The sequence below is a fragment of the Lactuca sativa genome, chromosome 6 (assembly GCF_002870075.4).
Source record: "Lactuca sativa cultivar Salinas chromosome 6, Lsat_Salinas_v11, whole genome shotgun sequence".
In the NCBI taxonomy this organism is placed as follows: domain Eukaryota; kingdom Viridiplantae; phylum Streptophyta; class Magnoliopsida; order Asterales; family Asteraceae; genus Lactuca; species Lactuca sativa.
The window spans coordinates 148782830-148854918 of record NC_056628.2 but is presented as its reverse complement, the minus strand read 5'-3'; the positions used below and the strand labels follow the sequence as shown (position 1 = coordinate 148854918).

At 36.0% G+C, this 72089-nt stretch overlaps 6 protein-coding genes across 11 annotated transcripts; 3 read left to right on the top strand and 3 right to left on the bottom strand.

The window, feature by feature from the left end:
* The first annotated feature begins 2887 nt into the window (after positions 1-2887).
* On the top strand, positions 2888-7130 carry LOC111898758 (cellulose synthase-like protein G2). The gene is made up of 6 exons (XM_023894633.2): positions 2888-3660; positions 4841-4990; positions 5068-5193; positions 5505-5948; positions 6032-6379; positions 6462-7130. The coding sequence occupies exons 1-6, from the start codon at positions 3058-3060 to the stop codon at positions 7008-7010; spliced, it is 2220 nt and encodes a 739-aa protein (XP_023750401.1). The 5' UTR covers positions 2888-3057; the 3' UTR covers positions 7011-7130.
* A 16970-nt stretch (positions 7131-24100) lies between these two features.
* Positions 24101-31666, top strand: LOC111898756 (cellulose synthase-like protein G3). The gene is made up of 6 exons (XM_023894632.3): positions 24101-24738; positions 25248-25400; positions 25621-25746; positions 29996-30439; positions 30521-30868; positions 30951-31666. The coding sequence occupies exons 1-6, from the start codon at positions 24157-24159 to the stop codon at positions 31491-31493; spliced, it is 2196 nt and encodes a 731-aa protein (XP_023750400.1). The 5' UTR covers positions 24101-24156; the 3' UTR covers positions 31494-31666.
* A 4921-nt stretch (positions 31667-36587) lies between these two features.
* LOC111898755 (protein ABIL2) lies at positions 36588-38240 on the top strand. Of its 4 annotated transcripts, none has more exons than XM_023894631.2 (7): positions 36589-36745; positions 36847-36929; positions 37009-37159; positions 37243-37342; positions 37409-37451; positions 37530-37606; positions 37703-38240. In XM_023894631.2, exons 1-7 carry the CDS (start codon positions 36671-36673, stop codon positions 37918-37920), a joined length of 747 nt encoding a protein of 248 aa, XP_023750399.1. In that variant the 5' UTR covers positions 36589-36670; the 3' UTR covers positions 37921-38240. The 4 variants fall into 4 exon arrangements, with proteins under 4 accessions (XP_023750397.1, XP_023750396.1, XP_023750399.1 ...); XM_023894630.2 differs by having other exon boundaries at positions 37527-37606; XM_023894629.2 differs by having other exon boundaries at positions 36588-36745; positions 37243-37451.
* LOC111898795 (uncharacterized) lies at positions 38042-42068 on the bottom strand. Its single transcript, XM_042895907.2, has 12 exons — positions 41832-42068; positions 40908-41109; positions 40740-40814; positions 40585-40659; positions 40299-40396; positions 40011-40227; positions 39884-39934; positions 39668-39765; positions 39447-39585; positions 39257-39352; positions 38373-38486; positions 38042-38289 (listed from the first exon to the last, which is right to left on the bottom strand). The coding sequence occupies exons 1-12, from the start codon at positions 41937-41939 to the stop codon at positions 38042-38044; spliced, it is 1521 nt and encodes a 506-aa protein (XP_042751841.1). The 5' UTR covers positions 41940-42068.
* A 3517-nt stretch (positions 42069-45585) lies between these two features.
* On the bottom strand, positions 45586-48944 carry LOC111898753 (signal recognition particle 19 kDa protein). 2 transcript variants are annotated; one of them, XM_042895906.2, is made up of 5 exons: positions 48788-48944; positions 48491-48673; positions 48003-48102; positions 46586-47547; positions 45586-45980 (listed from the first exon to the last, which is right to left on the bottom strand). In XM_042895906.2, the coding sequence occupies exons 2-4, from the start codon at positions 48665-48667 to the stop codon at positions 47417-47419; spliced, it is 408 nt and encodes a 135-aa protein (XP_042751840.1). In that variant the 5' UTR covers positions 48668-48673; positions 48788-48944; the 3' UTR covers positions 45586-45980; positions 46586-47416. The 2 variants fall into 2 exon arrangements, with proteins under 2 accessions (XP_042751840.1, XP_052620712.1); XM_052764752.1 differs by having other exon boundaries at positions 48491-48684; positions 48788-48942.
* Positions 48945-51488: 2544 nt separating this feature from the next.
* Positions 51489-54274, bottom strand: LOC111898752 (bidirectional sugar transporter SWEET4). Of its 2 annotated transcripts, none has more exons than XM_023894621.3 (5): positions 54047-54274; positions 53698-53734; positions 52274-52700; positions 52085-52204; positions 51489-51905 (listed from the first exon to the last, which is right to left on the bottom strand). In XM_023894621.3, exons 1-5 carry the CDS (start codon positions 54258-54260, stop codon positions 51771-51773), a joined length of 933 nt encoding a protein of 310 aa, XP_023750389.2. In that variant the 5' UTR covers positions 54261-54274; the 3' UTR covers positions 51489-51770. The 2 variants fall into 2 exon arrangements, with proteins under 2 accessions (XP_023750389.2, XP_023750390.2); XM_023894622.3 differs by having other exon boundaries at positions 52274-52652.
* Positions 54275-72089: the final 17815 nt, after the last annotated feature.

Here is a 72089-nt window from a genome sequence, read left to right as displayed (position 1 = left end):
CTCTAGTCCTTCTTGGGAGTTAGTAGCGAGCCCCGAAGTACCAGAAGGCTCCGAGAAGAAGAGCTTTCGACTCAGAAGTTTTGCCCGCGCAGAGCCCAATTCCTCGTTAAATCCCCTTGTAAGTGAGTTATGCTTACCATACTTTAAGTATAACTTATATTTAAGTTCATTATTGCTATTATGAACCTATAAACAAGATTTATTAGTGATTCTAAGTTGTTATATTGATTGATCTACTTACGGGAATGATGTCTAGGCTGTGATTTAGTGAGGTGTTTAAAGTGGGATTTCCAAACAGTATACTTCGTATACCAAACGGACCCTACCTCCAATATGATCCTACCTGGTTGTTCCTTACTTGATAGATCATGAAAGTAGACTTTGAGTTAATGATAAATCTAGATTAATAATTAGTCTCAATAAATATTAAACTAAAATCTAGTGATAATAATACTAGGTTTCGTCAAAGGAAAAGACGATTGTTAGAAGCGAACCGCTGCCTGAATTTCGAGTCATCACTTTAACAAGTGAGTGCATAATTATTTTCATCTTACACATAGATATGAAGTATCTATATAATTATATGATTATGTGCTTATTATCTATGCCATGAGTATTATGTGTTAGATAAAATATTATGTGATGATGTTTAACTAATTTAATCATACAAGTATTATATGCTTACAAATATGTATTGGGTAGCGATGGGCAATGAAAGATAGGTGATGATAGAAAGGTGATGATAAATATACAATGATGAGTAGGTGATGCGAGATAAGAGATGATTAGGAGATGCCATAACCTTGACCTACGATGTTATGATGTAGTCATCTACCAGAGTATAGATGATGGCCACTAACTAATCTAAACAAGTCGTGTGGAAACACCGGCAGGCTCATAACCTGTATGTGATGAATTACGAGTTCAGACGATGTAGTAGCTACATATTCATGCGATGATACTCTAACCCTTACTAGACACGTATTGGGGGAGTAATTCCCGAAACTGTACTGCCTATGCGATGTAGGCGATGATCCTTAGGAAAAGTCCTTAGGAACAAACATATAAGGAAATGCGATGTAAGGGCGATGAGAGGTAAATACGATGTAGGAGATGAACCTTAGGGTAAATATTTTGGGAATAATAAATAAAGATAATAAGGATGGGTAATCAGGTTAACTGTTTGACATGAAATATGTGAAGAAACAAATTAACTATATTATTGTGGGTTGAAAACCGTATGTATTCACCAGGTTTCCCAACCTGACCCATTCAGTTTATTGTATTATAGGTAGCAATATTAAAGATACATTCTGCTGAGGGATTCAAGGAGATGTAGATCATTACTGTAAATAAATATAAGGTCTGTATTGATGATGACATCCCAATGTTTTAATATAAATATTATACATTTATTCGGAAATGCTTTGATAATATCATTGTCATGTTTTCTGGGAACAAATTCCGCAATATTATTCTTCAAAAAAAGGATACTCTAATTTTTAAATAAGCGTAAACAAAATTTTTAAAATGACCGTGAATTTGGGGATGTCACAATTTATGACGAATCTGAGTTTTGAATTGAGTTATATTGAATACTCACATGTTCAAACTGTTGAATCTGATTTCTGATATCACATTGGTTGTTATTTTTCAAGGGATATGAATTCAAACAGTTAAAATCATGCTCCAACTACAAGTAGTCAAGAATATTACATTTTTATAGTTCGGAACTTCGGATGATTTGGTTTGATTTCGAGTTTGTTTAACATTTTGTAGGAAAGCACTAAAGAAAAGAAAGCACAGGACAACAAGTTTGGACGATGTTGCTTGATTTTGAGTTTATTTTAATGTTTAAAGGTAATGTACTATTGTGATGTTACAATATTAGACTGTGGTAGTTTCTATTTGGTTCAATTAGTTTGTTTAGAACTTATTTGGTATTTTAAGTCTTTGTAAGGTTTTAATTACTTATTATTCAATTGTAGTTTTTTCTTCATTTTCAGAATTCGGGTTCGGAAAAATTTTCTGCCCCAAGGGGGCGTCCCGATAAGAAACCCGTCAGGTTTCGAGTCGGGGTCCCGCCCCGAACCCGCCCCGTTGCCATTCCTATTAATCTCCACCATTCACCACCAATTTCATCAATAAACTAATCTAAAATCAGTTTCGTCTTGTAACAAAGTTAATTCAAACCTAAAAATCAATTAAAACCTCAATCAATCAAAATTCAGAACGCCATAAAAAGTTGCATCTTTGAATGAAGATGGTTACCAATGATACACGGTGATACACACATTTCAAAAAGAAAAGGACGACAATAGGATATGGGGGTAGGGTGGTTTTTGCAAAGTAAAGGAGGGGTGTGGATGCGTTTTCACCGAAGAGGAAAAGAAGAGTGCACACTGTACACTTACAATGTTTTGGAATTCTTGACCGGAGAAGATCATTGAAAATTTGATGAGGATTGGACATGATGAAAATAACTAAATATATACAAAAGTCAGTTTAGTTAATGGTAAACTTGAATAAAAATATATGTTTAGTTGTACAAATATGAATTTAATGATGTTTTATTAAACATATAAATCCATACATCTCAATAACCTGTCAAAATTGTGTTTTCTAAACAATAAATATAAATATAAATATAAATTGTATAAAATATATATAAAAAATTCATACTTTACTAATTTAAAAAGTTATTTTCCCTATTAAATAGTAAAGTTGCATTGAAGTTGTACACATTTTCTTAACCATCGATATACCCTGCTATTTCTCACGTAGTTATCTTGGGAGTTGGATTCGATTGAAGTCACGGAGATCGTTATCCTTTTCATATTTTAAAACTTTTTTTTGTTAGATTAATATAAATATAAAATTATAACTAGAAATATCAAAATGTAATAAACAAAACAACAAATTTTAACAAATAAACTTTCTTAACGTTTTCCAACCTTCTAGGCTATTTAAACTCCTAAAGATCGTAAAAAGCTTGTAAAATTATGTAACGATATTCTAGTGTATCCTTATTGGTCAGATCATTTCAGTGCATTTATAATGTCCCTCCTCACTCCTCACCCGGCCACCGCCGCCACTCCACCGCTTCACACCTCCCACCTCCTCCGCCGCACCACCATTAACCGCGCATTCGCCATAATCTACGCTTCCGCCATCTTGGCTTTGCTCTACTACCACCTCCTCACCCTCCGTCATTCCACCACATTCATCTCCTCCGCCACCACCGTCATTCTCTTGGTCGCCGACATCGTCCTTGCCTTCATGTGGACAACCACCACCTCCTTCAGACTCTTCCCCACCGACCGGAAAGTTTTTCCCGAGAATCTTGGGAAGGTTATTGAGAAAAAAGATTTTCCGGCGTTAGACATATTCATCTGCACGGCAGATCCCTACAAGGAGCCGCCAATGAATGTGGTGAACACGGCGTTGTCTTTGATGGCTTATGATTATCCGCCGGAGAAGATCTCCGTGTATGTTTCCGATGACGGTGGCTCGGAGCTTACACTTTTTGCTTTCTTTGAGGCTGCAAAGTTTGCAAAGATTTGGTTGCCGTTTTGTAGGGATAATAACATCACCGACAGATGCCCGGAGGCTTTTTTCCGATCAAATGGCATTACATTTTCCGACGGCGCCAAGATCAAGGTATATGACAATAATTCTACATTACACATTTAAAGTTGTACTATAGTTATTGAATTATTCATTAGGAGAAATTGGAAAGGTATTGAATTTCTTTTTAAACAGAATATAATATTTGGCCTTAAAATTTATGACTATCACAAATAATATCTCAAAGTCGTTAAATTTAATGTCCTACTTAAGGTAGGTGTTGTTTGATAGTTGACGAATAAAATACAGATTTTTTAATAGACATATACATATCAAAACGTGTAGTTACGAATTTATGAAATTGAAAGTAACAGACGAGTATATATGAGTATGACTAGACGCAGACAGCCTTATCCTGTCATCATGTGTCATTTGCTGAGTTTTTTATTTTAAAATTTGTCCTCCAAACAATTCGATTTGGGGTCTATATAAAATATATTTTATTCTATTTTGAATAAGTATTTATTACGTTAATAAATGATCATTAGTTTACGTGTATATATATATTCATTTGCTTGTTTTGTCGATAATTTTGCCTTTTCAATATCAAGTAGGTATATAAAGCCAAAAAACCAGCGAATCTAGTCATGATTTGTAAAGAAAATTGCGGAATAGTCCCTAAGACTATGATTTTATTGCGGAAGTATCCTTGTACTCTGGAAATTAGCATTTACGCCTCAAAATTTGAAATAAGTTTATACACCACTTTTCAAAGAGTACAACACTGTATCATGAATGTAAAACAATCATGAGGTGTGTTGAATTTGATTAAACTTTTTTCTTTATATTTTGTTCTACAATAACAAAATGGACACATCAAATAAGTGGAATATACAGTCAAAATGTGGTTGGGTAAAGGACAATATGATTACAATAATATGGCTTAAATATAGTTACAAAAATAATAATATGATATGATTACAAGATTTGTATCATCAAAACCATTACATAATCACTTTGAATAAAACCAATTAGCATATTGTAAGAATTTGTGTGCACTATATATGACATTCAACCGTTTTTTATGTTATTTAATTTGTTTATTTTACTCATTTTCACTCGTTAAAGACAAATATAACCAAATTGACTTATCTAGTGCACATTGCTTTCATAATTGACTCGAATTCTTATGTGTTTTGTGGGTTAAATCTCGATCCCATTTGCCTTATATAATTTTGTCTCATTTTTTTTCAAAATTCTTATTATAAATCAGTCAATGTATGAGAAAATGAGAATAAAAGTCGAAAGCGTAGTCGAAAGAGGAAACATAAATCCTGAGTATATCACAAATGAAGAGGAACAAATAGCTTTCAACAAATGGAGCAAAGGGTTCAGTCGTCATGAACATCCAGCAGTTATTCAGGTTGGTTTTATAAAATCTATACAGCTTATGCTACACTTTATAAAACTTACTAAATTTTATAAAGATAACTGAAACAGGTTTTGTTAGAAAGTAGACAAGATAGAGACATTGAAGAGCATCCAATGCCAAATCTTATATATGTTTCAAGGGAAAAAAATAAGGCCTCACCACACAACTTTAAGGCTGGTGCCCTTAATACATTGGTAAATATTTATCGTGTACATGAATTTTTTTTTAGGATTTTTTTCAAGGTTAATAACATATATGGGTAGCAAACTATTTGTTTTTTTTAAACATTATTGTTTTACAAAAGTATTATCACAAGGTCAAAGATTAGAACGCTCTATTCACAAAATACAATTAAAATAAGGACACTTTTGTTAAAAGAACGGTGTTTTTGAACATCTCAAATAGGCTTATACCCGTTTATGAAATTAACAACTTGTTAATTGTTTTGGAGTAACCAGATTCTAAATAGTAGAGTACTTTCATTTTCTGATTTGTGGTTTTGTAGCTTCGTGTATCGGCTATAATGACAAATGCACCTATAGTCCTAACTCAAGATTGTGACATGTACTCAAATGATCCAAAAACGCCTCAACAAATGCTATGTTTTTATTTGGATGAATCAATCCGATACAATTTAGGGTATATTCAGTTCCCACAACGGTTTCATGGTATAAATAAAGCGGACATTTATAGTAGCGAATATAAACGTCTTTATGTGATAAATCCTGGAGGTATGGATGGTCTTAAAGGCCCGTGTTATGTTGGGAGTGGTTGCTTTTTTGTTCGCCGTGTGTTTTTCGGCGGGCCATCGTCACCCGAATTACCCGAAGTATGTGAACTTTGGCCCGATCATGTCGTCAAAAAGCCCATTAAAAGCCAAGAAATTGTTGATTTGGCCCATGGAGTTGCATGCTCAAATTACGAAAATAATTCCTCTTGGGGTTCGAAGGTTAGCCAACTCGGGTCCATTATTTTTCTTGCTTGTGTTATTAACCTGTTAAATAATACTGATTGTTTTGTTGTTTTTTATAGATGGGTTTCAGATATGGGTCATTATCTGAAGATTTTTTTACAGGCCTTCATCAGCATTGCAGGGGATGGAAGTCATTATTTTTCCATCCCAGAAGGCCCGCCTTTTTAGGTGATCTACCAATCACACTATTCGATGCACTAACTCAAAACAGAAGGTGGTGCATCGGTCTGCTAGAGGTTGTATTTTCAAAATACAACCCGTTAACGTTCGGTAGTCGCTTCATGGGCCCTTTAATGGGCCTTGCTTATGCACACAATGCGTTTTGGCCTATTTGGTCAATCCCAATCTATATATACTCTTTCATCCCTCAACTAGCACTCCTCAATCGTATATCTGTCTTCCCGAAGGTATGCATATACCTAAATTTACTACACTCCTTGCAATACTAATCCATATCCTAATTAAACGTTTGCAATGATTGAAATACAGGTCACAGATTACTGGTTTCTTTTGTATGTTTTTTTGTTTCTTGGGGCCAACATTCAAGACTGTCTTGATTTTATGTTGGCCCAGGGTTCATTCCAACAATGGTGGAATGACCAACGAATGTGGTTCATACGAGGTCTCTCATCGTATATATTTGGGTTCATTGAATTCTCCATTAAACGTTTGGGTATTGCTTCAAAAGGGTTTCATGTGACAAACAAAGTGGTTGACAATGAACAAAGCAAGAGATACGACAATGGGGTTTTTGAATTTAGTGTCCCCTCACCAATGTTTGTGCCTTTAGCAACGGTTGCAATCGTCAATTTGGTTGCATTTGTGTTTGGCATTTTGCAAATTTTAAAAGGAGGAAACGTTAATGGACTTTTTGGGCAAATGTTTCTAGCTTGTTTTGGGCTTGTGAATTCTTGGCCCATTTATAAAGCTATGGTATGGAGGACTGATAATGGGAGAATGCATAGAAGTATAAACGTAACTTCTACATTGTTTGGACTCACATTGTGTATGCTAGTTAGGCTTGTACCAAATGCGTAACACGCATTAGTCACTTGTACTTTTAATGTTCTTGTGCAATTCAGATGTATACTTCATGTATTAGGACAACAGGACTTATTACATGTGATGAGTATTTTATAGTATATGAATTGTTGTGTACGTATGATTTTTTATTGGTTATAATTGAAACGCGAAAACGATATATCCTACTTCATTGGAAAAGGACATGTGAAAATGATGATTTCCACACTAGTATGAGATTCCTTGGACATAATATTAAGACAGAAAAAGTTGGTGCAACCATAAAAGTTGCTTTGAATTTACAGAATAGAAAGTCAATTATAAGACTAGAGGAAGTGGGCGCACTTTCAACCGTGGTTCTGCCACATCATCACCCAAAACACCATCCCATCACTGCGTTTTCTACCGCACATTCTCTCTCTTCACCCAAATACTACCGCACTCACATTTTCTCTCTTATCCTTTATTTGCTTTCTCTCTTCTCTCTCAACCAATCATTTTCTTTGTTTTCTTCTTTCTTTTCTCTCTCCTATTGATGAAATAAGAAAAAATATGAGTTGACATCTATTTGACATAAGAGGGAATGTGATTTCAATGACACCACTCCATTTAGCCTAAAGAATTAGGTTATAGCTCGTGGTAACTACGGTTACAAAAATAATTAAAATTTAATAGTAAAACTTATAATTATTATTTAATTATTTTCAATAAATTATTAATTAAACATGATTTTATAGGATTTTCAATATAGAAGTACAATTAATTATCGGCAAATATAACAATGCAAATTTAAAATTCTCCTAAATATCAGAAATCAAATAAATAATTGCATAATTTATTATCAACATCAATACTTTTTAAAAATTACAAATTGATTAGAAAATGTCAAATGTCATTTTTATAGAACATTTGAAAAGAAAATGTAAAGTATAAGAAACTGACAAGTAACATTAGTAATTATTTTTTTATTAGTATAGGAAGATATTGTTGCGAAGTTTGAATTATCTTTCATCTTTATATGAAAACATAATAATGTGCGTATCAAAGAAATGCAAGTTACTCACCTTGATGACTTTGTATCTAATGGTGTTTCACTTCTTTGAGATTTCTTGCCTCCAAGAGCATCCAAACTCGTGTAGTACAAGCTTAAGGTATGAATGATCAATATTAAGCTTTAGATAGCACGTAACAAAGTGACCATTAACCAACTACCTAACTTTTATACTTATCTTGTGTGCTAATATGATATGATCATAGCATCAATAGCTCTAATTAACAACTTTGATGATAAAAAATTCATTCCACAAGATCCAACCATTATTTATTAAACCTAGGGTCTTAAGTCCCATATGTGTTACCAAAAATTTGGTACATTCATGGAGTTCAAAAGCTTAGTTATACTTTAACACATCATAAAACACTTATTAGGCCCATTTATAAACAAATATTGATCATTATTTTCATCCTCTTCATCCAAGTCCAGACCCTAGTTTCCAATTCTCACCATCATTTATATATTTATTTTAAATGTTCATAAACAAATAGTAGCAACAAAACATGGAAAGAATGGTACATAAGGTTATAACTAAGTTTCCTACATGAGTCTAATTGGAAATCCAACCATAGGAACTAGCAACAACCAAGTCATATATAGATGACCTCTTTCTTGGGTTTGTCATAGGTTAAAATGATCATGTTTAAAAGTGTATGTCTATGATATCTCGCCACCTGTCGCTAATTATCATATAAATCGCACCACATGTTGTCGGTCGCTAATATATCTTATATGTTTGTTAACACAATTTTTTTAAGTAATTTGTATTTGACAATTTTTACTTTTAATACTTATATTAGTTTGATTACATGTATATTATAAACAAATAAGGATTACATTTTCACAACTAGAATTTTGTTCTAATTTAGATGTTGAGTTAAATATATACTTTAACTAATTTTCCATTGAAAACTCCAACTTTAAGGTCACCATTCATGCGTTTACTAGGCTTTTTTTATCGGATAAAGAGACATTTCATTTGACTATTTATACCAAAATTCTAATTTGACATTGTGTTTTTTTCCTCAAGTTTGACACTATATTTTCCAATTTTTTACGATTCTTACCACTTGACCGGTCAACCTAGTTACATGCTAACGTGACATGATGGTGTGTCAGTTTTGATGACGTAGCATTCTGATGTGTCAAAATTGATTTTTTTTAACACAAAAGACACAAAGTTTTTATTTTTTCGATTTTGACACTAAGTTTAATTTTTTCTTTTAATTTTGACACTCTGTTTTTTTGTTCCTAAACACTATTTTTTCCAATTTTGTTCAATGTTAACTATTTTCAATTTGAAACCATATAAATATTTTATGAATACATTTTAAATCGTATAAGTATATTTTTTCATTTAAAAGCCATATTTTTGTATAAATACAACGTTTTTTTTTTACATTCAAACCATAATTTTATGTATAAATATGTATTAGTTATATAAAAATCATATTTTATATTAAATACGCAACTTTAAATTGAGTTTGGAAGTTTTGAGACGTGTAGTCAATTAAGGCCCAGAGATCAAGTTTGCAACCCGTAAAATTTTACATCTTATTCACAGCTTATTGTTAAGTTGATTCTCTTGATTATAACAAATGCATATTTATGCATAACCTTATGCTTTAAATGTAAAAAGAAAAGAAAAAAACTTGTATTTATATAAAAATATGGTTTTTAAACGAAAAAATATATATTTATACGGTTTAAAATGTAATAAAAAAATATATTTATACAGTTTCAAATGGAAAATTAACAACATTAAACAAAATTGGAAAAAATGATGTTCGATTCTGAACAAAAAAATAGTGTCAAAATTGAAAGAAAAAAAAAATTAAACTTAGTGTCAAAATCGAAAAAATTAAAAACTTAATGTCTTTTGTGGGAAAGTTAGATATAAAAATAAATACTTATAAAATGAAAATGCAAATCTAAATTATTATTACGAGACTATTCAATTTTGTCACGTCAGCATGTCATGTCAGCATGCATATCATGTCACGTTAGCAGGTAACCTGATTGTCCGGTCAAGTGGTTAGAATTGTAAAAAATTGAAAAACACAATGTTAAATTTTTAAAATAAAAAAAAAACATAGTGTCAAATTAAAATGGTATAAATATAGTGTTTTGTACTATTTACCTCAAAATAATGTCTAATAACTTTTATGATGATTATCTACTTTTGACTTTTTTTTTTTTAATTTATAATCTAATTATTATATAACTATATAATTATTATTTATTATTTCTAACTAATTATATTTATTTTAAATGATATTTTATAATAAAAATTAACAAACATATTTTTTATCTTATCTACGTCATCTTTTTTCTTTTTACAGTAATATTTTTTTTTTGTTTTCTAATTTATGTGTCTCACATACATTAATTCAAAAAAAAATTATTTATAACAACGACAATCCCAAGAAGTTTAACTTTCTAAAAATAAATTGTCAATTTTGTAATAAGTTATAAGGGAAAAGTGAATATACCCTTAAGGGTATATAAGCTTAGGTACCCATAGTCATTATACTACGTCGTTTTGTATCATATAATACATTCTAATTGTCCAATGTTCTTATAATTTAACTTCTAACTTGATTTACTTTCATGATTTTTATAAATTACACATTTATCTTTGTCTTACATAATTTTCATTTTCAAGTACAATATGTATAGCCTAGTAGATGTTCGGAAAATAGAGGTAATATAAGAGAAAGATAATAGTGAAATTTGAAAAATTTTGAAAGTAAATCAAGTTAAGGGTTGAAGTTTAAGAACATTATAATGAATATATCAAACAAAACGATGTATTATGATGTGTTTGGATACCTAAACTTATATACCCTTAATGATATATTCACTTTTCCCAAGTTATAATTAACAACCAATATATAAGCGTATTTAAATTGTCTAAGATTTACAAAATTCTCTTATTTCTAGTCATTTATTAAAATATTAGATATTAGAAATATTATTACAAAAAATTTACATGAACTTTATTTATTGATAAGATACACATAATAAAATATTATAGTTTAGAAAAATTAGAAAAACAAAAATTATAGTTTATTTTATTTATTTCTTTTTATAGTTTAGTTTAGAATTTTTTAGATGTTTTTATTATTAATGCATTGTATATTCTTTATTTTCTTTATTATGGATCGTACCGGGTGCTTTTTATTTTGCATAAGGTATTTTGCAGGTTTTCGGTGTTCGTTGCAGTTGCAGGTTGATTGGAGACGGACTTAGTGGGCTCTCGAGGCATTGTTGGGCTTGGCGGATCCATAAAAGGAGATTTGGGCCTTAAGAGTTACAGACTTGAATATTTTGGGCTTGTGAAGATGGGTCATAAACTTTTATTTTGGGTTTGGAGTATCCATTTTTGTAGTTAAATGATGATTGGTTGGTTTAAATCGCATGGGTATGGAGGGGACCAAAGGAATCTTTAGTAGTGGAAGAGTGGAGTGGAAGAATGATGAGCCAATATCATTACAGCAACACTTGTGCGGGTGGAATTTTCGTCGCGCGGGTACCCGCGCAACTGCCCAGTTTGGATATTTTGGTCATATGGCACACCATAACCTTGAGGGATCAGATCTAGCAGCGATCACTTCGATTTTACACCATTGGAGACTAAGAGTAGGCGATTTTGAAGCTCAAGACTCATTTCTTTTCATCTTTCCAAGTCATTGGTAGTTTCTTTATGTAATTAGACTTTTATGATTGTTATTCTTTTGCTATGAGTGGCTAAACTCTCTATTTTGGTAGACCTTGGCTAAAACATTTGAATGTTTGTGGGTTTTTGAAGGATTTATGTTTATTTATCATTTATCTTATGTCTATGATTCTAGTTCATATTTTCTATGCTTGTTTAATTCTTTGATCATGAGCTTGGTACTTTAATAAGAAATTGTTGGTTTATTTCATTGGTTTGGCATTGAATCATTGAATTTTACTTAGAACAAGGGCTTTATGATGATAAAAATCATCTCTAGCTTATGAATCATAACTCCTTTATGGATGTGTAAGCATTGACATCCTCTAGAAATTTGGGATTTCTTCATTCTTAACTCTAATCAACTTCTTGGGTTCAATTGCTTTAATTGGATCTTTGAATTTGATTAAGAAGGTGTGTTGTGGGCTTCCCCAACCTCCATACTACCTATGAGAAATCTTGGCATATCATGCTTCATGATTGTTATAACCAATTTGGGATGAATGATAAGCTTTATATTAAATCCTAATGATAAACACACAAATGTTCATTATGTTGATTTGCCTTGGTTTACCAATTCTCTCCAATATTTGATCATCTTATCATCTTGCTTAATTGCAAGTTTTCTAGTTATTCAAGTCTTTTAGTTTTCAAGTAATCATAACACCCCCTCTTTTAGTTTAATTGTAGTTAGTTAGTTTATTTACAATAGTTCTTTTAGATTGCATTGGTGATTGAATACAACCATTTCCCCGAGAATCGATACTCCTTTTTACCATTATATTACGTTTTATTTGCAAACAAATGATGTAATTTGCTTGGTGGACTTGACATCCCACCAACAAAAAGGATCATCAACGTCTTTTTTTTCAAGAGAGAATGCAATTCCTTTTTTTAAAGAGAGGTTAAAATATTATAGTATAGAAAAATTACAAATTGCATCGGAATAAAACTCGAGGAGCGTACGATCATGTTTTTGCCTTGCCACGGTCTCCTGAAGTACCTGAAACATTTAAACCACAACTGTAAGCCCGAAAGCTTAGTGAGATACCCCCAAAATACCAACGCCATACAATCATAACCATATCATATAACCGATACAGAACAACCATGCACTTCGGGCCTACTGTGTGACTGGTCCGCCGCACCGGCCTACAATCCACCTGGTCCATCCTCCGAGTCTAGCCATATACATCGAGTCTACAGTGTGATTGGTCCGCCCGCACCGGGCCTTCAATCCACATGGTCCACTCTCCGAGTCTACAGTATGACTGGTCCGCCCGCACCAGGCCTTCAGTCGGCCTGGTCCACTCTCCGAGCCTTGGCACGTCTGGTCCGCCCTCGTGGGGCCTACAACCTATCTGGACCACTCGTTGGGCCTGCGGGATAACCGGTCCGCCCTGGGTATGTTGGCCTACAGCACAAAGCAGGACCTGCCTCAACCAAACTCCAGTCCAACAACCATTTGCACATAAATATACAATCATATAACAATACGCATCCAATCAAACCGATCTAGCAGATCACATAACATAACATCATCCTAACCAGGATACCGACCTAACCGGTCACTAGCATAGCATCATCCTATATACCAGGATACTGACCTTAACCAGATCTCTAACATATACCATCTTAACTACCAGGATGCAACATAGCAAAGCAATAACATAACAATAATACCCGGATTACAATCCGATCAAGGGCCGGCCTTGGTGCCTTAGACCCTGTTGATATAGTGAGGATAACTCACCTCGCAACTGCTGACTAAAAAGATAAGATCACGCTGCTCCAACTTCCGACACGAACTCCACCACTGATCAATACCAAAAGACTAAACTCAATAAATACCAATAATTACCAAAATACCCCTGGAAGCCAACTGGTCAACTCTTGGTCAAAGTCAAAGTCCTCAGTCAAAATCAACCTTCTTGACTAACTCTACTCGCCGAGTCTCCCCAAGACTCCCCGAGTCCAACAAACTCTGAGTCCTTTCTCGCTCAACTCACCAAGTCGTCCCTCGACTCACCGATTCATAGTTCGACCAAAGAGGTTAGGACTCCACGATCAGACTCGCCGAGTCCAAGAACAGACTCGTCGAGTCCAAGGCAACATTCAACATACTCGCCGAGTTGTTCTTCCAACTCGTCGAGTTCCTGCCTATCTTCATCCAACTCGCCGAGTTCACCCATGGAACTCGTCGAGTCCCTTAAGTTCTCATTCCATCCAGAGGCTTTCCAAGCCATGCAGGGGCTCCAAACCATAGATCCACTCCTCTACAACCCATCCATCACGTAAAGTGGCAAACTTTACATGAGTCCAAAGAGATCTAAGCATAAAACAATCTTGGGCTAAGGTTTGGGACAAATGAACTTCACCAACAACTCTCATACAGGAACTTTATGACATAAAGGCCCATCACAAGCTTAGATCTGAAGTAGCATCCTCATATCCAAGCTTCTATCTCGAATTAGATCTCATATCAATCACCATACATGAATCCATGAAGGAATAGCTTAAGGAAATGGTTCCTTACCCGTGAAATGAGCCCAACTAACTGTAGATTTCTGATCTCCCCAAGCTTCCTGATACAAGCCTCCAACCTTCAAGCTTCAAGCACCAAAGATCCTCCTCCAAGATCTAATTCACTCAACAATGGGGTCTCCTCACGAATTAGGGTTTTCTGGATCTCAATGAGCAGCAAAGAGGTTGAGGGGGAAAACATAAGGTTCCTTATATAGGGTGCAAACCCTGAAAAATAGGGTTTCTCATTCCAGCACCAACTCGCCGAGTCGGTCCCTAAACGCGTGACCAAAATCGCGATTCGACTCGCTGAGTCTATCCTCCTTAATTACACCAAGCACCCTGAACTTGCACTTCTGAACTCAGGGTGTTACAATTCTCCCCCACTTAAATTAGGCTTCGTCCTCGAAGCCTGCTGCAGCTCATAATTCCCGATAATACCCCCACAATGCATCTCCTGGTATCGACCGACCCAGGTTCCTCCGATCGCTGCTGTCAAACCTCTAAAAAGTCCAACCCTTCTCCCCCAGAGTTTCGACAACCGATTCAAGCTGGCCACCGACTTCTTTCTCTGATAACAACCCTAATTAACCAATGATCGCTCGATGGTACTTCCATCGCCTAAACTCATAACACTCACTTGTCCCTTACAAGGCTAGACATCACCCTAGACCACCGGGTCCTGTCCTGGTACCAAGCTTCTATCCCTTTCCTTGACTGGCGTAGCCTTGTCGAATTCATTTATGGGACTCATCCCGCTTTCCCTTCCGAAACCAACTCGTTTCTTTTCGAGCTAACAGGATGGCACATCCTTCAGCTCCTGAGCAACTCCCATGAGCTCTCCCTTGCAGACACATATGCATGCCGAACCTGCTCTAACATCCTCGAGCTGGAAACCCGACATACTGACGATATCTTCACATATCCCCATGAAGAATTACCGCTACATACATATCTTCCTGATCACAACCATACTGGAAAATCCAAGGCTCCATCCTTGCATCCTCTCCGAACTCTTCTGGTTCTACACTACCGGAAATCCTTCCGCAACCTCAACAGACACCTAACCCGGATGTGTTCCCATACCACTAGTACCATCCCAGTACTTACTACCAATAGCTGAAGTACTGCCAATAATCCACTTACTCCACTTCCTCCTCTGTTAGAGTACCCATGCTCCTTCTGGAGCCACATTCCATTCCTTTTTCAGGAAATCCACTCAACAACCCTTACCGCACCTACACGTGTCACTGAGCTCTACTTCACTCTACATTATCCAAGTAGAGCAACTGCTATCCTCGAACTTCCCTAACTCTGAATCTGCTTGCAAGGACTCTCGGGTCCATGCACTGCTTTCACTAACTTGATCAACACTTGGGGCCAGACCATATCAATCATCATTCCCTGGCGACGCATTTCCTCATTCTCCTCATACCGAATCCACTAACACGTACAGAGTCTTCATCATGACTGGACCGCCTTACCAGGCCTTCAGCCTATCTGGACCACTCTCGGAACCTTCAACATGTCTGGACCGCCCTCTTGGGCCTTCAGCCTGTCTGGACCGTTCACAGAACCTTCAACATGTCTGGACCGCCTCTCTAGGCCTTCAGCCTGTCTGGACCGTTCTCCCGAGCCTTTAACCTGACTGGTACGCCTTCCGGCCTTCAGTCTTCCCAGTCTGCTCAACTATCATACATCATTCCAATTATCCTTCCAGGGAATCCTTCCCGTTTATATTGTTCTAGCCCCATTAGCCATTAAGGGTTCCGAACTCTTGTCCCGATCCCGGAATCCTTTCCATGGCCTAAACCCAGGCCTATCATCAAATACTATCTTTCCTAAATCCATGGTCTGCTCTCTGCCCCCACTAGTCTGCCACTTACTCATACCAGCCCACACTTTTGGCTGACTGAAACACTGCTGACCCCCAAACAGCTAATCAACCTCAAATACTTGTCGATCCTCCTGATAATTTTCCAATTCTCCCCCACTTAGAGCACTGACTACCAACCACCGGTGACCCAACCGGCATCGCGCATCTCAAACTCTAAGGGAGTTTGACTCCCTGCTCAACACTTCTCAAAACATAATTGCTATACCCGACAACAAAACCATATAATCAACATCTGACCATCAATTCCTTGGATGCTAACTGATTTCAACCCCTAACTACCGACCCCTCAATAATACCACAAACCCGAAAGATAGAACGAATACAATACCATGAATTATGCGAACAAGACTAGCAGATATAATACTCCATAGCAACCATAAGATAACAAGATATCAAGAAGGAAACATACCCGCAGCTGCATCCGGCTCTACCCTGACCTCCTCTGCTATAAGCTGAAAAGCACGCCCCTAAGCCCTCAGGGGCTCTGCTCCACCCTAACCTCCACTCGTAATCCTCAAAGTGGCCGGTGCTGGAGCCTACACCGGTCCTGCAGCAAGCTGTGGACAGTTGGCCCTCATGTGACCAACCTGATGACACTGATAACAAATCCTCATATCCTGAACTGGGGCTGACTGACGACAATCCCTCGCATAATGCCCCTCTCTCCCGCACTTGTGGCACACACCACCAGACCTACAAACTCCAGTGTGACCCTTCCCGCACTTCCCACAAGTGCGGCTGCTCTGATCTCCCAACCTAGAATCAACGGTCTTGGACCGTTTCGGCGCCGGCTGCAACTGTGTTGGGGCCTGCCTCTGCTCTCTCAACTGTAACTCAATCTCCAACTCACGCCGCCGAGCGGCCTCCTGCAACTCCAGCAAGGTCTCGTACCTCTGCGTAGACACAAACTGCCTGATATCCCTCTTGAGCATACTCAGATATCGGGACATCTAAGCCTACTCCGAAGCAAACTCTGGGCAAAACATCGCCCTCTCAGTGAACATCCTGGTGATCTCCGTCACCGACTCTAAATCCTGCTTTAGCTTCAGGAACTCCTGAGCCAACCTCTCCCTCTCAACCCGTGGAACATAACGGGTACTGAACATCTCCCGGAACTAATCCCATGAAACCGCAACCCTCTACGCATCCGAATATGACCCCGTGGTCAATCTCCACCAATCCTTCGCCCCGAACCTCAACAGGTTCAGAGCACACCTCACTCTCTGATCAGCGGGGCATGAACACGTGAAGAAACACCCCTCCACGTCTGACAACCATCTCATAGCAACAATCGGGTCCTGAACTCCATCGAAGGTAGGGGCTTCGTATTATCGAAGTCCCGATACTGAAAACCTCTACCGGCTCCTCCCCCTGCCGCTGCTATAGCCGCTGTAGCTGCCGTGGCAGCCGTCTCTGTAAGAGCTGCATAGCGCTCATCAAAATACTCAACCATGGTGGTCTTGATCGACCCAAACAGTTCCGACAACTCGGCCCGGAACAACGCAACAACCTCATCATGCAGGATCTCACGAATCCTAGCATCCAACTCGTCTGTGCTCATCTAACCAATAACCTCGGGCGGTACTGACCCACCCTGACCGCCCTCTCCTACTCCCGATCCTGATCCGGATCCGCTCCCAGCATGCCTCGTAACCACTATACTGAAAATACCGCAAAACATCAGACGATCTCCCAGAACCCCGGGAACCAACTCCCAACCCAACCCTAGAGGTTGTGGCTTCCTTGATACGCGTATGGGTCCTGTGCTTTCAGTAGTACGCGCCCATACTACCTTCCAAACCTACCCATATTTATATCAGGTATCACCACGACACCCTAGTGATGAACATACATAACAAGCACTCAACCCTCACTCCTAGAGGAACACTGGAAATCTCATACAGAAAGAAACCCTAAGCTAGCAGGCATCATAAATCAGGCAACTCTATCATGAAATTCCTGAAGATCCCTAGCCTAGTACTAGCATGCTGTTCTATCATATCTCATAAACAAATAACTTGTATGGTATCTTGGGGTTACTTACTGGCTTCGGCTGATCGTACCTCCGCGTCCTCCTTTACACATTTTGAAAACCATTTTAAATTTTCTTTTTGAAAACTCTCCTTGATTTGAGACTGGAGTCACACGAATGTTCCTCCAATTCACTCAAACCAAGGCTCTGATACCAACTTGTAACACTCTAAAAATTCCAACCAATTTAAACTTTTCAAAAACAACCCAATTTCATAAAGTTATTACAAAAAGGTTTTCAATACATTTATTATCAGAGTATTTCCCAGAAACCACATCGTAAACACATAAAACTCGAGGAGCGGTACGATCATGTCTTTGCCTTGCCATGGTCTCCTGAAGTACCTGAAACATTTAAACCACAACTGTAAGCCCGAAAGCTTAGTGAGATACCCCCAAAATACCAACGCCATACAATCATAACCATATCATATAACCGATACAGAACAACCATGCACTTCGGGCCTACTGTGTGACTGGTCCGCCGCACCGGCCTACAGTCCACCTGGTCCACCCTCCGAGTCTAGCCATATACATCGAGTCTACAGTGTGATTGGTCCGCCCGCACCGGGCCTTCAATCCACCTGGTCCACTCTCTGAGTCTACAGTATGACTGGTCCGCCCGCACCAGGCCTTCAGTCGGCCTGGTCTACTCTTCGAGCCTCGGCACGTATGGTCCGCCCTCGTGGGGCCTACATCCTATCCAGACCGCTCGTTGGGCCTGCGGGATAACCAGTCCGCCTTGGGTATGTTGGCCTACAGCACAAAGCAGGACCCGCCTCAACCCAACTCCATTCCAACAACCATGTGCACATAAATATACAATCATATAACAATACGCATCCAATCAAACCGATCTAGCAAATCACATAACATAACATCATCCTAACCAGGATACCGACCTAACCGGTCACTAGCATAACATCATCCTATATACCAGGATACCGACCATAACCAGGTCTCTAACATATACCATCCTAACAACCAGGATGCAACATAGCAAAGCAATAACATAAGACAGGATGCAACATAGCAAAGCAATAACCAGGTCTCTAACATATACCATCTTAACTACCAGGATGCAACTGCTGACTAAAAAGATAAGATCACGCTGCTCCAACTTCCGACACGAACTCCACCACTGATCAATACCAAAAGACTGAACTCAATAAATACCAATAATTACCAAAATACCCCTGGAAGCCAACTGGTCAACTCTTGGTCAAAGTCAAATTCCTCAGTCAAAGTCAACCTTCCTGACTGACTCTACTCGCCGAGTCAACCCTCTGACTCGACGAGTCCCTATACTCAGAATTCCCAATCCACGACTCAACTCGCCGAGTCGCCCCAAGACTCGCCGAGTCCAACAAACTCTGAGTCCTTTCTCGCTCAACTCACCAAGTCGTCCCTCGACTCACCGATTCACAGTTCGATCAAAGAGGTTAGGACTCCACGATCAGACTCGCCGAGTCCAAGAACAAACTCGCCGAGTCCAAGGCAACATTCAACATACTCGCCGAGTTGTTCTTCCAACTCGTCGAGTTCCTGCCTATCTTCATCCAACTCGCCGAGTTCACCCATGAAACTCGTCGAGTCCCTTAAGTTCTCATTCCATCCAGAGGCTTTCCAAGCCATGCAGGGGCTCCAAACCATAGATCCACTCCTCTACAACCCATCCATCACGTAAAGTGGCAAACTTTACGTGAATCCAAAGAGATCTAAGCATAAAACACTCTTGGGCTAAGGTTTGGGACAAAGGAACTTTACCAACAACTCTTATACAGGAACTTTATGACATAAAGGACCATCACAAGCTTAGATCTGAAGTAGCATCCTCAGATCCAAGCATCTATCTCGAATTAGATCTCATATGAATCACCATACATGAATCCATGAAGGAATAGCTTAAGGAAATGGTTCCTTACCCCTGAAATGAGCCCAACCAACTATAGATTTCTAATCTCCCCAAGCTTCCTAATACAAGCCTCCAACCTTCAAGCTTCAAGCACCAAAGATCCTCCTCCAAACTCTAAGTCACTCAACAATGGGGTTTCCTCACGAATTAGGGTTTTCTGGATCTCAATGAGCAGCAAAGAGTCTGAGGGGTAAAACATAAGGTTCCTTATATATGGTGCAAACCCTAAAAAATAGGGTTTCTCATTCCAGCACCAACTCGCCGAGTCCAGCCGCCGACTCGCCGAGTCGATCACTAAACGCATGACAAAAATTGCGACTCGACTCGCCGAGTCTATCCTCCTTAATTACACCAAGCACCCTGAACTTGCACTTTTGAACTCGGGGTGTTACACGTACACCATATAAGAAAACTAAAAAATGTTTATTACGTTAAATGATGGTAATATATACTATAGCTTAATTAAGTGATGATACATTCTTTTATTTTTAATATTTATTTGAAAATTAACATGTAGAATAAATATATCTTAATTATTTTATTATTTGTTTATAAAAAATTTAACTTTAAATTGAAAAGTAAATATATTAATCGATTTAGGCGGCAAATTAATCGGACCAAACAACTATAAATAAACCACCCGTTCAAAGAGACAGCTGACCTAATGCATAGTTGGAATTGGTTTTTAATAAAGTCTTCTGTCCTTTTATAGAAATGTTTGCCTTTGATTTTTTTGTCCCACTAGCGATGTGGGATACTCAACATTATAACTTCTCACAAATAGGTAGAGAACCCTCTTAAAATCGATCAACTCCAACAAAACTGCACTCCCTCCTCTTGCAATAGATTGATTTCTATTCTTTCTTCTTTCTTATCGATTGCAGATCCCGTATTCTTCCCCATTTTTTTTGCGTTTGTGATGTGTGAAAGCTGATGGTGGTTGTTGTCTGTTAATATGAGGATGAAGTGGGATGTGTTGCAGCGGTGGTAGATTGAGGGAATGGTAACACATTTAGCACATTGCTACATAGGAATTTTTTAGTTTTTTTGATGTCGCATAAGCTTAACATGTCTAGCAAAAAAATGTAATGTGATAATTTAATAGGTTTAATTTTGGAGAAAAAAAATTAAAATATAAAAAAATACAAATCAATCAAGCACAACACCTTTTTCATACTTTCTCTCTTCTCTCTTCTGCTGGCTACACCCATATCAACTCCTTCTTGTGTCAGTGGTGTAGCATCCTTAGCATTTCGTTTTAACACCTTTCATAATACCTTCAACTCCCTATAATAGGAAATTGACTTTGATTAGATGTCTTTTTAGCATAACCCAAACCCTTTTTTATTAGGTCATCCGTTATACTCACCACTAACCATTATAATGGTGGATGTCGCATCATCATCACTAACTACCACTAAAAGTTTGGGATACTCACCATTATATCTCTTTTATTTTTTGATTATTAAAATAAATTATATATTTTTAATTAATTAAATTGTAGAGAGAGGTGGAGAAAGATAGAGAGAAATAGAGAGGAGCAAATTTATTGGTTGTGGTGTTCTGTTCTTCCCACCACAGATGACAACGAAATAGTTCCACCACTAGCCACCACTAAAACCTTGGGATGGTGTTCACATTCGTGGTTAATGGCCATGTAGACCACAAACCCTCTAGTAATGAGCATACCAGAAACCTTTAAACCATCCGTTATACCCACCACATATCACATATGTGGTGGGTACCACATCAGCACCACATTCTCTACCACTAACTATGAGATATTTACCATTAAACACACCACTCCACCTCATTTTTTTATTTAAATTTAATTCAAAAATACATTAAAACACAATAAAACATATTTTTTTAAATTAGTTTTTTATTCAATAAAACATATTTTTTTATTCAATAAAACATATATTTTTTTTAAATTAGTTTTTTTCTTTAAATTTAATTCACAAACACAATAAAACATATATTTTTTTAAAATTAGTTTTTTTCTTTAAATTTAATTCACAAACACAATAAAACATATATTTTTTTAAAGTTAGTTTTTTATTCAATGAAACAAAGATTACATTAATTTAAAATACACAACATAAAATAATAATAATAATAATAATAATAATAATAATAATAATAATAATAAATAAAAATGCAACCACAAAGAACTTAAACTAGTTTTAAACCGTTATTTTTAATGACTAAATTTTGGGGACTCTCTTAATTTTTGTCAAGCTTTGACGTGTTTAAACGGCGTGTGTTTCGTGTCTTCATATTGGTGCATGGTCACAACAAATGGTTCGGCTTCGTCCATGTTGTTTATAACAAAGTTATAAATCCCATTGACTTCAAGGCATTTTACCCTCATGTCGCGAAACTTGGAACATATTTCATCAAGATTACGACTTTGGCAACCCATATCATGGAAAACGTTTCCAACTTTTACCCAAAAATAAAGGAGGTATTTCTGGGTCTTCTGAAACAGCTACCCATGCTAAGCTAAGTTCTCTTCTTCATTTTCTGACCAATTCATCCTTTTAGGAGTCATTGACTTTGAGAAGAAGAAAAAAGAATTGTGTGAGTAAAATGAATGAATAAGTGTGGTATTTATAGAAGTGGTTTAATGTTGTTTGAATAGTAAAATTTAAAAAAAAAAAAAACAAAAAAAAAATTAACCCTAAATATGACCGTTACTGTGGCACCCAATCACAATTTTTGTTTGCATTCGTTGTCCCGACCACGGCTCCTCACGACCACGAACCACCACTAGCCACCGGGATGGTGTGCACGGTCGTGGTTCGTGGCCAGCTAGACCATGAACCTGTCCGTTGCAACCATACCGGACGGTCTTATGTCATCTGTTATATCCACCACTAACCACTATAGTGGTGGGTGCCACATCAGCACCACATTATTTACTACTAACCAAGGGATACCTACCACTAAACACATCACTCCATATCATTTTTTAAATAAATTTAATTCAAAAATACATAAAAACTCATATACTTTTTTTTAAAAATACTAATTTTCATTAATTTAAAATACTAAATTACATTAATTAAAATGAAAAAATAATGTTAAAAATAAAAATTACATTAGCTAAAATAAAAAACAATAACAATAACATTAAGAATTAAGAATTAAGAAGCTAAAAATACCAAACTGCTCATTTGTGTTTTTTTAAGCAAGGTTATTCCATTTTGGGGAATTTGTCAATTTTTGTCAAGCTTTGACAAGTCTAAAACGTTGATGATTTATGTTTTTATATTGCTCAATGGTCACATTAACCGGATCGATATCGGCTTCGTATACGTTGTTTATAACAAAGTTGTAAATTCTATTGAACTCATAACATTTAGCTCTCATATCGCGCCACTTCAAACATATTTCATCAACATTTCGAATTGCACAACCCATTAAACCATGAAAAACACTTTCAATATTTCTCCAAAAAGAACCAGAAGTTTGACCAACGTCTTCTTCCGAAACTGTCATTTCTCTTCTTCCTCTTCTGACCATCTCTTATTTTTGGAATGCATGTTTTTTAAAGGATCAAATAACAAAAATGTATCTAAAAGGAGAAGAAATGTATGAAAAATAAGAAGATGAGTAGTAGTATTTATAAGTAAATGTTGAAGGAATTGAAAAATAACCGATAGGAAGGAGGAAGAAAAGGTAAACGAGATTTAATGCAAGAAATGAAATTATTGGTCGTTTGAAATCGTTGTCCGGAGTACGGAGGGCCATGACCACGAACCACCGGGGTGGTGTGCACGGTCGTGGTTCGTGGCCACCTAGACCACGACCCACTCCGTGGCCACCATACCGGATGGTCTTATCTCGAATGCATATATCGATAAGGAGACTATCTCCTGAAAATAAACTACTTTAAATTTAAATAAAAGATAAACATATGAATTGATAAGCCTAAATCCGATAAGCCCTGATCTCAATACTTATAAATATTAACGGCCATGAACATCTCCAAACACACTGGAAAACACCGAGAGGGAAAACATGGGATTAGGACCACCTCTTCACACATACAAGCACATGCCATGCACTGTCTTCAACCGTCTATTTGCAATTATTTACATTTGTGCCATCGTCGCCCTTATCTACCACCATTTCCTCACCCTCAGCCACTCCACTACCTTCATCTCCGTCGCCATCACCACCTCCCTCTTGATCTCCGACCTCATCCTCGCCTTCATGTGGGCCACCACCACTTCCTTCCGCCTCCGGCCCATCCTCCGGCAAGTCTTCCCTGAAAACCTAGAGAAAGTCCTCGACAGAAAAGATTTTCCGGCCATGGACATATTCATATGCACGGCGGATCCCTACAAGGAACCACCCATTAACGTAATCAACACTGCGCTGTCTCTTATGGCTTACGACTATCCACCGGAGAAGATTTCTGTGTATGTTTCAGACGATGGTGGGTCGGAGCTTACTCTTTTTGCGTTCATGGAGGCAGTAAATTTTGCTAAGATTTGGCTGCCGTTTTGTCGGGATAATAATATCATGGATAGATGCCCGGAAGCATATTTCAGCTCTGAACGCCATGGAAGGGCTGAGCTAGAGAGTGAGGAGATTAAGGTAATTAGAACTAAGATTTTAAAAACTAGTATTTTGTTATCTATATATGTTCTTCTTGCATTATTTTTTTTATTAGTTACTTCACTCGCACTAACACTCACATACATTCATTAAAATTAATTTGTCCAATCAAACTTACCAACCCAATTAAAATCGATTGATTAGTGTCACGTATCGAATTGTAATTGGATTCGGTTTAAACATTTTCAATATCCAATTTAGAGATTGACATAGTCATGATTTGCTCAAACTAAGATATGATTTTTTATAGCCTTTTTGAGTTTTGTGTTTGTCTTTTTGCTAGATTTTTTTGATGTAAATTATTGCCATTCTAAAAGAATATATTGAACACGTTCCGTGTAGAGAATCATTTTTATTTTTCCTAATGTGTTATTATATCCGTTAATACCACGTAATTCTTTTCTACAACGTGTTTGTTGCGTAAGCTGAGACGTACGAACTCATAGATTTTCCCTCTAAACGATGATGTTCATGAGTTTTTACATTAGGCGATTTATGAGAGCATGAAGATGAAAGTGGAGAATGTGGTTGAAAGAGGTGAAGTATGCCCCGACTACATCATGAACGAACTACAACGTCAAACATTTAACAAATATCGAACCCCAGGGTTTGCTCGTTCACATCACCCTCCTATTATTCAGGTATATTTTTTCTTTAACTTTATATGTATAGCTTAAAATGATATATCGATCAATATAAAACATTATGAACTTGAGCCATTGATTCAAGTAGTCATCCTATATGGTCTTTGATTTTGTTATCCATAGGTCAAATCACCATATTTATGAATGGTCCTATACTTGTTTTCATGTAAAAAGGACATTAAACATTCAATGGTCTTAAACATTTCTTTGTTGATAGGTATTGATAGATGGTGCAAAAGAAAAGGACAAGAAAGGGCACTCCATGCCAAATCTTGTGTATGTATCAAGAGGAAAAAACATCAACGTCCCACACCATTTCAAGGCGGGTGCTCTCAATACATTGGTAAGATTCCAAAACTTGTTTTCATTCTTTTTGGTCCAAAAAGACGTCTTTAGTTTTATTGGACCATATTCTTAATAAATAGATATAAAGCTAGTAGCGTTAAATGTTTGGACAAATGATAAATAATTTGATTAATATCGATAAACATGACATTTTCAATCTAAAATTTGGTAAACCAAAACATCTTAGTGGTAGTCTAGGTAAGCCCAATCAATTAATACTAGCAATATTTTAAAGTAAATTCAGGACATCATGACGAAATTATATTTCTCAACGACTCCTATTAAAGAGTAACAGTTTCAATCTAATTATGATAGATGATATAGGGGTTGTGTGTTATATCTAAAATACAGTAGTGTTTTCCATAAAAATATAGAAAGATTAAGATTGTTTTGACCCGGCCCCGCCCCGCCCATTTCATTTATCTTGTATTCTTGGAGGAAAAAATATTCAACTTATTATTCAACACATCTATTTTGTCACTCTACTTTTGGTAAATTTAAAGTACCACGACCCATTCCATTTATCTTGTAGAAAAGAATATTCGACTTATCATTCAACACATCTATTTCGTCACTCTACCTTTGTTAAATTTAAAGTACCAAATGACAGAAAATAATGTTTAGAAAGTTATATATATATATATATATATATATATATATATATATATATATATATATATATATATATATATATATATATATATATATATATATATATTTGAAACCATGTTAATTTTGTGAAATCATGAGACGTAATTTAAAAATAATACAACTTATATTTTGTAAAATATCACTTTTATCATTTCAAGTTTGAAAATTTTAAAAAGGGTAAATTACATGGAAGGTCCCTGTGGTTTAGGGTAATCTGCGTGTTTGGTCATTAATAATTTTTTTTTTAACTCGGACCGTCCCTATTTTATATTTTTGTTGCACGTTTGGTCCCTATCTGTTCTAAAAAGACTGATTTACCCTTAACTGATTTATTTTATATTTTTTAAGTTATAAAATAATTAAAAACGGTATTAACTAAATGTTAAATTTTGATGGTTCCCACCACCTAATTACTACTCCACCCAACTCACCCTCACCCTCTTCTTCTTCGTAAACAACCCAGAACTTCATCTTCTTCGGTGACCCATAACTCTTCTCCGAAGAATCACCTACAAATACGAAGCTAAAATCATAATAATGTCTTCTCCAACAAACCTCCACCAAACCCAAACACATTCCATGAATTGAAAAGAAAAACAGAAATCGACTAAGAAGAGATTGATGGAGGAAGATCGAAACTTGATGAAATCGATTGATCCCCTAGAAACCTCTGATACTCTCCGGAAACCTTCTACCTACCCATCCCACCCTTTCTTACTCCTATCTACCTTCATCATCGTCCCATTCTGTCCTCGTTCCACCATTTCTTTGATGGAAAATGGATTGCCACCGAAACTAAATTGATTTCTGAAATCCAAAACCAAAGTTATCCTAAATAAAACCTAAAATCCAACTTGAAACCAAAATCAAAGTCATCCATAATGAAATCTAATATCCTTGAAACCAAAACCAAATGAAATGAAATAAAAACCTAAATCCATTACTAAAACAAACCAATGTTGGAGCTATTTATAAAATATGTTTTTAGAAACATCATAAAGATTGATTGCATAAATTTTGATACTTCAAGTCGATGGTTCAGTGGTGACCAGCGAGAGAAAGAAGAAAGAAAGGGAAGAAGGTATTCTGATAGGCATAGCAACCGCTTTCTTATCCACCATCGTCGGCTACCATGACTTCATTTACAGGAGGACAGAGATCTGGAAATAGATTGTAGGTGTGTCTTGAACTCCTACAGGGTGTTTGGCTTAGCTTTTCACAACCAAAAGTCTTTTTTGTAAAAGAAAAAAAACAAAAAGATGTTTGGCAAACTAGGAACTTTTGAAGTTTTAATACAAGAAAAAACATCTTTTTGGAAAAGTCAAGAAATTCTGACTTTTTGTAACTTTTTGGAAAAGATCTTTTAAGCTTTTAAAAGCTAAGCCAAACACCCCCTAATTTCCAACGAAGCACTTCATCTTCTTTAGCAAGGCTGCAAAAGGAGATCTGAAAATTGATTTCTCATCCTCAAATCAATCAGTGGGTGTTGGTCGGTACCGGACATAGGTTGAAGGACGAGAATCGATGGCGATTCCGATCATCTTTTTTTTTCTAATGAGGCATAGATGAAAACACGAGTGGTGCAAATGATGTCTGGTGGTTTTAAATTTTAACTTACCAGAGATGAAGAGAAAGGATAAATGGGAAGAGAAAAAGGTGTGGGTAAAAATGTCAAAATAGTCTTTTAAAAAGTGGTAGGGATCAAATATGCAATAAAAATATAAAATAAGGACAGGTCCAAGTTAAAAAAATTTGTTAGGGACCAAACATACAGATTACCCTAAACTATAGGGACCATCCGTGTAATTCACCCTTTTAAAAAATTACTTTAACCCCCATTATTTCCACCTCTCTCTTTTTTTAAATTTTGCTTTTATCCATCAACTTTGAATCTTTTAAAATTTCACTTTCACTTATTCACGTTCTAAATTTTTGTGTTTACCATTCGTAGTATATATATAGTCTAATTTTTATATGGTTACTGCCCTTCGATTTTGTAAAATGTCGTTGACCTTATCGGCTTTGAACTTTGTAAAATTCGTTAAGTTAAAATAAAAATAAAATTAAAAAAAACTAATTTATTACATGTTTATTTTTATGTATGTATTGATATAAATTCGAGGTGGTCAATGTTTCAACGTAAATTTAAAATATTTGTTCGTTAACTTAAAATAAACAAAAAAAAAACTTATTTGCTTTTTTTTCTTATGTACGTGTGATTTTTATGCTTTAGCAACCTAAGATCCTCCTAAATTTCTATGGATACGTTGGTCCATGACTTTTATTATTTGGACGGAGTTCTACTTAAAAGAAAATACTTTGTAAACAAATATATAAACACACGTTAATACTTTATAAACAATTTATAAGAAGGATAAAAAGTCAGAAATTTCGTATTTTTGTTGGGTATGACAATAAAGTTAAATAAAATATTATTTTACTCATTATCCAATAGCAAATGCCTTTTGATAAATTAAAGAGATAAAGAAAATATTGAAGCATTAATATATGGTATCCACAGATCTTGAATAGTGCATGTTTTAAAATACAGTGCACATGGTATAATTTTTTAAACGTTTATCATTTCATGGTATATCTTTTTAATATATTGTTTATGTTATATTTATCTAATTTAACTAAACTATTTAAAATAAATCATTAATAATCCTATCATACACAGATCTAGCACACACGGTTGTTGAATTGGAACCGATTAGTGGTATTTAGTTGGTTCCTGATTCTATCAATCCATTATTTTCGGTTTTCGTTTATTTCGGTTCCAATACGAACACCTTCTTGGATAACACACTTTTTAATAGACAAAAACAGGAACCGGTTAATGGTGTTCGATCCGATTCTCGATTCAATGTCCACTCTTTAATTAGTCTTCGATTATTCCGGTTTCGGTCTAGTTCCAAAACAGATTACATCCCTGTCAATTTTAATACGTAATACGTGGATTATCAATTAAATTTAATAATATATAAAGTACATTGCTAATCATAATTTAATTACCAACTGTGTTTCAAATACTAAATAAATTAATTAATATTTTAAGGGACATGTATTACCCTTCACAATTATTGATTACAATAAGAATAATCATAATAACTAGAAAGGGTATCGGCACTGCCACTTTTGGACTAGATTGCGAATCCTTCAAAGTATTGTGGCCGACAATGAAATTAAAAAACTTTGGTGGCCAATTTCTTATACCTGAAACTTCACTGTTTATAAGTCCCTTAGGATTTAATTATATATATAATACTTATTATTAGCATTTTTTTAGAATGGATTACGGATTATATATACATAGTGTTTTACTCTTAAATTTACACCATAAAGCTGGTGGACGTGATATCTGATCTTACCACACTTTTGGCATGTTACTTAGCGTACACATCATTTTCCCCTCACCCCACAAAACTGATAGGAAATGGATTTTGATTATATATATAATGTTTTTATCTATTTTTCCATAATCAATACTTAATTGTTGTAAATGGTAATGTAGTAATCTTACTTTAAAACTTGTTTTTACATACTAATTGAGTTTAGTTTTCTAAGCTAATCTAATTATCACTCATTTTTTTAAGCTTCGAGTATCGGCTGTACTGACTAATGCACCTATAGTTCTTACTCAAGATTGTGACATGTACTCTAATGATCCACATACGCCTAAAAGAGCATTGTGTTATATTTCCAATCCATCGGTTCGACCCCAGTTAGGATACATCCAATTTCCTCAACGTTATCATGGGCTCAACAAAGATGACATCTATGGTGGCGAGTTCTTACGCTTATTTGTAGCAAACCCTGTTGGAATGGATGGTTTACAAGGCCCTTCTTATGTCGGAAGTGGTTGTTTTTTCCGTCGTCGAGTTTTCTTTGGTGGCCCCACATCAATGGTGCTACCAGAAATACCAGAACTCCGACCAGACTATGTGGTGGAGAAACCCATTACGTCAGAAGCCATTATTGAATTGGCACACCATTTGGGTGAATGTAACTACGAAAACAACACCAAATGGGGATTCGAAGTAAATCATATAAACTTGAAACTTGTTATTTGTAATAACATAATACAGTATAAAAATATTTGACTTCTTTTTTAAATGTAGTTAGGCTTTCGTTATGGGTCACTCGTGGAGGACTATTTCACAGGATATCGATTGCAATGTGAAGGATGGGAGTCTGTATTTTGCCACCCAAGTAGGCCAGCCTTTTTGGGTGATGTTCCAATCTCACTCATCGATGCAGTTAGTCAAACAAAAAGATGGGCTATTGGACTTCTTGAGGTTGGCTTCTCCAAGTATACACCAATGATTTCCGGGTCACGATACATGGGTCATGTCATGGGTTTATGCTACGCACACTATGCCTTTTGGCCCATTTGGTCAATTCCCATTGTTATATACTCATTTATCCCTCAAATCGCTCTTCTAAATGGATTATATATATTCCCGGAGGTACGTATTTCAATTTTTGGTATTTATAAACATATGTTCGAGTCCATTTAATTACCTTTGAACATGTTCTTTTTAAATGTAGGTGACAAATCCATGGTTCTTGTTGTACGTTTTTGTATTTCTTGGAGCATATGCACAAGATTGTTATGATTTCATCTTATTTGGAAGCACGTTTAAGAGATGGTGGAATGATCAACGTATATGGCTAATTAAGGGATTATCGCCTTACTTGTTTGGACTTGCTGAGTACATTGCTAAACATTTGGGGATAGCTTCACAAGGGTTCAATGTGACAAGCAAAGTGCAAGATGATGAACAAAGCAAGAGATATGATCAGGGTCTAATGGAGTTTGGGGTCCATTCCGTAATGTTTTTACCCCTCGCAACAGCATCAATTGTTAGTTTATTCTCGTTGGTAGTTGGAATAATTCAAATGTTGAGCATTTGGGAAGTGGAGAAATTGTTTGGGCAATTGTTTATAGCTGGTTTTGGGGTATTGAATAGTTGGCCAATATATGAAGCCATGATACTAAGGAGTGATAAAGGAAGGATTCCTATCAAGACTACGATCAGTTCAATATGTTTGGCAATCCTTCTCTGTGGTGGAGCTTTCCTTGTACTATAAATCTTGTGTTAGTAATTAGTTATGATAATAATAAAATATATTTGTAGTAGCTAAAGCTTTAGTAGTAACAATTTGTTTGGTATTTTTGAAGACGGTTTTATTCAAGCATATATAATATCATGTATTAGACTATTCAATACCCCATAACCATTCACTAAGTCTTAATTATCATATATCCTTGTTCATACATTTAGTGTAACAAATATCTTTTTTTTGTTGGCTATGATCTGAGAAGCAAAAGTCCAAAACAGAGATAAACGAAACACAATGAGTATGTATGTGTGGGTGTGTGTGTCTATTGTGCCATCAACAAAAACAGACAACAAGAAAGGGGAGCCACTCAACCTTTTGTTTAGCTAAACTGAACAACACATGAGGTAAAACACAACTAATCTTTATAGATCAATTAGGGTTTATAATGAGGTAAAACACAACTAATCTTTATAGATCAATTAGGGTTTATAGATCTATAATGTTTTAAATTTATGAACGATTCAAATTGTAGGATGATAATCAATCAACCTTGGATTCACAGGTTTGACCTGGTTTACTTTTATATAAAGTCATAAATTGAGAATGGGAATTGGGAATGCCTCTTCAAAATATTTATATTTATAACAATAAACATGTATTATTTAACAAAAATATCATGATATCAAGGATAAAAATACATTGTTATTTGTAATGAAAGTTGCAAGCAATAAAAATCGGAAATAGTGATATTAATTGGTTTGGCGCGTGTTTGGCAAGATTAGTTGGAAGTTAGTAGCTAGAAACTGTAGCTTTTGGCTTTTAATTGTGTAAAGTTAGATATGAGTTTTTTGTTTAATAGAAAAACTAAAAGCTCCTATCGCCAAACATATTTTTTATTTTTCGGGTTTTTTGAATCTTTCAAAATCCCTCAAAACCTAGGTGCCAACTTCGCCGGATATTATTACATCATTAGCTTCATAAAGTGGTTGGCATTAGTTGACAACGACAGGTCAATTAAGTGATAAATGGGAGATAGATGTTAATCTCTTAATGACTTGACCATATAATGGAATTAAGAATTAAAACTTTGATCATAATTAGGTAGTAATGTCATGGGACATGATAGAAATATAACATATGATTTGACATAAACAAAAACATCAACAAAGTAGCTTTAGCATGTGACTAAGGTGGTGTTTGTTTTTTAAAGCGAAAATTCATGAAGTCTGCGGACCACCTCTGCAATCCTCTGTAGCAGAAGAGAGAGGTGGAACAAACGGCTGCAACATATAATAAGAAGTATGTTTGTTTTTTAACATCTGCAGTAAACTGAAATTTAAATAAAATAACTTTATAAACTGAAAATAATTCTCAACACCAAAATTTAATAATTTTAGTCTTAAAACATTGAAAGGATATTAAAAAGAACATGTAAAAAACGAAAATATAAAACTTAAAAAATATAAAAGAAGCTATTAGTTTTATTCTAGAAAGAAAAACTAATTTTAAAAAACATAAAAAAAAGAGAATAATAAAGAAAATTAAGAAAATATTGCAAACGATGTCTACAAAGTTCGTAAAAAATTAATACGTTAACTGAAAATATTATTAATAGAAACTAGGGATGAGCAAAAACCAAACCGAAAACTGAAAAACCAAAAAAAAACCGATATAACCGAAACTGAAAAACCGAAACCAAAGCAATAACCGACGGTTTAGGTTTGAATTTTACAAAAACCGAAAAGTAACGGTTTGGTTCGGTTTTGACGTATAAAACCGTCCAAAAAAACCGAACCGACCCACATATACATATTTATATTATGATTTAAACTTTTAGTTTTAGACTTTAGACTTTATCTCTTTAATATTTTATGTTTATTTTCAACAAACTGTTAATGGTGTTAAACTTTGATTTTTTGAACACTTTTATGTTTTTATAATACTAGAATTCGTACTCTTTATTTTAGTATATTTAAAGTAGATACAATACTATTTATCGCAACATATTTTCACTAGGTTTGAACCCAAAAACTAGAAAAAAAAAAACAGGAGCTCATAAACCCACGGTTTAAAACCGAAAATCCATAAACCCAACCCGGAAAACCGAAAAACCGACCCATGCAAAAACCAAACCTATATGGTTTTAAAAATCAAAAAACCGACTTTCTACGGTTTGGTTTGGTTTTAGCCAAAAACCGACCCATGCTCATCCCTAATAGAAACGGTAAAAAAATTAAAAAAATCAAAGTTTTTTTTTTTAAATAAATCAAGTTAAAAAAATTTGTGGAAACTATCAAAAGAAATTGTATCAAATCCATAAATAAAAATTTTAAAAAATCAAAGTTTACAAAAAAAAAAAAAAAAAAAAAAAAAAAAAAAAAAAAAGAGTTATACCAAAATTCTAAAAACCACTTGGGAAAAATGAAAGCTAAAGAGATTAGAAGAGGCAAGTCAAGTGTTGCGCCACGTAGCACACACGCAGAGATTTTGTAGTCTGAAGTCTTCCAAAAAACAAACTGTTGCGAGAAGAAAAGTGTTGCGTGTGTGCTGCGCCGCGCAGCAGTAAATGGTTTGAAGAGGTTTTTTTAAAAAAACAAACAGCACCTAAATGTTAGAAAATAACATCTACATTATTATACATCACCGCATTTTATTATTATACGCTCATTTTAATTGGAATCCAATGCCAAAAGTAAACATATAATTATGTGATCGCTCATAGGTTAATATAGACAAAACTATGCGATTGGTCATTGGTCTATGTGGTTTGCCAAAACAAACTGATTCAGTATAACTATCGAAAACACTACAACGTTGGGTTTATTGTGTGTGTGTGTTGTAGAAGGGTTTTGATTTTGAAGGGTTTGAAGGAAAAATTGTTTGAAGTTCATCACATATATAGACACAAATTGGAAATCATTTTGAAGGTTTTCCTAGTTTTGGATTTTGAAGTCGTTTTAAAAAATCATTTTTAGTGGGAGCAGATGATGGCGTTGGTGATTGACGGTTCGAATTTTGAATTGTTTCTAAAACTAAAGTTGACTTCCAAGTATGTATGTGTTTGTCGCTTACAAAATCTAGTGGTGGTGGTGGTTTGGTAGTGGAGGCGGCAAATGCCGATGGTGGCGGTCGACAGTGGCGACAAAGGGTGGTCAGTGTTCTTGAGTGTGTGTTTATAAAGATGCTTATGAATATGTGTGCGCACATGAAGATGTTTTTTAGTATGTGTATTCATGAAGGACAAACCCACATGAATATTCATGAAGTGTTTTTTTATTTTTTATTTTTTAATTAAAAAAAACAAATAATGTATAACAAATAAAAAATGATAGTCATTTTATATGCAATAAAAACCAACCACACACTAAATGAAATAACAAGGATCCAACATGTAGAGTCTTCGGTAGTTGTACTGAATCAGTTAGTTTTGGCAATATATATCAAAATAAGTATACACTTCAAGATTTAAAAAAAAAATGCTCTTACTGTAATTCATTCTTATATATGAAATGAGAGCATGAGATTGTGAACCGGAAGTAGATATACTTTGTAATAGATATGCAAAAAGTAGAAACAAGTATACAAGTTTTTTTCAAAAAGACATTTCATTCACATCGCTTTAATTTCAAAAAACCTTTCCTTCATATCATTTTGTCTCGCAATGAAATCCTTCAAATACATATTTTGAAGGAATTTTTGGGAATTCATCAATTACATTGCTTTGACAACCAACCACGCTGTCAGATGGAATTAGGCATTCCAATTCCTTCCGGTTGAAGGGAAACACCACATTCACCACTTTTTTTTCTTTTAATAAATTATCTATATGTTAAATATGATTAAAAAGGAGTTAACTAAATTAGCAATTAAAGTCTTTCAAATAGATAGATTTACTATATGCTACGTGTATGTGTCTACAGACATAATTCGACTCAAAACTACCTATTTACCAAACATGTTTGGTTAATTTTAGTTTATTTGATGTCTCGTACTTCAATTGTCGTTCCAAGGTGTTTCTGACTTTAGCTAATGATCTAAATGTATTTTTTAAACCATTAAATTGTGTTATATATTGATTAGGTCTTACAAAAAGATAAACAAAAAGGAGTGCAACCTGTGGAGATAAAAACTAAAAAGTTAATTGTTCATTATTAGTTATTACTTTTGTTTTTCATTATATGGGTGTGTAATTAAATCTTTACATTAAATAAATAAAGCCAGTAGGATCGATGAGGTGACATAAGGTCCATAGAATTCGATTTTTGTCTCCAATCTTAATGCTTATGATGAAAAAATAAGAATTCATAAAACCAAAAAGGAGTAGTTTTTAACTTATTATGATAAAATTCCACACGGGTCAAAAAGATATAGGTCCACAAAGATTAAACACATCGATAATTCTAACAAATTTGATAGAGAAATCCCAACTAGAATGCAAACAGATTTGGGGTTTGTAATTTTGTATAATTGCTTATTGTGGACCATTTTTCACACTTGGATTCTTTTAAAATGGAAGCAGTTGTGGCAAATTGGTAATTACGCTTTCTTATATTCTAAAAATCTTCCACAACGATTCCCTCTTCTTCACGCACCCAATTATTGTTGACCCTACATGTATTTTCTTGCATTCCCTCAACCTCACAAGTGTAATACTAGGTTTTATAATGTCGACTAAAGAATTAATATTATAAATATGACCATAAAGATTAAATTTCATTTGGGTTAGGTCAAGTAAATGAACTAAAACAAGCATTAAGCCATTGACTTTTATTTCCATAGCGTAAATGACAAACTTGAGAGCAAACTACAACCTTCAATGAATGATGTACACGTTTTACATCATTATTGTCATTTCTTCCTTAAAATGGTTTTACCTTCTTTTAACTCAACATCATTGAAAAACTACCTTCATCAAGACGCAATAATCCAATAAACTCACCACTATGAGACTAATCATGAAACTTGTTTGTGTATGTGTGTGGGCTAAGTATATATATATATATATATATATATATATATATATATATATATATATATATATATATATATATATATATATATATATATATATATATATATATATATATATATATATGTGACCCACTCTCACTCTCACTTACTCACCCCTACAACAACAAGTGGTCTGTCTCTATTTAAACTTTAGCCACTATCAAAACTTTCATGTTTTGTGCTTAGGTGTCCTAATGGAGGGTAAAATTGTAATTGATCTTCTTCCACATCCCAACTATGATGAAGGTCTCTTTGCCAATGGCCTCAAGGTCTCTTTTCACTTTCTAAAATGTCAAATACTTTTTTTCACCATGTTATACTACTAATATTAATATGAGAAAGCCTTTATAAATCGGTTGTATTTCTATAGGACTTAAGAAATGTGAAAGAACAGTTGTATTCAGCTGCAGATCATTTTGAAGATTCGTATTACAAGAATGATCAGAAACAAATGTGAGTGTCATTTTTTGTGATATTTTTATCCACTGTTGTTATGTTTTTCTATTTGATTAGTTTCTGTGTTTTGTTTAAGGTTGTTTGAAAGCTTAAAGAACTACATCTCCAAATCTCTCATTAAAACCATAGACCATTTGGGGTCTGTCATGTATAAACTCAACAACTTTCTAGATCACAATGTCAATGAAGCTTCCAGACTAAACCTTCAACTCTTATGCATTGAACAGGTAATCTTTTTATAAAAATATATATTTTTTATATTTATAAACTTGTATTTTTTATATGTTGTCTTGGAGATTATTGCTTGCAGAGGTTACAAACATGTCAAGCATATGCTAACAAAGTTGGATTATATCAATACTTAGAGACTCCACAGACACCCAAGTGTCCTAAGAAGTACACTCTCCCAGGTGGATTTTTATTTTTTAAAAATTTCTCATGTATCTTATTGAGATTTTTTCTAATTATTGCTACAGAGAATTGTGTTTTTGAAGGAAAGGCTGAGTCATTTGGTGTAAGGTAACATATATACATATATATAATAAGTAAATCATATGTAGGCATTGTCGTTATAAGAAGTTACCTTTGTAACAGCAGAAAGGGGTATTCTGGACAATTCCCACCGGGTTCAGTTGACTTTTCATTTAGAAAGGCTGCATTGAACAAAAGAATAGGTTAGCAGAAAAAGACTTCTTTCCACTTTCAAGTTTGACGATATTTTTTTTTAAATAATTTCTTTATTTACTAATTAAATTCACATGAAAAACCAGAAAAACGATCAAGATCAATTTCACCTATTCGATTCCGGATAAAGCGATCAGAGTCTGCATCTTGTGCTCATAGATCCATGAGTCCAAACATATCAAGAAGATCTTGTTCATCGTATCCACAAAGAGAAAGTCCAAAAGATATGGAAGCCTACTCTAAGAAAACCAGAAATCTTTTCAAACTGTTGCTCAACATGTACAAGTCAAAGAATAAGGCGTAAAAAGATCCTGAAAAGCGTACAACTTAATTTGTTTCTATCGATGTTTTGCTAATCATTAACCAAAAATAAACAATTTGTTTCTTTTCCTTTTGGGGGAGTGGTTTTGTGAGAAAAGTGGGGTCTAGTCAAATCCAAGATCAAAACTTGGGAAGTCTGCATTTCTTGAGTTTGTATTCTTGAAATCATTCAGATCATTGTAATCTTTAGAAGAATCTGGTGATTTAGTATCAGTATCATCATCAACTGGTTTGCAATTTTCCTCATTGCAAATTGCCACGTCAGAAGTACTAGTATATGAGTCTTTTTGCTTCTCTATTTCACCACTTTCTTGAGTAGTAGGTCTTTTTAGAATGGACAAAATCGAACGTGCTGCTTAAAAAAGAGTGATGAAGATAACCACCAAATTTTAGTGCAAATCCAAATAGAAATTGATATAGGGATCAATTATATACCATCACGTAAAGGCTTGTTGTTTATGATAGTTGTTGATACAGCTTCATCTGGCTCAAAAATTCTAGCTTTTGAGTCAGTATCTTCCGATTGCAAAGCTCTTTTTGGAGTTTTTTCTATAAATATAACATATAAATTTAGAAAGGATAACTTCATAACCACATGATAAACCAAAAGATAAAAACAAGTTACAATTTGACCAAAAAACAACCCCTGAAATAAATGGAATCTTAATTCATATTACACAACATAATTGGGTATCATGCATCAAGATAATGATTGGTATATGCAGTAATCAGATATGTGGAATGGAATTGGAGCATTATGATGGAAAGTGAAAATCATATTTGGTTGCCACATAGGAATGGAATGGAACATTTATCATGCAATGTGATGCATTCCATGATGGAATGGAATGATATATCATGGTTATAGATTATTTTATTTACAAAATCTTTGATAACACCAATATCTTTAAAATTAAGTTTAATTACATTGCTTTTTTAAGTCTATTTCAAGATTCCATGGTATTTAATTTAATTTATTTTTTTATTTTTGTAAAATATTTTTTTAAAACAAAAATGAACTTTTTTTACTACGTGAAATATATATAGTCTACATTTGAAACGAACATGAAATACTTTTATATGTCATTAACTTAGCAATGCATCTTTATTTGATTAAAGTTTATTTGTATAAAATCACATTTTTTCTTTATCAATCAATTTAAATTCATTTAGTTTTCTAAATGTACATAACAAACAAGATGTTTGAATGACTTATTCCATTCCTTCAAGGCAACCAAACATGATAATGGAATGTAATCATCCATTCCATTACTTTGTTGATTTTATTCCATCATACCAAACAGACTATTAAGTCTTACCATCAGATAGAGGTCTGTTAGCTGGGATTCTCTTAGATAATTTGATATTTTCTACATCTTCATTTTCCAATGTAGAAGCTTTCCTTGAACTTTCCCCTACACATTTAAGCCAATAACAGAATAACAAATCATTATCCATAGTTTCATGTAATTTCACATAACTATGACACTAAAGAAATATAAAATCTACCTTCAGAACATCTCCTTTGTTCACCAATTTCCACCAAGTAATTTGACATGTTGAATAAACTTCCACTGTTGATGTCTTCAGAGAGTTTAAGGTATCTATGGGACAATATTGTTCCATCTTCTGATAACAAAGTAGCCTCCTGTGATGATGTATAGATATCCTCCCATTGGTAAACAAAATAGATAAAAACATGTTTGTATAACAAAAATGACAAATTTGACCTCTCTCCCTTGTGATCCACAACTTGCAAGTTTTAAGATACCATCATGGAACTTCTTGGCCTTTTGGGTTACTTGTGTAGTGTACATGACATTCCACTCTAATTGAAAAAGACAATGATAAATCATAATAATGCAATAGACATAACAGAACATTGTGGATGCTTAAAGTCAATGAAAAATGTGCCTTGCAGAAGTCAAATAATGTATAGAACTGACCTTTTAAATCTGTTTTTGTAAAAGACATGTTTGTTTCATGTTTCTTGAACTCTGAATTTACATAACAATGACATAAGATAAATAACATTCACCAAAAAAATGCAACAAAATGAATAGATGAACAAACCAGCAAGATGCTCATTGTGATTCTTGGAAGGCATTGTATTCTGTTTATAGAAATTTCTTCCATCAACATTTGTATCTTTGAAAGGTTTATGGTCTCTGAGTTCTATAATGTCAACTATATGACCATCAAATTTCATTGATTCACCAGCTGTAATTGTTTCCTCCTTTTTAAGGAATCTGCTGTCTAATTGTGTCCTTGTTTCATCATATAGAATCGCCTGAGGAAAAAAAAACTATGAAAATGTGTAATTTTGTTTGGTGAGTATGCAAAAATGTGTTGAAATTTAACCTGCCTCCCCCGCAACCCAGAAATTAAAACTTTTAAGATTCCATCGTGAAATTTCTTGGCTTTTTGTGTTAATTGAGTAGTGTATAAGACCTGCCATTCTAATTGGAAAAAAGAAAATAGAATCAACAATGTGAAAACAATATGCAACTAAAAGTCTAACAATTAAAAATATATAAACATGATTAATAATATGAAAGAAATCTTTCCACTTAAGTATTGATACCCAATATAAAGCCTAACATCACAGATTCCTTTGTAAGAGAAATTGTTCATTTAGAAAACAAACCTGTTGAATCATCTTTAGATGTGTCTGGACAACTGGGTGGAGAGCAATACTTCTTGACTTCACGTTTCTTGAACTCTGATATCATGAAGGTTAACATGAGTGCAATGGCACTTAACATTGTTACATTACATGATTATGAATATAATATAACTAACCTCTGATAATTTTCTGTGATGGACTCAGATTGATTGATGATGTTTTACCAATTCGTGAGCTAACCTTGCTGGTTTCTAAATGTGAAAATAGAAGCATGAAAATGTGTGGTATTTAGTTATATACCAACTAAACATCATAAAAACAAGTGGAGTTATTATTTAGCTTACTACTGTTGGACATGTGAGCCTTATCAGCAGTAGATTTGTCTCTTTGAAGAATCAAGTTTGGAAAGGGTTTACTATCTCCATGAGGATCACCAATGTCAACAAGATAAGCACCAAGTGTTATTGTTTCACCCGATTTAACAGCATCATCAAGCTTCACAATTTTGCTATCCAAAAGTTTATCACAATCGTCATATAGCTTAACCTGTTAGAAGATTGATAAAAATGAAAAAGTGGTAATGCTCTTTAGATATAAGGTAATTGATCAGTTGTTAATATCACCCATAGCAATCACTGTACTCTTTTTCTTTTAAGTGTTCCATTTGAAAGGTATTTAATCTCATAGGAACCAGAAGTCCAAAATATAATTATCTTATGGTGTTATAAGAAAATTGCAGATTCTTGCAGTGACACTAGCAATAGAAGTGGGCTATGCTATTGTAGTGTTATGAACGAACCATACTTTTCTATCATCTGGAAATGAATTTCTGAATAGTTTTTATATAGAATCTCTCGAAATCAATATACATAAATTATGTATCATGTGAAAGCATTGATAGATTTACTAATTATGCATCTACACCACTGCTATCTGTAAACTGGCAACATATATGGATTTTTTGTGGTCTAACAAAGCACTCGAAGTATCAAAAACCATCATATGTTCTCGTTGATTTCTAAAGAACAGTAGGTGTAGCTGTTACAGATAATTTATCTGACTATAAAAGCCAAAATCACTATTAGGAAGTCAAATTCAGGTCGATTTTTCCAGATGAGAGGATAAGATGTAGACAAAACTTAAAAACAAAGTTCGAATGAAACAGACAGTAGAACGAATGAACGATCATCACAATGATTAACATTGTGTGTCCTCGCACGCAATTAACCGACGCAATAAACAAATTAAGAGTATGATGCGAAAGCAACCTTATGACTAGATGATTGAACATCTAAGAATCCGTCTTGATAAACTTTACGCTTCTGCTTTATGTGCTTCGTGTAGGTCACCGACCATCTCGTTACATCATCCGCCATTTTTCCTCTTTCTTCACTGCTTGTTCTTGTCTGAATAACGATAATCCAAACTTTCAAAAGCTAGAATTCGATTGCATCAAACTGAAGCCAGAATTTCATAATGAATCAACAATTCGACTTGAATTTGTATATTTTGTAATGGCGGGAAACTGATAAAAATGTTAGATTCGTCGTTTACTTCATCATTCGGTAAATGGATTTTGGCCGGATAGGCAATGACCCATATCCGACTCTCGACCCGGCCTGATAATCTAGGTTTCGGTTTTTACAAGTATCCAGTTTCTTTGCTTTTCATTCGCTAAACCAAATCAAATTTATATTATCTACTTTTAAATAATTTTAAATAATATTGTTCATTATTCCGATAAAAACGAATTGTTCAATTTGACAAATTAGATTGGGCTATTTGGTTCGGATATTCGGATTTTTGGATTGGTTTTCAACAAAACCGAATTACTATTTTGGATTTTGGATTGGTTTTGGTTTATAAATTATGAACCGAATAATCCAAAAAAAAAACAAATAACAACTTATTATTTATTTATTTTTAATATAACTATAACTATTTTTTAATTTTATAATTTATTTTTTAAACAAGTTCAAAAAGTTTCATCTAATAAAAAACATTAATATTCATTTTCTCTTAAAAGTTCCTTAACTATTAAATATTAAACTATAATATACATTCTTAGTAGTTTATAAATTTTAAATCACAACTAAATATTTTTTCTTCTTCCATAAAAATTGGATAATATTTTAATTATATGTAATTTTAAAATATTTTAGTTTTTGAAAACCGAATTATAAAAACCGGTCCAACCGAATTGTAATTAGATCGGATTTGAATTTAGTTTGAATTATTCGGATCCATATTTTTAAAACCGATATTAATTTGGATTTACTTAGTTGGATTGGGTCGAACCGATCCATCTAAACGAACACCCCTACTTTTAAATATGTTCATTCATTTAGCCCACTCGGAATGGGCAATGGGAGTCCCGTTATTATTCCGACATGTACATCAAATAACGTCGGTATAACGCGCAAAACATCGTCGCCCCCTTGTTGTTATTAGGCATTATGGTATCGGGTGTTTTCGTGGTAACGAGAAACGAAAGAAATACACACCGATTTTTCTACAACGGCTATAAAATGGACCGTTGATTGAACGGTCAAAATGTTTAAAAGAAAAAAAAACTATATTTATTTCAGTTTTCACTCTCTCTCTCTCTCTCTCTCTATCTATCTATATATATATATATATATATATATATATATATATATATATATATATATATATATATATATATATATATATGAGAAATTAAATATCCTCCTTTTTTTACTATAAATCTTCTTACTCAATTAAATGATGACATGTGTCACAATTAATGTTCATTTAATGATATTTTAGTATACTAAAATAACACATGTCATCATTTAATTGGGTAAGAAAATTTGCAAAAGCAAAAGTAGGAGGATATTTAATTTCTCTATATATTTATATATACATTTTCACTTCAAATATCACTCACCATTTCTCACTTTAATTATTACATACCATCAATTCATTTTTTACACAAAAAATCATATGGATCAAACCCTAACACTCTTTCTCCAAACACAAATACATCTCCATCTCTTGGTTTTGCACAATACGAGTTGTACCCGAACATCCTCAACAGTCAATGCAAATTTTTCAATCCCGCATCGCCCCACCGCAATTCCCTACAACCATTCCACAAAACCTTTTCAACACATTCGCTACAATGCAACAAAATATCACGCAACCACCACCCACGCAAGAAACGGTCCTCGAGACGCAAGCGGGGGGAGCCGGAAAAACTAGCCAACAAAGGGAGAGCACGAAGGTAAGGGAAAGTGGTCGCGGTCGCGGTGGAGCAATCAGAAGACGAACCTCCAGCATGGTGGACTGCGGAGGAGGAATACGCGTTGGCAATGGCATGGTGCGGGACATCAAAAAATCCAACGCAAGGAAACGATATGAGAAAAGTTGTTTTTTGGGAAGCCGTGATCGGGAAATTTCAGACAATTTTGAAGAAGGATGCAAATTATCGCAATCACGGTATGTTGAGTCGCAAATAGACTCAAATAAGCAAGAAGTGCATCAAATTCAGTTCCGTCTACAACAAACTTTCCTCGTACAAGCAAAGTGATGCGACCGATTTTGACGATTATAGAGCGGCTAGGGACCAATATCATGTTGAGACCGGTCACGTTTTCGAGCACAAAAAGATTTGAGAGACTGTCAAGGAATACCCAAGATGGAATAAAACGGACACATTTACGGAACAACAATCGAAGAGGTCTTGCGGCTCGGGTTTGATCGATGTTTCGGACATACGCACGGACATCAACCTTAATGCGGACATAGATGAGATACCGGACGACTTCAACGACATCGAAGAGATCTCCCCGCCTCGACGACCGATAGGTCGCGACAAAGCGAGGCGGCTCAACGACATGTGGAGGAAGGTGAAAGTAGACGTCGAGAGCAAGCGAAAATGAAAACAAAAGTTTGACGATGGGAGCATTTGAAGTTCCTTCGTTGGATTTTTTGCGCGTAAAAGATATGACTTGCAATGGGAGCATTTGAAGTTCCTTCGTCATGAAGCCGATGAAGACATTGCTAAGGCTTTGACAATTTTTCAAACTAGCGAGGAGAATATGTCACCGATACGGTTGGAGGTGCTTCGAAAAATGAAAGCAAAGATCGAGCGGAGATATTTAGTCGAAGAATAGTGTATCAATTTTATATTTTTAAATTCCGCCTTCGACTTGAAAGCGAGAGGCTTTTCGCTTCTCTCCTGACGTGTTGAAATAAGGATCATCGCTAGCCTGTTTCCAAGAGGGGGAAGAGAAGGTTTATTATGTTTTCGGTCGATGTTTTTTTTTCATTGTAATGTCGTTTTTATTTTTAAAATAGTATGTTTAATTAACTATTTAATTTAATTATGTTTTATTTAATTTATATGTTTTTAAAAAAATATCAAGACATAAATTAAGAAAAAAAACAAATTAGAAAAATAGAAATTAATAAATAAATAAAATGGTAGCGATATCACATGTTATTTGGTGTTGCTCATTTCCATCTTGAGTGTTATAACACCAAAAATATGACTAGGATGATGAGGTCGACACTTTGGGTGTGATAACATGTTGCCCATACCCAATAACCTTAAAGTCTATTTTGTGTGATAGTTCGAAAAGCCAACTTATCTATAAGTTAATTTAAATAGTTTATCAAAAACTAGTGATATGTTATAATAAGTTATTTTTATGGTTATAACAACAATTAAATTACCGGTAAATGCTTATCACCATAAGGGTAACAAGGGTGACACTTGAACAAATATATAGTTTGTTGGTGTGTTTTTGTAGAAATGATTTACTTGGATTTGGATGATGTTTTTTGTAAGACCAAATTTAAATGATGTTTTTTAAACGATTTTTAACATAATTATCTTTATAAGTCATTTTCCCTTTATTTGTTTGTTTTTACTTTTAAGGGCAAGTAGCAAACATGTCGAGTATGGTTGATGCCTCACAACGTTAGAAATATTGAGCCTAAGATAATCCAAAAACCATACAATTACTTGTAATGATTCCTTTATGTAAAAAAACATAGCATCAAAATATAACATCAATCAATTAATCAAGATCCAGCAATCCCACAATTTTTTTAAACAAAACAGTGAAAATTGAGTACAATTTCAATGCAGAATTTTATGTTTTATTAAAATCACAAACTCCCATCTCCAATTTATATATTCAACTAATAAAGACATCAACAAGGAACATTCATTCTTCTTCAACAACAACACTGATCTCACCCTTCTCCAGAAGATCATAAAAAGCCCTTGTTTTTCTCTGCTCATTCCAGTGGTGCATCTTCCACAAACCACCAGCAGCCAACCCAAGAACCGCCCCAATCACCAGTTCCTTCACCACACTTGGCCCTTTCAACACCGGATGAGCCACCCTACCACCACCCATTATTATACTTTCTACTAAAAAAACCTGTAATCTGAGGAAAAAACAGTAACAATCACAATAGTAAAAAAAAAAATGCAAATGTGTTATTATTATGGGAAAATAAATGTATGTAAAGATTAAAAAAATCCGCAATGCGAAAGGCAAGTCAATTTGGTTCTGTTTTGATTGATTTGACTTCTTTCTGGATTTGTTTATGGTAATGGAACTAAAATTTTGGATTTGGGTTCTTCATTTCACATGTGTCGACACAACCCTAACTTTTTACAAATTCCTCAATTTTAATTCTACCAAAAAAAAAAGATTTACAGAACAAATTAATTTCCTGTTACACAAACGGATAATGCAAATTATACGTTCGATTCCCATGTCTTCAATGAAGAATGAAGATAAAACAATTACAAATGAGTTAACAACAATCAAGCAAGTTTGATTAACAAAGCTAAAAACAGTATAACTAACTAACTCCACAATATCATGATAATCGTAACAATAGCAATTTTTAAACAAAAAAGATGAAAAATCAAGCATGCACGAATCTACGATTTTAACGGATCTACTTGTTTCTGATTTAAATCTTTGTTTCCTAGAGACAAAAACATGCTAAGAAAAAAAGTTGACGGAAAATTTACCGGAGACGACGACGACTGGCGGACTTTTTTCGCCGTTCGCTTGCCCTACGGATGCGCCTTCTGTGACGAGTGATTTTAGTTTTTGACTTTTTGTTTAGTAAAGTTACGGGTCTAATTTAACGAAAGAAAATTTGCATTAACACTCCTTGTATTTTGTTATATTTTCAAATCAGCATACATAACTTTCTTATTTTGGACAGATGGACCCCGTACGTTTCAGTTGAAGTATCATATAGCCCCTTGTGGTTTCTTTATTATTTAAAACTTCCCAAAATGAACAAAATTGGCATCGGGCTTAATATGACCTAATGTTTTTGTTTAATTTATAAACGTAATTCTAAACAAATATCATTTTCTTATAACAATACACATATAACATTTTTGTTTTGGGTTTAGTCGATTCAATTTGTTTTAATCGATATAAATCATATCTAATTGCTATTGCTTTATTTCATAAATCATGTCACATTTCCAACCCTATATGAAAACAAGTCAATTTGGCTTTTTATGCAACTCATACAGGTAAAACTGAATTAAGAAGCCATGTCAAAATGTATTTATATATTTATAACCTCTAACATTGTATTATTATATATTTTATGCAAACATGGTTAAAAACTTAAAATATATAAATCTGGAGATATGTAATATGCAAAATCTTAAATCTTTACATATCCATATTCCATTTCCCATGTCTAAGAAATTATAAAACACAGGCCACATCAGGTCACAACTTGGTGTAAATTAGAACCAATGAAAAGGGGTCCAAATTCCAAAATCCAAATATTTTTTAAATAAACAAAAACATGTTGTATAACCAAAAAAAAAAAGTTATCTCTTCTTTTTGCCACCCTTTCCAGATTTAGAAGGTCCAGTGGTTGACGTGGCAGCAGGCTCCTGTTTCTTTACCCTGCCAGGGTGTCTTGGAACCAATTCAGCAACATGAAGCATCAGGTGTTTTTCTGCAATTTAAAAATTCATAATTAACATTAGCTTTCTTTTTTCTAGACCAAAAAAACTGTATGAACAAGATTAAATTACCATTTTACCCTTACATTTGAAAAAATATTCATCAATTTCAACGTGAGAGGAAAAAAGAAGAGAGGCAGATATGTAAATACGGGTTAATGTTTGATACATTCCAGTTGTCTAGATTAAGTGCTTAACTCATTAAGCCCATTAACACCCCTTAGTTTATCTTGGTTATAAACTTATAACTTTTTATGTTTTCTTCATATTATTAGCCATATAATGAGGTTATTTTCTTATTATGTTAACATTTTAGGGTTGCTATTTCCACATTTATACTGGGTGTTGCACAAAATTTACATTCATTATCCACATGATCATACAACAGAATCATAAAACAGGAACAAATTGGAATAAAAATCAGAACTTTTCAGAAATTAATGCTTACTAGATGTGATAGCTTGGTTGTATAAACTCCCATCCGACCTTTTCAGAATGAACCTCACCCTTCCTACTTGCATGAAGTCCCGTGGATATGCCTTATCAAGCTTTATAAAAATGAAAGTGAATTAGAACCCTAAATTACAACAGTTAAGTTAATAAAAGAGCTCTGTATACTTGATAAGTGCTACATTATGTTGATATGTTGCTGTTTCTGTTAACAAATTACTATTCTTCAGATGAACACAGATAGATAATCAACTGATCCATGTTTGGATCTTTCATTCAAGTTGTAAGGATATTGATACCAAATCAACACTAACTGTATACATTATGTCGACTTGTTGATGTCATGAATAAAACCTCAACATTCTAATCAATCATTCTTAAAACGTGAAAATCTAGTTCACCTTAAAGTTGAAATTAAACTATTCGACATCAGAAGTAGAATCATAGCTTCGTGTAAAAGAAAATTCAAAGTGAAGTCGAAAAAACCTCAATAGCGAAAGGAATTTTCAGGTGGCTGCAACAATCACCGATTTCTACCGCGGTAGGGTTTTCGCAAGCTTTTGCTGCGCAGATTCGTCTACCTTCGGCTATAGTCTTCTTCGAGTTTATGTAAACAGGATATAGTATATTCCATTTTTTGAAATTAGGCGTCTCACCATCCATAATTTTCTGTTAACAGCCTAATCGCAATCAGAAATCTGAATCGATCGTATAAAGATAGATGCACATACCGTATCAATTACTAAATACAGATTTTTAGGAAAGACACGATCAACGACATACCTTTTTCCGATTGGACGCCGATCAAGGACTTTAAGAAGGAGTGGCCGGAGACGGCAATGTGGTCGACTTCCGGCGAGAATCCGAGAAATGGGACAAGGCAGCTGCAAAAGCAAAAACTGTCGTCGAGAAAGAAACTGCTAATAACAAAAGGCTAAAAGCCCAAAATGCTGGACTAGTAAGAGAGTATAAGAGGCCCAATTATAAAGGTATAACAACAGAGTACCACTGTAACAGGGTGTTTTGGAATAGTTTTTTATTTCTTGAAGTCGAAAAGCTAAACTAATATTTGGTATAAAATAACCTTATGATGCTTCATCGAGTTTTTGCTATTTTGATTGTTCATTTTATGTATATAAGGAGTTTTTTTCAAAGAACTTATCATTTTGTCGTTATATATTTTCTAAAATAGTCTACATTAAAGAAACAAATCATAGTCAAACTAAATTGACCAATTATGTTTAGTTTAGAGGTGCACAAAAATAGGATGTAATCTAATCCATTTTTTAAAATCCAATTGGTAACTAATTTCGGAGGTATTCGGATATCAAATAATCTGGTCCAAATTTATCCGGATCTGGGCCAAGAAATAAGGATCCGGTATGTTCGGATTCATATAGGTTTAGAATTGGATTTTTGAAATTGTATATCCAAAATTTCAATGTATATTAAAAAAATCACTCCAACCAAATATATATTTCTATTGTATTTGATTTAAATAGAAAATAAAAAACAAGTATAAAGTTGCAATAACATAAACCTAGAAATTGAAGATACAATTATGACAAGTTTGGTTTGCCAAATGTCTAGAAAGGAATTGGAATTTTTCAAAGGAATTGAGTATAAACAATTTTAAATTTGTTATGAGTTTAGTTGATATTAGAATATAGAGTTATTGAAAAAAATTGAAATGTAAAGTATATAAAGTTTTGTTATTATTTCCTCTTTTATAGAAAAAGATTAAACTATAACATACTATATTTGTTACTTTTAAAAAATATTGTTAAACCCAAATAATAAAATAAAATTACTCAAATAACCAACAAAATAAAATCGATCAAAACATAACTAAATATTGTTAATAGGATTTCAAACAATATTATTAGCCAACTAACTAAGATACGTATAAAGTATAAACTAGTAGTGTACCCTCCCTTAAAATATGTATAAAGTATAAATTAGTGGTGTACCCTCCCTCTTAGGGTTAGGGAGGAGAAGAAGGTTTCTAAAATTGACAAACAACTTGAATTTTCTTGATAGATTGTGTAAACGCTTTCCGAATATGATATTTCGACTATATGATTGAGTTGCACGAAATCCAAATTACGAGTATAATCATTTAACAAACAAGGGACCGATAAAAGGCACCGAACTAGAGTTTTATAGAATTCATAATTTTCTAGATTACCAAATATCAATCGACATTAAATGATGATTTTATCATTTAAATAGGATGGTGATGATTTCAAAAATAATTATGGTGAATATATTCCAAAAATATGATTATAAGACCCCCATTATGGGCACATCTCCATTGACCTCCACCGTTTTGTCACACCACGAGATCAAACTTATTTTATACAAAAATGTTGACTCTATTGGTAATTTGTAAATTTCATTCCTTTTTAAAAGGGTGGACTCTAAACTAGAGGCCCAATATAGAGTATATAGAGACCAAAACATATTTTATGTCTTGGCTAGCGGGCTTTTCTAAACCCATTTTTATCAATTAAAAAAATAAAAGACCAAAACCTTTTTTAGTTAATTCCAATTTAATAAAGAATTTAATCAAAATGAGTAAAAATTTATAAAAACATCCCAAAATTCAGGAACTATACTCGGAGGTGCTCCAGAAAGAAACCGCGTGATGGAAATGGATAGCCGCCAAAGATGGTGAGGTAGAAGAGAGAAAATGGATTCTTACTTAAGCAGTAGTCTCTCAAGTAATCAATCTAGAAAAAGATGATAGGGTTATATTTTAAGTAATAAGTATTTAAATAAAAACATAAGGTATAAACTAATCTAATCTAATAAATAAATATTTTTTTGTCACATGTCACATTCTTATTTATTTTGTCACATGTAATTTTGTGGTTATTTTAAATTAATTTTTATTCTACATGTCATTTTATTGTTTTTTTCATTTTATTAAATTCTAGATAATATTTAAATATAATAATAATAAATGCATATCAACTTCATTAATGAACTTTCCTTCTAATTTCAAAATTACTAAATTAAATATTCATTAATTTTATTTATTTATTTATCTAAATTATTTGTTTAAATTTAAAAGAGAAAACAAAACACTTTAATTTTTATAATTCAATATTTTTTCACTTTTCTTATAAATCCAAACTTCTTAAATGTTTAGAATTTTGTATTTTTTTTTTAAATAAATCCATGTAATACATGAGTCTCACACCTAGTTAAATTAATACAGAACAGTTTGGTTTAAATGATTTCTCGGGAAACAAATCGGTTTGTTTTATCGGTCGGTTTGGTTTATAGAACCGAATCGAACAAAATATTTATAGTTTTCAAAAAATTACAAACCACACGGTTGTTTGTTGTTTTGATTTTAATTTGGGTTTTGCTCGTCCTTAATTGATTTGACTATTTTCTCAAAAACTCGATAAGGTAAATCAATCCTAGTGGCTAGTGTTCCCTTTATCATTGGATGACATTAAAAGAAAAACTTGAATGAAACAACCACGTTAAGAAGTAAATCAAACAGAAAAGAGAAATGGATAATATTTTCTCCTCATTAGAGCTTCATATTACACATCTAACAGCTCCAATGCACCACACGATTAAACACTCAAAAGAAGAAAAAGAAAAATCAGAAACAGCATTGCCCTTTCGTAGTTCTTTTATAATGGGCTTTTGCCTAATGGACCTAAGTGTAGAATACTATACCAATCAAAATATTCTAAGGATATTCATTATGGGCCTGGCCCACACTGTTCAGCTTCGTCGGACCCACCTATGTACCCGTTTCAGCCAGACCCATCTCTGCATTTGCTTTCCTCGCAGCCAATTGTCGCTGTGTTGACTTGTAAAAGGTAGCGTACAGTATTAACTGGGTTATACCCAATAGTGATCCAAGCCCATTTGGTATCTGTATAAAAATAACTTCATTAATATCATATTAATCATCAATGTTAGCGTATATTTTAAGCCACTTTAAAAAACAAGTTGTCACATATGTATTTAAATTAATGTAATTTGGAAGTAACCTTTCAAGCAAATTTCAAATTTAATAATTAATTATTGAAAAATAGAGAAATAGCGACTTACAACAATGTAGGGATCAAAGCGAATGAGTGCGTAGATAGTCCAACTTATGCCATTCAGCATCGAAAACAAAGACAAGAAAAATGGCATATATTCCACGCTTTTCGTTGTAATCACAAGTTTCTGAAAAAAAAATATTTTAATATTTTATAGAAATATAAGTTAATTGGAGGGAGTAAAGAAGAGGCATACCATAACAGACAATGGAGACGCATACATCATAATATTCCCAACAATGGCAATACTTCCGACAATATCTGACCGGACTTTGGTGGAATGGGCAACGGTCAGGACCAGGGCAGACAAGACGCCGAGAAACACCAGTTCGCCGGCAATGATCAGTAGCATTTTGATCCTCTGCTTGCGGTCACAGTATATCAGGAAGAGCAGCAGATACGCAGTCTCGATCAACAAACCTGTGCCGTTGATTGTGATGACCAAAAAGCTGTGAGGATGGACCACCGGAAGTCCGTACAACACCCACACCCCGCAGTTTATAAAGGTGGCGAGGTATGGCACCGGCGAGAATTGCTCCACCGTTCTTTTCTTCACAATTTGAATGAATGTTGGCCTGAGAATTTTGTTTGGCTTTTGGTCAAAATTAGAATTTGTTTGACTTCTGGTCAAAATTAATATCTGTACGTTATTACTTGTAGGATTTTTATAAGTAAGAGCAAAATTGTAAAACTAACTATATTTCTTCCCTTGCACTCAAAATTTATAAACAGGTAAGCTTTTGTTCTTTTCATTACATTTAATTTTGTCCTTTTCTTTCTAAACAAAAGTTGATAACAGAATGTGAGATTGTGAGTGATAATGTTTATGAGTTTTTGTTTTGTCTTTTAATTCTTGTTAAAAAGAGTTTAATACCCAAAAAGGAAAAAAATTAAAAAAAGTACTTTTAGTTGAAAAACTTTACAAACGAAACAAATAATGAAATTTGAGGTTTGACCAAGTGGACCTCTTTACTTTCAATATTTTATCACAAAAAAACTTTCTATATTCATGAAAAAGGCTATTTTTCATCGTTTCGTTATTTGAAATATATATAGTATTTTATTTTGTGATCTAAAAAATCATAAATTATTTTATGAATGTATTAAAAGCAGCTCAGAAGATAAAAGAATGTCTCACATAAATCACAAATATGTTATATATCAAATGTAATTAAAAATTTAATATAACTATTTCCAAGTGACCAAAATTATTTTTTTCGGAATTAAATGTTACTTCATGAGAAGTACTTGAGATTTAAGTTTTCATTAATGGCGGAAGAATCACAAAAAAAGATAGAGTGTACTCAGGACTAGGTAGTTGGCCTTCATATTTCACACCTATATGGCTACATTGACGCAAATGTCAGATTTACCCTTTCACTATTTAAAGCATTTAACATTTTTGCACAAAAAACACTTTTTCTAGAGGGTAAATCTGTCATTTGAGCAACATACTAAACTCGTGAAGCGGCGAAGGTACATCCACAGAGCATGGCGGTGAAAAAAATGCAAAACTTATCATGTTTCCATAAAAAACTAGAGCAAAAATGGAGATAAGAACAAGATCATGTGTGTGAGTGTGTGTGCGAGTGTGAGTGAATTATAGTAGAGAAAACTTACACAGGAGATAAGAACAAGATGAGTGCAATGACATTTCCTGAAAAGCAACAATTAAGATCAGATTTAGAATACGAACAAAAAACACAAATTAAGAACACCGAATGCACTTCAATAACGAAATGATTTCATCACTCGCTGAGTCTCTCGATCTCTAAAACAATTGCACAGAGGGATCGAATGCCATTGATGAATCACAATTGACATGATTTGAAATCGAAAGTTTAAAACAGCTAGTAACAAAGCTTCCGAGAATGAAATTGAGCACTTAAAAGGACATGCAGAATCATTTAATCAAATATATTCTTAGATCGATCGATCGAGAGATAGAATGTGTGTGTGTTTTACTCACCGATGATGCCGACAGCTGTGCGTGCTAATTCTGAAGAAACCATGGTGAAGAAGCAAATAAGTGGAGTGTGTGTGTTTGTTGCTGAAATGAGAGGAGGAAGATGGGGTGTTATATGGTGTTGCTTATGGAGATAGAGAGAGAAAGGGTGACGAGTGTGTGTGTAAATTATTAATGACAAATCGGTTGAGTTTGGATTTTTGCACTTTAATTTCATCCATTTAAAAAAAAAAAAAATTACTGGATAACACATTAAGTATAAATTTTATGTTGATGACTTCTATATTGTATTAAAAGAAGCAAATTGAGTGCAAAAAAAGAAAATGAGACATGTGTTAAATTTTGTTTTGGAATATGTTTATTTTATTTTCTATTTTTTATAAATTATGTTTAAAGATAGAGTTTATCTTTTTGTACAAAAATAAAAGTTTTGATCCGCTACAATAGTAATTGAGTTCACATTATGTAATTTCTTCTATTGAACTAAAAACATACAACACTAATTGAGTTCACATTATGTAATTTCTTCTATTGAACTAAAAACATAGAACTTAATCTCTTAGATATACCGATTCATTGTCGCATTTGGGTTTCCATGGGAGACGGATGGACGGAGGTTCGGCACCGGAAAAAACCAGGGATTCATCGGAACGACTCTGACATAACAAGCTACTTCGTTTCCAACATTCCCAACGGTGCGAAAAAAGAAGAGTTCAGGAGAATATTCAAGTCATTTGGGACGCTGTCAGACATCTATTTTGGAGGAAGAAAAGGAAAAAATGGGAAGAATTTTGGATTCATTCGATTTGAGAATGTTACAGACAAGAAGTTACTAGAATCAAAACTGAATGGTATAACTTGTAGGAACTATAAACTGGAGATAAATATAGCGAGACACGAAAGGACTGAGAAACTGCAGCCACCAAGTGGGGTGAGTAAATGGAGTCGTACTCATGTGCCGATCTCAGTCAAAGTTAGAGGAGGATTCACGGGTGAAAAATCATATGCATAAGCTCTCAGTGGTGGTGACAAAGTCAGAATCCTCCCAAAGAACCTACCACCCATCCTTAATGAAATGATGGTGCGTTGGTTGAAGGGGTCTACTCTCATTGGTGAGGTAAAATCATTAGACCATCTCGGACATCTGTCGGCATTGCTCTCTATTCATTGTGACATGGATGTGAAGGTCAAATACGCTGGAGGTATGAAGGCCATTCTTGAGTTTGGATCGTCGGTAAATGCTAAAGATTTCCTGTCGAATGAAAAAAAAACTGGAAAGATATATTCAAATCTATCAAGCCTGGTGGAGAAAATGATTATAAATTTGATCGTGTCGCAAATGTAAGACTTGTTGGATTGCCTATAAGGTTATGGAGTGAACCAAATTTCTCTGCCATTGTGGAGAAGTTCGGGAAAATAATTATTCCGTTTGATCATACTGGGGATAGAATGGACCTCTCAGTAGTAAAAATCGGCATCCCGACGGAAGAAAAGAAAAAGATTAATGAAGTTATTAAGATGGAAGTTGGTGAAGAAACGTTTGACATTGGTGTGATGTTGCTGAATCCGGCAAAGACGATGGTGTGCAGGGTTCCAACGAAGATGAAGATGGTATTTCAGATACATGGATGGATGATATTGAAGATGGTGAAATAGTTGGAGATGCGAATATGAAAAGCAATGGAATCAGATGTTGTGGGATCGCCGGTGATGAAGTCTCCTTTGATGGCCCGGACGTAGCTGCAGTCCCACACCAAGCACTTACGGCGGTCTTGGAATCTAAAAAGGCGTTTACTCATTCCAATGAAGCGAAAACGATTCCGATTCCCACTGATATTGGCCCTATTGATGATAATGAAGCACGTGGAGATAAGCCTAAGGAACTCGATCGAGGCACAGTTGGCCTAGCCATACAGGATGCTTGTAAAATGGATAGTCTGCTATTGGGCTCCCTAAGGCCCATTACGCCCACCTCTTTTCCTTCTATGTTAGCCCAGTCTGGCTGTTTTGGACCTTTTCCATACAACAAGCAGACCCCTTCCCCCTCTTATCAAACATCGCATCTGCAAGGTATCAATATTGGTCGTTCGTCAAAGAAAAGGCGATTCTCTCAGGTTCTCTCCCCGTCAAGAGACTTATTACAGTACCCTGTCCAAGCTTTATTTCGTGATGGAGATGGAAACGCATCAACGCCTGACTCGCATCAGAATGAGATGGTACCAAGCTCTTCCCTCAATCTACCTCTAGATGCTAATAAATCTATTCAAATCAACGAAATCGAAGCAACAACTGAAATTGGGGCTATGCTTGGATTTGAGATCGATGCCAACAACGAATTGTTGGCGGGAATCCTATGAGTATCAGGTGAGACAACAACTTCCAAATGAATTTTCTTTCCATCAGCATCAGGGGAATAGGAGAGAAATACAAGGTGGATTGGATTCGAAAATTGAAATCAAAGTATAGAATATCCTTCTTAGCAATACAAGAGACACAGTTACTTGAGGCAGAAAACATCAATGCTCAAGCTTGTTGGGGTACATAAAACTTTGGAGATAGCCGTGTAAATTCATCAGGTAGGTATGGGGGCTTGTTGAACTTGTGGGATAGGGACCTGTTTAATTCGCTTGAGGTTATTTCATCTAGACATTACTTAATTAACATTGGCACTTGGAGGGGTATTAATGAGCATGTGATTTCTGCTAATATTTATGGGCCTCAATCCATTCTTGAGAAAGAAGCATTATGGAAAGAATTAATTGGCTTAAAAAACTCTAAAACAGGAATTTGGATTATGATGGGTGACTTTAATGTGGTAAGAAGAATTAAGGAGAGGCTTAATTCAATTTTCTGCCCAAGAGCTGCTAAGGAGTTCAATAATTTCATACACGAATCATGCCTCATTGATCTGAAAATGGGGGGCCATCGTTTCACATGTTTTTGTAACTCAGATCTTAAACTTAGTAAGTTAGATCGATTCCTGGTCTGCCCAAGATTTTTAAACCTTATTCCTAATGTCTCGGTTACTGCTCTCCCAAGAGAAATCTCGGATCACTGTCCCATTCTGTTGTCCTCGACTCGTAGAGACTTTGGTCCTTCCCCATTTAGATTCTTTAACTCCTGGCTGCTAAGGGATGATTTCGAAAAGGCATTCATATCCAGTTGGAATAATTTCATTGGATTTAGTACCCCTGACTTGTATCTAGCTGCTAAACTCAAACACATCAAGAAAGGATTGAAAGAATGGAGAGCATCAGCCCATCCTAAAGAGGAATTTGAATTGTCTCGACTCAAGAAGCTGATGGACCAACTGGATATGGAAGCTGAGACAAGACAATTAACGGAGGATGAGATCAAGGTTCGAAGTTCGGGGTATAAATCAATAGTGGAGCTGGAAAAACTCAAGGCCCTTGATCTAAGACAAAAATCTAGGATCAAGTGGGCTATAGATGGGGACGAAAACACCAGGTTTTTTCACGCACATATAAACAAAAACAACCGTAAGAACTCGATAGATGGTCTGCTGATCAATGGGGAATGGTGTACAGATCCAGCATCTATAAAACAGGAGATATATTCATTTTTCTCTGAAAAACACAATGAAAATTTGTAGCACCTGGTTCCTGGTACGTAAATCTTATTTGAGTATTTTCCATTTTTAGCCTTGGACTCGGCGAGTCATAGGTCTGACTCGTTGAGTAGAGACGGGACCCGGGACATGTTTAAGTCGACGACTCGGCGAGTCACCGCTGTTTAATGAAACCCTAAGTTGCAGGGGTTTGCACCCTATTTAATCTCTCATTTCCGCCCCGAGCCAACCCCCATTCACCCTCAGAGCCCTATACCTCGTTCTAAGCCTTAATTCTTGTGGATTTGAAGCCTTTGGTGTTCTCTTGAAGCTTTGGAGCGAGAAGGAGAGGAGATCAAGAAGGAGAAGAGGAGGTCAAGCATCTTTGAGCTATCTCAGAGTGTTCACTAAGGTATGGCTCGTTTTCCCCCATGTTTTCATGCTTATGGCCCCATTAAAGTCCTTCTTGAACCATTTCCAAGCTTGTGTTTACTTGAGGACTCGTAATAAGCAGAGTAGCTCATAGATCTAAGTGGAATCGAGCTCCAGGAGCCTGGATCTACCACCTTTATGGACCCATGTTGCTTGTTCACCCTAGATCTACCCTTTTGAGGCATTTTGAGCCCTAAATCCCTCATTGGTGAGTATCTACATGTAAAGTTGGAAACTTTACGTGTTATTCATCCTCTAGGAACCCAGATCTGTGAATGGCATGGACTGGAATCGAGCAAAATCGCGTATATAGTGATTGCATGGCGACGACTCGGCGAGTCGTTCATCTGACTCGGCGAGTCTGCTCGCGAGTCTCCGAGTTGTCCCCTTTTCGTTGTGTCGAGTGTGAGTAGTGAGTCACGGGGTGTGACTCAGTGAGTTGGAAGCCGAACTCATCCATGAAGGACCTCGGCGAGTCATTGCCCTGACTCGGCGAGTTCAAGGCAATCTCCTTAGATCAAGAACAGACTCGGCGAGTTGTTCATACAACTCGGCGAGTCGCAGCATAAGTGTCCATCGGATGAAGATGAACTCGACGAGTTGTTCATACAACTCGGCGAGTCTCAGCATAAGTGTTCAACGGATGAAGATGAACTTGGCGAGTTGTTCATACAACTCGGCGAGTAGGATGAAGGACTTGAACCTTAGTTTAAAAGTAGAACTCGTCGAGTCAACGCCTAACTCGACGAGTAGGGACGTGATCCAGGAAAATCGATTGGATAGGGACTCGGCGAGTTGGAGAGCCAACTCGGCGAGTCGGGTCAAGTGAAAGTCGACTCTGACTTTGACTTATGACATGATTAGGGGTAAAATGGTCATTTTACCCAAAGGACAGTTAGCAGTGATTGATTGAGTATGTTGTGAGAATTACAGCCGGAGGATTTCCGGAGCAGTAGTAGGCAGTCAGTTCCCGACCAGATCAGCAACTACTTCGAGGTGAGTTACCTTCCAGTAGCGGTGGGTCTACGGCCACAATGTCGGCCCACCAGTAGGAGTTGTATGTGGATGATTGTCTCCGTGATATTCATCTAGGGTTACTACTACCTATGCTATGTTTATGTGCTAGTATGATATGATGCTATGTGTTAGTGGCAGTAGGGGAGATAGTCCCCAAGATAACCGGTCGATAGGGCCGAAGGGGTAGTTATACCCAGTCATGCTAGATAGATTATGATATTGTGGTACATGTTATGTGGTAGTAGTAGAGGGGATAAGTAGTCTCCAGTACCCGGTCGAGAGGACCGAAGGGGAGGCCACCACCTAGATATGCTAGGCAGTATCCGGTCGAGAGGACCGAAGGGGGAGGCCAACACCCAGGTATGCTAGGCAATATCCGGTCGAGAGGACCGAAGGGGTAGGTCGGGCACCCAAATATGCCTGACAATATATGTATGTTACGTGATTATTATGGTATGTGGTACAGTGGGGGAACTCACTAAGCTTTGTGCTTACGTTTTTCAGTTGTTGTTTCAGGTACCTCTTCAACCAAGGGGAAGGAGCAGGCGCGGTAGCGGCTCATCACACATACTCTTGTTTCCGTAGTTATGAGTTTATTCTGGGATTGACACTCTGATATTCTGGTTGTTTAAATGTTGTGGATTTCAATTTGGTTTTCGATGTGAAATGGTTTAATTAAACAATGTTTTAATTATTAATGTTTTCTAAGTAATGTTTTATAACAAAATTTTTTGGACGTGAAAATTGGGTCGTTACAAGTTGGTATCAGAGCCCTAGTTTGAGGGATTCGGACACACCTTCGGGGGGGGGGGGGGGGGAGGGGGTGTCTGAACTCAAATCGAGGAGTCAAAAGATTTTGAAAAAGAAAACGTTTTCTAAAAGGTCAAGTAAAGTATTTTAAGAAGAAACGAAGTGTGTGATGTGCGCAACCGACCGAGCTCAAGTAAGTATTCCCCAAAGTACCCATACAAGCTTATGTTGTGTTTATCAGTTTCAGTAGAACAACATGCTAGAATAGGACTAAGGATCTAGTAGTGATGCCTTATGTGCCTGCTTTATGTGCTTCAGTGTATGAAAATTGCATGCTAGAATCGAGTAGACAATAGTAGGATATCCTGTTAGGTTATGCCTGATAGTATGAGTTTAGCTCTGTATGCTAGATCAGTTTTTCTCTATGAGAGCGGATTTGCTTGAGATTGTTCTCTTAGTTCGAATGCTGCTCGCTTTGTGCTTTGTGGGACTCTGAGTGGTGGGAGTTAGCCATTAGGTGAATACGTCACGTCACATGTGATCAGGGTTGAATAATCTTAGAGTGCTGGATCTGGCCCTATTGCGCAGCTCTCGTTTGAGTCTAACCGTTGTAGGGATGAACCTGTTACTCGAAGGATTATCCGAGCCTCACCACATGTGATGGTATTCAGGTAATGGTTAATTGGCACTACTAAGAGGCCTTCAGCAGCTGAGGACCTGGAAGGGTGGAGCCTGAGATTTCCCTAGGGCAAGCCTAGGATGAGTATAGCAGTGATCAGCCGTAGTGGAAGGGATCTGGTGGAGTCGAGGCAGTCCTTGAAGAAGGTACGGATAGATGTGGAAGGTAGTATGGGCCCGTACTACTAAAAGCAGAGGATCCGTACCCGAACCAAGGAAGGCCAAGATGAGACCAGGGAACTTGTGGTAGATGTGATCCCTCAAGAAGTATTAGTATCACTAACAGTTATTATTCCTGTATTGCAGAATGGTGGTACTACGTTTGAGGCCGATAGATGGCAGTTCAGGAGAGGGTTCAGGTTCAGGATCAGGTTCCGAGCCAGTCGATGAGGGACTACGCGAGTTCATCGCGTCAGAGATTACCAGAGGCATCCTTGAGTCGACCCCCATCATCTTTGGGTCGATCAAGGAAGGGATCATCGAGTTGATGGAGGATCACCTTAGGGCGTTCAGGAGCGACATTGCATCTGGCCAGTCGGGACCTTGCACGCTGTCCTATAAGGACTTCAGGGGCAGTGGTGCGCCAGATCTCCACGGGGTGAAAGACCCCATTGCTGCCAGGCGATGGATTGCAGATATCGAGTCTGCACAGTTGACTAGCTTCTGCCCCGAGGGGTCGAAGGTGAGGTATGCAGCAGGGTGTTTACGGGACCGAGCTCGAGATTGGTGGGAGTTAGTGGTTGACTCGTTGGGAACCTCAGCTATCGAGGCTATGACCTGGTCGGACTTTGTGACCAGGTTCAGGGCGGAGTTTGCGCCGACTGTCGAGCTTCAACAGCTGGCCAGGGAGTTTTTGGACATGAGACAGACGACGAAGACTGTGGCGGAGATCACCACCAAGTTCCGGGAGAGGGCATTGCTGGTGCCCCAGTATGCGGGCGATGAGGACATGAGGAGGACCCGCTATCACGATATGCTCCGGGATGATATCCAGGAGCACGTTAGTTTTTCAGCTTGCCCCACCTTGGACTCCATGATTGCCAGGGCGAGGGAGAGGGAGATAGATTTGGAGCACATCCGGAAACGGAAGGAAGAAGAGGGTCAGTCAGGAGGGGCTTCGGGGAAGAAGCCCAAGGGATCAGATGTGGGGCCGAAAGGCCAGCAGGGATGGGGACGCTGCAGGAAATGCGGCAAGACGCACGAGGGGGCGTGCAAGTTGGGATCATCAGGCTGCTACAAGTGCGGCAAGTCTGGGCACTATAGCAGGGATTGCACTACTCCGACAGCAGTTATTCAGACGACTGAGTTGTTGTGTTTCCACAGCAACCAGAGGGGCCTCAAGAAGGCCAATTGCCCCCAGTTGATAGTCCCAACGCCAGTAAAGGCGCCAGCTCCAGCGACCCTGCGGATCACGGATGGCCGGCAGGGCAAGGCAGAGGCTCCAGTGGTGAGGAGCCGGGCATTTCAGTTGACTACCGAGGAGGCACGCGCCGCACCTGATGTGGTGACGGGTATGATTATTTCCCTCTATTTTATTTTTATGATGCTATGTTATTGATATATGCTCTGTGTGTATATGTATGCATTAGGATCGTTCCATGTGAACGACATCCCAGTTCAGGTGTTGTTCGATTCGGGTGCATCCCGATCATTTGTTTCCCTTGCGCTTAGCAAGAAGTTTCTTGAGTCTTCGGGCGAGTTAGATTGCCCTTTGGAGGTAGAGATTGCTGATGATCGATCGGTGCGAGAATCGATGGTGTTCCGGGATTGCGTATTGCGTTTGTTTGAGGAGCCCTATTTGGTAGACTTGGTTCCCATTCCGTTGCGTGGGAACAAGTTGATTATAGCCATGGATTGGTTAAGCCCCAATGGGGCGGTGATAGATTGCGCGCAACAGCTAGTGCGAGTCAGGACCCCAGGTGGGGGAGAGTTAGTGATTCATGGCGAGAGGCCACAGTGTGGACCTACAGTCTGTTCGGCAGCGAGGGCTAGATGATACCTTCAGCAGGGATGCGCAGTGATGGGTTTTAGGCATAAGAACAATCCTATGTGCTCATACAAACCCTAATGCTTGGATCTAGGTTTCTCTATTGTACATGCTTTGAATCCAAGACTAATAAACTTAGATCTAACATATTATAAACTGAATTAGGGTTTAGAGAATTACCTTTGATTGTTATATAGCAATAACAATCAATTCCTTGCTTGGATTGGCCTTAGAAAGCTTAGTGCCTCAAGTGCTGCACCTCTAATGGAGTCACAAACACCTTATGCAACTTGGATGAAAAGGAGAAGAAATGAGGCTGCAAAAAATGACTAGAAACCCTAGAGAATCAGTTGTCCACGTTTTTGGGGCCTATGGGGTCCTTTATATACTTGTGTGGGCTGCTAGGGTTTCATTCAAAACCCTAATGGACAGCTTAAACTCTAAGCAGCCCATGGAACCTTCTGGATAAAGACCATGGACGAAAATATGATGGGCTTCCATCATAATTCCGTTCACCTCTTATTCCTTTAGCATTCCTTAGCCCAATAACTCAATTATCCAATAATTGCAGTCCAGTCCCCTAAATTTAATTAATCTCTTTTAGCCACAAAATTAATTATCAATTAATTCTTGACTAATATTAATTAAACAATATGATTTCTCCTTTAATATATTATTCTCATACTATATTAATAAATCATACTTAAACCTCTCTCTCCTTAATTCATCCTACATATTGCTATGGTGAAGGCAACCCAAAAGGACCATGCTCATAATCGGGTCAAGTACATACCAAAATAGTTATGGACTTAGACACTAATCCAACAGTCTCCCACTTGGATAAGTCTAATAACTATTTTCCGTATGACTTCAGAACCTGATCAGTAATCGTAGCTTTCAAAAGCCGCTGTCAACTCTGATCTTATCAGATAGCGTGTCCTTTAGATAAGGGATTATATACTCCTCCATTCTCAAGATATCGTATAGACAAAAGACATGAATTTCAATCATTCTCTCTATATTGTTTCCCGACTTCCGATTTATGACGACTGATAACAGACTACAATTGAACACATCAACTTAGTCCCGGCTTGGCCAAGCGCTTAGGTGTCATCACTAAATCATCGAGAGGCCCACAGATATCGCTTTTATCCCACTTTGAGTAAAAGGAATGGATAAACTTTGACTCATATGCTTGCTTGCATTTACTGATCGAATCATACACAACAATAAGTTTTATAACACCAAGTTACTGGTACGTTTACTTATTATCAATGTGCAACCGACCAACAAATAACAACTCACATGTCTCGATTTCAAGAATATACAATATTATCGTCTCACTAATCACTCGTGATAAATCTATGAAGTGATCCAAGTGAGCGTGGGTTTAATCCAATACTCTAATCTTATCAAAGCACTCATGAACTCTGCAGCAAACTTGTGCTATGTCTAAACACTTCAGACAATCTACAGACAGATTCATGACAGTCTTTATTCATACCTACTCCCAACGTATGACTGACTGTGGATGTTTGAATAACCTAGTTATTCTGGAAGTCAAAACATGCAAACTGAAACATAATAATAATACTTAATCCTATATGGCCTCAAACTTGTGAGAGTAAATAAAACACTTCTATTTAACCACTATATTGATTACTTATTATTATCGTTTACTGTTTCAGAAAATCAACTTATTACTCAAATTACAACAATAGCTGTCCCATGCATAAAGCATGCATACTATGTTTCCTATGGCCCTTACTTTGTGAAATAGATCAATTGAAAAACCTTTTCAATGATGCTCATTTCACAATTCCCAATCCTTTTCATTAGTGTAAGAACACAAGGTTCTTTGCTACTATTAGAATATGCTAGATTCTAACATCTTATGCAATGATCCTTTCATAAAGTCATAACACAAAAGTCACCAAGACTTGGCTAATGAAATTACAAAGTACTCTCTCAGAAATTGTTGCAAGACAATTCCATAGACGCGAAGTCTCACATTCAAAGTACATTCCTTTGAACATCCTTCTTGCATAAAAGTTTCTAATCTAGACATAGACTCTCAACATCCAACTTCCAATATGGAAACATTTCCATATTTGCCAAATGACAACTCATTCTTAATAGAATCTTATCTATTCATAATAATGTCAATATGGTCCATCCAATACCATACTTCCAACTACTCACAAGCTACCAATCCTCAGCGAACTTTGGATCGTCCTTTGATAGTTGTTTAATTATTTTAGTCAAAACTGATTCTAATCCTTTTTCCCACTTAATGCGCTAGACATTTGGAAAATTTTAGAATGGTCAAATATTATAACATTTGCAATCGATCCTATACCCGAAGCGTATGGGACACGATGCATAATGTCTTACATAAAGATATGATACTTTACCAATCTTTTGCCATAATATTTCATGTTCTCACAATTTGAACTATGAAGAGGGATGCCGTAATCATAATCGAAATTTGAGAACACACAATGTATCCTTTGACTGAAAATATTAAAATTGCTCAATCTAAGCTTTAGATATTGAAACGAAGTATAATATTCTCTCCCTTAATTATATTAAAACAACTTTTCAACCCATGCAACTTTGCAAATTGAATCTTTGTTTTTCTATAATCAATATTGCTAACTTGCAATACTCTCCATAATAATCATACAAGCATAACACTTATGTTCCCACTATCATGATGATTATTATCATATAAGCATAACACTTATGCTCCCACTAGCTTTGACATGTATTCAGAAAACAAATGAACTTTCAGAAAACAATGCCTATTGAATTTCTGAAATTCATATTTCCAATACCAGATGCTTCGATAAGCCTTTATCTAGGCTTCTTAACCTTATACACCTTTGTCTTAGATAGCTCATATGTGTGTTTAAACAATTCAGAACTTATGTTACTAAGTTCCAAATGTTGAAACTAATTGCAAAATCTCATAATTCGAACTATGGAAAGGGATGCCATAACCATAATCGAATTTTGAGAATACAATTTTCACAATCGCTATCTTCTTAAAATCTCTTTTAGTGAAAGCATTTCCTCACAGTCATTTTCATGAAGGAGGGAATCTTATGACACTTAGATTTTATGGTGTATGAGTTCCTATCCATGTGAATTTTCCAAAACCAAGGTTTGCGACAAATCCAAACTCATATGGACTGAACTTTCTTAATCTTGATTTCTTGCCTTATGGTAACACGAGTGCCCACCATGTCTTCCAAGTAGTTTAGTAACTTGTCATTACATATCAATGTACTTTCCATTGACTAAGGCTCTAGTATGTATTCAAATGAGAACTCATAGAACTCACATACGCAATTAACTCAATTGGAATGGCGCAAAAACAAAATAATGTCAGCACGATAGGTTGCAAACCTCAAGTCGTGTGCTAGTGATGATCGATAAGGTATATTCTTGATTTGTTCTTGAAACCTTTCAAGACCATTAAGATTCCCAATGACTCCTTGACATATAAGATTCTCTTGTCAAGAAACATTTCTTGACAAAGCAAATATTCAAGAGTTAGTGTAGTTCTTATCAAGACAAAACACTTCACAAATTGGTCCTAGTTGGTCTTTGTCTTATCCAAGACATCACAACTTACCAATTTCTAATGTGCAAGAATAAGAAAAATTTTCCAAATTCCACATTTGATGAGTGTTATAAACCTACTTAAGACTTGTCACTCAATGTCACAATCTTGGAGTATGACTCTAAGACTTGATATTGGAACGAAGTATGATTGAATCTTTTATTTAACCATTTTTACAATTCTCGATTCCTCTTCTTAGACATGCAAATGCACTAAGACTCACTTAGAGGATCTATTGAGACATGGTTCTTAATCTTTAAGACTTATCATAAAACACAATAAAAGGTACTCTCCCTTCTTCTTAGAAAAGAGAAACTTTTATCTTTCTACCTACATGATTCTTCTTTATTCGTTCTACTATTCATTGAAACCCTTTCAATCAACTCAGAATTACACTTAATCTTATAAGTATAATCATATTTACTAAACTTTAGTAAATCATGACGAATATCTTTGCCACTCTTGTGGTGGACTTGATCAATGCACAACCTTGTGTACTTGATCTCCTTGTCCTTCAATTGACACTTTGCCAAAGAATTAGTCTAAGTTTCCCAAATGTGAAAGTTTTTCATTCATCATACAATACACATTGCATGATTCCAAGTTTCTGTCCAATTGAAACTTGGGCGATGATAAACTCTCCCTATTTGGTAAACATTTGATATTTCCACAAATAACATAATTAAGAATCAAATCCATTGTTGCTAATAATAGAAACATTCAAACATCAATTTTTTCATACATGCCATCGCAAGGATAAATAAATAAGATAAAATCAAAATTCATTTTATTGCGGAAAAAATTTGTCCTTACAATGCAATTCAATTGAAAAACTATGTTATTACATATTTCTTAACAATCTATTCTAACTCCAAGTAGTAGCTCAAGAATCCATTCTTCAAGTAATGCGATCGAAATCCATTTCTTCATGATTAGATTCAGCTCACTTCTTCCCTCAAGCTTCCTCTCTTTTCTTCGATCCTACAAAACATCAAAATGTAATCTTATCACATCATGTATTAAGAATCTAGAATAGGAACTCAAAAGAGTTAGATAATGGATTTTACCTGAAGCAGAGCCATACGTCTTGACTCTCCCATCTCTTAGATCTCTCAGGTAGTTAGGGCAGCTTCGTCTCCAATGCCCCTTCTCTTGGCAATAAAAGCAAATGGACTCCTTTGGCACAACACATCGGACAATCACAGACTTAGTTCTTTTTGCACTTCCAATGTTGCCAGTGTCCATTGAAGTTTGGGAGTTTGATTCACCAGACAAGTTTGCTTGACCAGCACGTCAAATCATTGCTGATTCAGCAGCTGTAAGCAAATAGGTGAGATTAATGAGGGTTACGTCGTGATCCATCATATAGTACTCTCTAACGAACTCACTATATGATTCAGGAAGTGATTGAAGAACCCAGTCAGCAGCCAACTCGCTTGAAATCTCGACACCCAACATGCTTAACCTATCAATGTGTGACTTCATCTCTAAGATGTGTGCACACACATGTTTCCCATCTTCGTGTTTACTTGCCAAAAGGGCTTGAGTGAGCTTGAACTTGTGGGTTAGGGAGAATGATTGGAGGAGGTGGAGGAAGTGAAGCATGACTCTCATTTCCTTGATCGTATCTCGGAATGTCATCTTCATTTGGAAAGCTTGTTCCAAAGGATTTGGGAGGACCATTGTAAGATTCAGACATCTACAAAACGGGAGAAAATTCAAGTTATGTTGATTAGAATTCTTGATGTAACACCCAAATGAAACATCAAGCTAGGATCCAACACAATATTCTACAACCTAGAAAAGGGATGCCGTAATCTAGTTGCCAAATATTTGAAGGTAGGTAAATGACGATTTACCAATTTCCACCATGAAAAACGAAAAGGAAGATTAAGTTTTAAATGAATTGAAACTCCTAGATCTTTTGAGATTCATTGAACTTTTCAATAGCATGTTTAATCTCGATTATGCCCTACTATTTGTGACTGGGATGCCAAGGATCACAAACAAGGTGTGAATAACCATACAAATCACGTGGTGCACCCAATGCTACAATCACCTAATCAATGTGTCGGTTAGCCACACACGCTCCATTGATCTACGACAAACATCGAGTCACCCTTCGTTACCAATGTCATCCCCAAATTAGTGTGCCGATTAACCACACACGCTCCACTAATGTTTGACAAGGGTACGAAGTGTAATTCTATGGATTAGCATACAATTTCACATTTTTTCTAAAGTAACTATGATTTGGGAATTTGAAAAAGCATTTAGTTACTTTGTACTTCATTATACTTATAATGGAAGGTTTTTGTCCTATCCTACCCGTTCGGCTAACGACCCTCCACTAGTCAAGAGTGCGGTGCGTAAGAGTGGATACCCATTCAATCGCCATTTTATAGGCAATTTCCTTAAACACCCCTTATAGACCAGCTTCGTGAATGAGGCCTACTAACGGTAAGATTGACTGATTACTCATATATATAATATTAGACTTTTAACGTTATATATAATATAGGGTGTATTTTACACTTTTAAAATACTAGGTGGTTTAATTTAGTGAATTATACTTTTAATTTAATTAAATGTAAACCAAAACTTTATGGATTTATTAAATCTCTTTTAATTATACATGTTAATTAGTTAATAAAACCATAAGGGTGAGATTTGAACTTTTTTCAAATTACTAGGGTTTTAGAATTTAACATTTCAAAATTAAACTTTTAATCAACTTTTAAATCCCAAAACTTGAGGGCAAGTTTTGAGACTTTTCAAAACATAAGGGATCAAATAAAAAATAACATAAATTAAACAATTAATTTCATAATTATCTATATTTGACCTAATCTTATTTTAGTCATTAGATAATTACCAAATAACTTTAAATAATCCATATTTATCACACAAACAACCAATATTTAAAAGATTTGAAATTATCTATTGTTTTGGCATGGATAAACACTTAATTAAGATAAAATTCAGATTTTAACTTCATAAAACAAATTAAGCATCAAGTCCAAGTCAAAACAGCAGCCAAAACCCAAAAATCCCTCTGTCTGACCCCTGGACTCGCCGAGTCACGGACTGGACTCACCGAGTCAGACAGACTCGCCGAGTTCATCCACTGACTCGCCGAGTCAGGTCAGGCAGAGGCCAAAAATTCGTTTTTCAGTAAATAAAATAGATAAGCATCAAATACAACTGAAACCAATCAAGGCTCTGATACCACTGATGGGTTTTAGGCATAAGAACAATCCTATGTGCTCATACAAACCCTAATGCTTGGATCTAGGTTTCTCTATTGTACATGCTTTGAATCCAAGACTAATAAACTTAGATCTAACATATTATAAACTGAATTAGGGTTTAGAGAATTACCTTTGATTGTTATATAGCAATAACAATCAATTCCTTGCTTGGATTGGCCTTAGATAGCTTAGTGCCTCAAGTGCTACACCTCTAATGGAGTCACAAACACCTTATGCAACTTGGATGAAAAGGAGAAGAAAGGAGGCTGCCAAAAACGACTAGAAACCCTAGAGAATCAGTTGTCCACGTTTTTGGGGCCTATGGGGTCCTTTATATACTTGTGTGGGCTACTAGGGTTTCAGTCAAAACCCTAATGGACAACTTAAACTCTAAGCAGCCCATGGAACCTTCTGGATAAAGACCATGGACGAAAATATGATGGGCTTCCATCATAATTTCGTTCACCCCTTATTCCTTTAGCATTCCTTAGCCCAATAACTCAATTATCCAATAATTGCAGTCCAGTCCTCTAAATTTAATTAATCTCTTTTAGCCACAAAATTAATTATCAATTAATTCTTGACTAATATTAATTAAACAATATGATTTCTCTTTTAATATATTATTCTCATAATATATTAATAAATCATACGTAAACCTCTATCTCCTTAATTCATCCTACATATTGCTATGGTGAAGGCAACCTAAAAGGACCATGCTCATAATCGGGTCAAGTACATACCAAAATAGTTATGGACTTAGACACTAATCCAACACGCAGGATATGTCGCGTACGTGATGGATACCCAGGAGGCGGGTAAGGCGACGGTGAGCGAGGTTCCGGTGGTGCGAGATTTCGCAGATGTTTTTCCAGAGGAGCTTCCTGGGATACCTCCGGAGCGACAGGTTGAGTTTAGGATTGAACTCGTTTCTGGTGCAGCTCCGATAGCCAAGGCACCGTATCGGTTGGCTCCTCCTGAGATGCAGGAGTTGTCTACACAGCTGCAGGAGCTGTTAGACAAGGGATTCATTCGACCGAGTAGTTCACCCTGGGGAGCCCCGATTTTGTTCGTGAAGAAGAAGGACGGGTCACATCGGATGTGTATAGATTACCGGGAGCTGAACAAGGTAACGGTGAAGAACCGTTACCCACTCCCGAGGATTGATGACCTCTTTGACCAGCTTCAGGGAGCATCTTGGTTCTCCAAGATTGATTTGCGTTCGGGTTATCATCAGACGAGGGTCAGGGAGGAGGATACGCAGAAGACCACGTTTCGGACGCGCTATGGCCATTATGAGTTCGTGGTGATGCCGTTTGGGCTCACCAATGCTCCTGCCGCGTTCATGGACCTCATGAACCGCGTATGTAGACCGATGCTGGATCGGTCTGTGATAGTCTTTATCGATGACATCTTGGTTTATTCCAAGACACAGGAAGAGCATGAGGAGCATCTGAGAGAGGTATTGGAGACCTTGAGGAGGGAGAGCTTGTATGCCAAGTTCTCAAAGTGTGAGTTTTGGTTGCGCGAGGTGCAATTTCTCGGACACCTTGTCAACCAGAACGGGATTCTGGTCGATCCGGCCAAGGTCGAGGCCGTGATGAGATGGGAGGTTCCGAAGTCTCCATCTGAGATTCGGAGTTTCCTAGGATTGGCAGGCTATTATCGGAGATTCATTCAGGACTTCTCCAAGATAGTCATACCCCTGACGCGGCTGACAAAGAAAGTCGTAGTCTTTCGGTGGGGACCCGAGCAGCAGGCGGTGTTTGAGATGTTGAGACGGAGATTGTGCGAGACGCCAATCTTAGCCCTACCAGAGGGCGTAGAGGATTTTGTGGTATACTGTGACGCGTCCATTTCAGGGCTGGGCGCGGTACTGATGCAGAGGGGGCATGTCATTGCCTACGCTTCGAGGCAGCTCAAGCCTCACGAGGCGAACTACCCGACGCATGATTTGGAGTTGGGGACGGTGGTTTTTGCCCTCAAGATTTGGCGACATTACCTCTACGGGGTTCGATGTACCATCTACACGGACCACAAGAGTTTGAGGTACCTCATGGATCAACCGAATCTGAACATGAGGCAGCGTCGGTGGTTGGACGTGGTGAAGGATTATGATTGCGAGATCCTTTACCACCCGGGGAAGGCCAACGTGGTGGCCGATGCGCTTAGCCGCAAGGCGGCGCCGATCAGGGATATTTGCATGAGGATGACCGTAGTGACTCCCCTGTTGGAGCAGATTCGGGAGGCTCAACAGGAGGCTATCAAGGAGGAACATCGGAAGAGCGAGTGTGTGGTGGGTCAGGTTTCCTCCTTCGATTATGATAGCCGAGGGCTATTGACACTACACCGTAGGGTGTGGGTGCTGTATCACGGAGGCGTGCGCCAGATCTTGATGGAGGAGGCGCACAAGTCCCGATTCTCTATTCTTCCCGGGGCGACGAAGATGTATAGGGATCTTCATCCAGATTATTGGTGGCCCTACATGAAGCGGGATGTGGCATGGTACGTTGAGCGGTGCTTGACCTGCAGGAAGGTCAAGGCCGAACATCAGAGACCGCATGGCAAGATGCAGCCGTTGGACATCCCGTTGTGGAAATTGGAAGATATCATGATGGATTTTATCACGAAGCTTCCCAGGACCACGCGTGGAGTGGATTCGATTTGGGTCATCGTGGATCGATTGACCAAGAGTGCTCACTTTATCCCGATTCAGGAGAGCATATCGGCCGAGA

Coding starts and splice junctions, on each gene's coding strand:
- LOC111898758 (XM_023894633.2), top strand. CDS start 3,058: ATGTCCCTCCTCACTCCTCACCCGGCCACCGCCGCCACTCCACCGCTT. Junction 4,991..5,067: donor AACATCCAGCAGTTATTCAG/GTTGGTTTTATA, acceptor TAACTGAAACAG/GTTTTGTTAGAAAGTAGACA. Junction 6,380..6,461: donor GTATATCTGTCTTCCCGAAG/GTATGCATATAC, acceptor ATTGAAATACAG/GTCACAGATTACTGGTTTCT.
- LOC111898756 (XM_023894632.3), top strand. CDS start 24,157: ATGGGATTAGGACCACCTCTTCACACATACAAGCACATGCCATGCACT. Junction 24,739..25,247: donor TAGAGAGTGAGGAGATTAAG/GTAATTAGAACT, acceptor TTTTTACATTAG/GCGATTTATGAGAGCATGAA. Junction 25,401..25,620: donor ATCACCCTCCTATTATTCAG/GTATATTTTTTC, acceptor CTTTGTTGATAG/GTATTGATAGATGGTGCAAA.
- LOC111898755 (XM_023894628.2), top strand. CDS start 36,671: ATGGAGGGTAAAATTGTAATTGATCTTCTTCCACATCCCAACTATGAT. Junction 36,930..37,008: donor AAGAATGATCAGAAACAAAT/GTGAGTGTCATT, acceptor GTTTTGTTTAAG/GTTGTTTGAAAGCTTAAAGA. Junction 37,160..37,242: donor AACTCTTATGCATTGAACAG/GTAATCTTTTTA, acceptor TATTGCTTGCAG/AGGTTACAAACATGTCAAGC.
- LOC111898795 (XM_042895907.2), bottom strand. CDS start 41,939: ATGGCGGATGATGTAACGAGATGGTCGGTGACCTACACGAAGCACATA. Junction 39,935..40,010: donor TCACAATGAGCATCTTGCTG/GTTTGTTCATCT, acceptor ATGTAAATTCAG/AGTTCAAGAAACATGAAACA. Junction 38,487..39,256: donor TAACAGACCTCTATCTGATG/GTAAGACTTAAT, acceptor TTATATTTATAG/AAAAAACTCCAAAAAGAGCT.
- LOC111898753 (XM_042895906.2), bottom strand. CDS start 48,667: ATGGATGGTGAGACGCCTAATTTCAAAAAATGGAATATACTATATCCT. Junction 48,103..48,490: donor AAATTCCTTTCGCTATTGAG/GTTTTTTCGACT, acceptor ATTTTTATAAAG/CTTGATAAGGCATATCCACG. Junction 47,548..48,002: donor CAACCAAGCTATCACATCTA/GTAAGCATTAAT, acceptor TTTAAATTGCAG/AAAAACACCTGATGCTTCAT.
- LOC111898752 (XM_023894621.3), bottom strand. CDS start 54,260: ATGAAATTAAAGTGCAAAAATCCAAACTCAACCGATTTGTCATTAATA. Junction 53,735..54,046: donor CACAGCTGTCGGCATCATCG/GTGAGTAAAACA, acceptor GTTGCTTTTCAG/GAAATGTCATTGCACTCATC. Junction 51,906..52,084: donor GCTTTGATCCCTACATTGTT/GTAAGTCGCTAT, acceptor ATTTTTATACAG/ATACCAAATGGGCTTGGATC.